The sequence below is a fragment of the Pristiophorus japonicus genome, unplaced genomic scaffold, assembly GCF_044704955.1.
Source record: "Pristiophorus japonicus isolate sPriJap1 unplaced genomic scaffold, sPriJap1.hap1 HAP1_SCAFFOLD_387, whole genome shotgun sequence".
NCBI lineage: Eukaryota > Metazoa > Chordata > Chondrichthyes > Pristiophoridae > Pristiophorus > Pristiophorus japonicus.
In genome coordinates, this window is record NW_027253728.1 from 198014 (window position 1) to 270102 (window position 72089).

A 72089-nucleotide genomic window follows, 5' to 3' on the forward strand; every position below is an offset into this window, starting at 1 on the left:
ATATTGCAGTCAAGCAGAGTCAGCGTGGTTCCATGAAAGGGAAATCATGTTTGACAAATTTTCTGGAGTTTGACGATGTAATGAGCAGAGTGGATAAAGGAGAACCAGTTGATGTCGTATATTTGGATAAACAGAAAGCAATCCATATGGTTCCACACAAAAGGTGTTCACTGGGTTGGGTAATATATCAGCATGGATAGAGGATTAGCAAACTAACAGAAAAAAGAGTCAGGATAAATGGATCATTTTCAGGTTGGCAAACTGTAACTAGTGGGGTGCCGCAGTGATCAGTGCTGGGGCCTCAACTATTTACAATTGATATTAATGACTTGGATGAAGTAACCGAGTGTAACACAGTCAAATTTGCTGATGATACAAAGATAGGTGGGAAAGCATGTTGTGAAGAGGATGCAAAGAATCTACAAAGGAATATAGATAGGTTGTGAGTGGGCAAAAATCTGGCAGATGAACGAAAATCTGGTAAAACGTCAGGTTATCTCCTTTGGTAGGACAAATAAAAAAGCTAATTATTTTTTAAATGGGACCAATTACAAAATGCTGTAGTACAGATGGATCTGGGGGATTCTTGTATATGGAACCCAAAAAGTTAGCATGCAGGTACAGCAAGTAATCAGGAAGGCAAATGGAATCTTGGCCTTTATTGCAAGGCGGGGTCGAGTATAAAAGTAGGTAAGTCCTGCTACATTTGTACAGGGCGTTGGTAAGACCACACCTGGAGTACTGCGCACAGTTTTGGTCTGGACTTGTCTCCATTCCCGTGCCGAGGGGATTGCTACACCAGACAGGAGGGGCAATATTTGGGGACACTGATTCCCCACCAATTCCCATTCCCCTTCTTCCTGGTGGATAATGGAGGAGCCACTGTGTATAATGTGCAAGTCAGTAAGAATTGTCAGCAAGCTTTCTAATTGGAGATTTTATTTAGTGGAAACTTTCACACACTATTGTAGATTTTGAACAAAGATCAATTTCAGATTGCAGTAAAAGTTCATAATTTTATTGCAAACCAAATTTCTCTTGCGAGTTACTGAATTAAGGGGAAAGATAACACATAGTGTTTCTTAAATGGACACTGCAGCCCCGAGAACACCATCAGCAATATATCCAGAATATTATAGTCCAGCCCAGTTATAGGGTTATTATCAGCAGAAACAAACCTCAACTGGCAGATTGAACATGGTTCAGTCGGGATGTGATTAATAGCAGCAATAACAGCAGGTTCCAACCCCTGCAGTCACTTGTGAACTCGCTGGTGTCTCAGCAGGTTGGATGACCCAGTGAATCCCTTCCCACACACTGAGCAGATGAACGGCCTCTCCCCAGTGTGAACTCGCTGATGTGTCAGCAGGGTGGATGAACAAGTGAATCCTTTCCCACACTCAGAGCAGGTAAACGGTCTCTCCCCGGTGTGAACTCGCTGGTGTTTCAGCAGGTCGGATGACCCAGTAAATTCCTTCCCACACGCAGAGCAGGTGAACGGTCTCTCCCCGGTGTGAACTCGCTGGTGTTTCAGCAGCTTGGATGATGTTGTGAATCCCTTCCCACACTCAGAGCAGGTGAACGGCCTCTCCCCAGTGTGAACTCGCTGGTGTGTCAGCAGCTTGGATGATGTAGTGAATCCCTTCCCACACTCAGAGCAGGTGAACGGCCTCTCCCCAGTGTGAACTCGCTGGTGTCTCAGTAGATCGGATGAATAAGTGAATCCCTGCCCACACTCTGAGCAGGTGAATGGCCTCTCCCCAGTGTGAACTCGCTGGTGTGACTGCAGGGTGGATAACTGAGCGAATCCCTTCCCACACTGTGAGCAGGTGAACGGCCTCTCCCCAGTGTGAACTCGCTGGTGTGTCAGCAGGTTGGATGACTGAGTGAATCGCTTCCCACACTCAGAGCAGGTGAACGGCCTCTCCCCAGTGTGAACTCGCTGGTGTGTCAGCAGGTCGGATGACTGAGTGAATCGCTTCCCACACTCGGGGCAGGTGAACGGCCTGTCCCCGGTGTGAACTCGCTGGTGAGCTACAAGTTGGGATAACTCAGTGAATCTCTTCCCACACATGGGGCAGGTGAATGGCCTCTCCCCAGTGTGACTGCGTCGATGAATTTCCAGCAGGGAGGGGGAATGGAATCCCTTCCCACATTCCCATGGTTTCTCCAGGGTGCGGGTAACCTTGTGTCTCTCCAGGTTGGACGATCAGTTGAATCCTCGTCCAAACACACAACACGTTTACAGTTTCTCCGTGCTTTGAATGGTGCGATGTTTTTTCAGGCTGTGTAACTGGCTAAAGCTCTTTCCACAGGCAGTGCAATGGTACACACACTCGGGTGTATGTGTCTCAGTGCCTTTCCAGTCACACTGATGTTTGAAATCTTTTCCCACAGACAGAACAGACAAACATTTCTCCTTCCACTTTCAAAGACCAATGATATTCAGGTCTTGATGAATCGATTAACTCCGTCATATCTTGACGTGATGTTTGGTTTGTGTTTCCTGTCTGAAAATCTCCCCTTCTAATACGCTGTAAAAGGAGATAACAAAACTCATCACTGTCAGTACAAGACAGAAATTCAGAATAGACACATCTAGTTTCCATGGAACATTCTTTCCTCTCTTGTTCTTCCAAAGCTGTATATCCCTGTCCCACACATTGCCCCTCCTGCTGTGCTGAAATCCAAATCAACACACATTTCTAGACTATTTCTCCTCCACTCCCAGTTATAACCATCAATTCTAGCTGGGTTCAGCTCTGCACTCCCTGGTTCCCCTCCCTCTCATCTGTCCCTCCCCTTAAGGCGCGACTCTGGCTGTGTTCAGTTCTACACTCACTGGTTCCCCTCCCTCTCCTCCCCTGAAGGTGCTCCCCAAGGTGTTTTTTTATACCAGTATATTGAGGAGCCTTATAGGGAACAGGCTATCCTAGACTGGGTATTGTGTAATGAGAAGGGGTTAATTAACAGTTTTGTTGTGCGGGGTCCTGTAGGGAAGAGAGACCATAACATGATTGAATTCTTTCTTAAGATGGAAAGTGAAGTAGTCCAATCCGAAACTAGGGTCCCAAATCTAAACAAAGGAAACTACGAAGGTATGAGGAATGAATTCGTTATGATAGTTTGGGAAGATTCATTAAAAGGCATGACGGTGGATAGGCAATGGCTAATATTTAAGGAACGAATGCATGAATTGCAACAGTTATACATTCCTTTCTGGCGTGAAAACACAAAAGGAAAAGTGGCCCAATTATGGCTAAATAAATAAATTAAGGATAGTATTCGATCCAAAGAGGAGTTATACAAAGTTGTCAGAAAAAGTAGCAAGCCTGAGGATTGGGAGCAGTTTAGAATTCAGCAAAAAAGGACCAAGAGATTGATTAAGAGGGGAAAAATAGAGTATAAGAGTAAACTTGCAAGGAACATAAAAACCGACTGAAAAAGTTTCGACAAGAATGTAAAAAGAAAAAGATTAGCAAAAAAAAATGTAGGGCCTTTACAGACAGAAACAGGAGAATTTGTAATGAGGAACAAGGAAATGGCAGAACAATTAAATAATTACTTTGGTTCTGTCTTCACGGGAGAGGACACAAATAACATCCCAGAAATGCTAGGGAACCAAGGGTCTAGTAAGCAAGAGGAATTAAAGGAAATGATTATTAGTAAGAAAATAGTGCTGGAGAAACTAATGGGACTGAAGGCAGATAAATCCCATGGGCCTGATGATCTGCACCCCAGAGTACTAAAAGAGGTAGCCATGGTAGATGCATTGGTTGTCATCTTACAACATTCTATAGATTATGGAACAGTTCCTGCAGATTGGAGGGTGGCAAATGTAACCACACAATTTAAAAAAGGAGGGAGAGAGAAAACAGGGACTACAGACCGGATAGCCTGTCATTAGTAGTAGAGAAAATGCTGAAATCTATTATAAAGGATGTGATAACGGCACACTTAGATAATATCAATGGGATTAAACAAAGTCAACATGGATTTATGAAAGGAAAATCATGTTTGACAACCTACTGGAGTTTTTTGAGGATGTAACTGATAGAATAGATAAGGGAGAACCAGTGGATGTAGTCTATTTGGATTTTCAGAAGGCCTTTGATGAAGTCCCACATAAGAGGTTAGTGTGCAAAATTAAAGCACATAGGATTGGGGGTAATGTATTAGCATGGATTGAAAATTGGTTAACTATCAGGAAACAGAGAGTCGGAGTAAACGGATCTTTTGCGGGCAGTGACTAGTGGGGTACCACAGGGATCAGTGCTTGAACCCCAGCTATTCACAATATATATAAATGTTTTGGATGAGGGAACCAGATGTAATATTTCCAAGTTTGTTGACGACACAAAACTAGGTGGGATTGTGAGTTGTGAGGAGGATGCAAAGACGCTGCAAGGCGATTTAGATAGGTTGAGTGAGTGGACAAACACATGGCAGATGCAGTATAACATGGATAAATGTGAAGTTATCCACTTTGGTAGGAAAAACATAAGGACAAAGTATTATTTAAATGGTGATGGCTGGGGAAGTGTCGATGTACAGAGAGACTTGGGTGTCCTTGTACACCAGTCATTGAAAGCAAACATGCAGGTGTAGCAAGCAGTTAGGAAGGCAAATGGTATGTTGGCCTTCACTGCAAGAGGATTTGAATACAGGAGCAAGGATGTCTAACTACAGTTATACAAGGCCTTGGTGAGACTGCACCTGGAGTATTGTGTGCAGTTCTGGTCTCCTTACCTAAGAAAGGATATACTTGCCATAGAGTGAGAGCATGGGAGTTCAGGACTGTTGTATGAGGAGAGATTGGGTCGACTAGGCCTGTATTCACTCAAGTTTAGAAGAATGAGAGGGGATCTCATTGAAACATATAAAATTCTGACTGGGTTGGATAGAATGCATGTGGGGAAGATGTTTCCTCTGGATGGGAAGTCTAGAACAAGGGGTCAGAGTCTCAGGATACGGGGTAGGAAATTTAGGACCGAGATGAGGAGAAATCTTTTCAATCAGAGGGTGGTGAACCTGTAGAATTCTCTACTGCAGAAGGCTGCAGAGGCCAAGTCACTGAAAGTATTTAAGAGGGAGATAGATAGATTTCTAGAAATAAAAGGTATCAAGGGGTATGGGGAAAAAGCGGGATTATGGTGTTGAGATAGAGGAGCAGCGATGATCATATTGAATGGTGTTGCAGACTCGAAGGGCCGAATGGCCAACTCCTGCTCCTATTTTCTATGTTTCTATGTGCTGACTCTGGTTGGGTTCAGTTCCACACTCACCGGTTCCACTCCCCTCCTCCCCTAAAGGTGCTGACTCTGGCTGGGTTCAATTCTACACTCACTGGTTCTCCTCCCTCTCCCTCCCCTGAAGATGCTGACTCTGGTTGATTTCAGTTCTATGCTCTTTGGTTCTGCCCCCACCCTCCCCTGAAGGTACTGACTCCGGCTGGGTTCAGTTCGACACTCACTGGATCTCCTCCCCTGAAGGTACTGACTCTGGCTGGGTTCAGTTCTACACTCACTGGTTCCCCTCCCCTGAAGGTGCTGACTCTGGCTGGGTTCAGTTCTGCACTCACTGGTTCCCCCTCCCCCAAAGGTGCTGACTCTGGCTGGGTTCAGTTCTACATTCACTGGTTCCCCTCCCCTGAAGGTGCTGACTCTGGCTGGGTTCAGTTCTACATTCACTGGTTCCCCTCCCCTGAAGGCGCTGACTCTGGCTGGGTTCAGTTCTACACTCACTGGTTCCCCTCCCCTGAAGGTGCTGACTCTGGCTGGGTTCAGTTCTGCACTCCTGAAGGTATTGACTCTGGCTGGGTTCAGTTCTACACTCACTGGTTCCCCTCCCCTGAAGGTGCTGACTCTGACTGGTTTCTCTTCTACACTGACATCATTCACAACCAGTGCCCGCCGCAAGCCCGGAATAACAACCGGAATATCGGCGGTTGCAGCTTGGGGGCTTTTCACAGTCCCAGGCTAATAGTGGCCATCTTGAATCAGTGAGTAGCACAGCACATGTGTGGCCATCTTGGTACAGGGACGAAGTGAATGATGTCAGTGTGGAACTGAATCCAGCCGGAGTTAGCACCTTAAGGGGAGGGGAACCAGTGAGTATAGAACTGAACCCAGCCAGAGTCAGCATCTTCGGGGAGGCGGGGGGGGGGGGGGGGGGTGGAAAGGGGGACCATTGAAAGAACTAAAACCAGCTAGAATCAGCACTTAAGGGGTGGAGAGAGAGGGGAACATAACAAATAGGAGCAGGAGTAGGCCATATGGCCCCTCGAGCCTGCTCCGCCATTTAATACATTATTGGCTGATCTGATCATGGACTCAGGTCCACTTCCCTGCCCGCTCTCCATAACCGCTTAATCCCTTATCAGTTAAGAAACTTATCGATCTGTCTTAAATTTATTCAATGACCCAGCTTCCACTGCTCTCTGCGGCAGCGAATTCCACAGATTTACAACGCTCCGAGAGACGTAATTCCTCCTCATCTCAGTTTTAAATGGGCGGCCCCTTATTCTAAGATTATGCCCCCTAGTTCTAGACTCCCCTATCAGTGGAAACATCCACTCTGTATCCACATTGTCAAGCCCCCTCAAAATTTTGTACGTTTCGATAAGATCACCTCTCATTCTTCTTAATTCCAATGAGTAGAGGCCCAACCTCCTCAACCTTTCCTCATAAGTCAACCCCCTCATCTCCGGAATCAACCGAGTGAACCTTCTCTGAACTGCCTCCAAAGCAAGTATATCCTTTTGTAAATATGGAAACCAAAACTGCACGCCGCATTCCAGGTGTGGCCTCACTAATACCCTATATAACTGTAGCAAGACTTCCCTGCTTTTATACTCCATCCCCTTTGCAATAAAGGCCAGATTCCATTGGCCTTCCTGATCATTTGCTGTACCTGCATACTAACCTTTTGTGTTTCATGCACAAGTACTCCCAGGTGCCGCTGTATTACAGCACTTTGCAATTTTTCTCCATTTAAATAATAACTTGCTCTTTGATTTTTTTCTGCCAAAGTGCATGACCTCACACTTTCCAACATTTTACTCCATCTGCCAAATTTTTGCCCACTCACTTAGCCTGTCTATGTTCTTTTGCAGATTGTTTGTGTTCTCCTCGCACATTGCTTTTCCTCCCATCTTTGTATCGTCAACAAACGTGGCTACGTTAAACTCGGTCCTTTCTTCCAAATCGTTAATATAGATTGTAAATAGTTGGGGTCCCGGCACTGATCCCTGCAGCACTCCACTAGTTACTGATTGCCAACCCAAGAATGAACCATTTATCCCGACTCTGTTTTCTGTTAGTTAGTCAACCTCTATCCATGCCAATATATTACCCCCAACCCCATGATATTTTATCTTGTGCGGTAACCTTTTACGTGGCACCTTGTCAAATGCTTTCTGGAAGTCCAAATACACCACATCCACAGGTTCCTCTTTATCCACCCTGTTTGTTACATCGTCAAAGAATTCCAGCAAATTTGTCAAACATGACTTCCCCTTCATAAATCCATGCTGACTCTGCCTGACCAAATTATGCTTTTCCAAATGTCCTGCTACTGCTTCTTTAATAATGGACTCCGACATTTTCCCAACCAAAAAGTTAGGCTAACTGGTCTATAGATTCCTGCTTTTTGTCTGCCTCCTTTTTTTTAAATAGAGGCATTACATTTGCAGTTTTCCAATCTGCAACAACGTGTGAAAGTTTCCACTGAATAAAATCTCCAATTAGAAAGCTTGCTGACAATTCTTACTGACTTGTACATTACACACAGTGGCCCCTCCATGATCCACCAGAAAGAATGGGAATGGGAATTGGTGGGAGTCAGTGTCCCCAAATGTTGTCCCTCCCATCTGGTGTAGCAATCCCCTCGGCACGGGAATGGAGACAAGTCCAGACCAAAACTCTGCAGTATTCCAGGTGTGGTCTCACTAACACCCTGTACAGTTGTAGCAGGACTTCCCTACTTTTATAATCCATCCCCCTTGCAATAAAGGCCAGCATTCCATTTGCCTTCCTGATTACTTGCTGTACCTGCATGCTAACTTTTTGAGTTTCATGTACAAGAACCCCCAGATCCCTCTGTACTACAGCATTTTGTAATCGTCCCATTTTAATAATTAGCTTTTTTATTTTTCCTACCAAAGGAGATAACCTGACATTTTACCACATTATAGTCCATCTGCCAGATTTTTGCCCACTCACTGAGCCGATCTATATCCCTTTGTAAATGTTTTGCGTCCTCGTAACAACTTGCTTTCCCACCTATCTTCGTGTCATCAGCAAATTTGGCTGCATTACACTTGGTCCCTTCACCCAAGTCATTAATATCAATTGTAAATAGTTGAGGCCCCAGCACTGATCCCTGCGGCACCCCACTAGTTACAGTTTGCCAACCTGAAAATGACCCATATATCCCGACTATCTGTTTTCTGTTAGTTAGCCAATCCTCTGTCTATGCTAATATATTACCTCCAACCCCGTGAACTTTATCTTGTGCAGTAACCTTTTGTGTGGCACCTTATCGAATGCTTTCAGGAAATCGAAATATACAACATCAACTGGATCTCTAGCCACTCTGCTCGTTACATCCTCAAACAACTCCAGAAAATTTGTCAAAAATTATTTCCCTTTCATAAAACCATCATCATCATCATCATAGGCAGTCCCTCGGAATCGAGGAAGACTTGCTTCCACTCCTGAAGTGAGTTCTTTGGTGGCTGAACAGTCCAATACGAGAGCCACAGGTGGGACAGATAGTCGTTGAGGGAAGCGGTGGGTGGCACTGGTTTCCCGCACGTTCTTTCCGCTGCCTGTGCTTGATTTCTGCACACTCTCGGCGTTGAGACTGGAAGTGCTCAGTGCCCTCCCGGATGCACTTTCTCCACTTAGGGCGGTCTTTGGCCAGGGACTCTCAGGTGTCGGTGGGGATGTCGCACTTGTTCAGGGAGGCTTTGAGGATGTCCTTGTAACATTTCTGCTGCCCACCTTTGGCTCGTTTGCCGTGAAGGAGTTCCGAATAGAGCGCTTGCTTTGGGAGTCTCGTGTCTGGCATGCGAACTATGTGGCCTGCCCAGTGAAGCTGATCGAGTGTGGTCAGTGCTTCAATGCTGGGGATGTTGGCCTGGACGAGGACGTTGATGTTGATTTTGGTGTCCCTGTCCTCCCAGGGGATTTGTAAGATCTTGCGGAGACATCGTTGGTGATATATCTCCAACGACTTGAGGTGTCTACTGTACGTGGTCCACGCCTCAGCCATTCAGGAGGGCGGGTATTACTATAGCCCTGTAGACCATGAGCTTGGTGGTAGATTTGTGGGCCTGGTCTTCGAACACTCTTTTCCTCAGGCGGCTGAAGGCTGCACTGGTGCACTGGAGATGGTGTTGAATCTCCTCATCCATGACTGCTTTTGTTGATAAGAGGCTCCCGAGGTATGGGAAATGGTCCATGTTGTCGAGGGCCGCGCCGTGGATCTTAATGACTGGGAGGCAGTGCTGTGCGGCCAGGACAGGCTGGCGGAGGAGCTTTGTCTTCCGGATGTTTAGTGTAAGGCCCATGCTTTCGTATGCCTCAGGAAATACATTGACTATATCCTGGAGTTCAGCCTCAGAATGTGCGCAGACGCAGGCGTCGTCTGCGTACTGTAGCTCAACGACAGAGGTTGGGCTGATCTTGGACCTGGCCTGGAGGCGGCGAAGGTTAAACAGCTTCCCACTGGTTCTGTCGTTTAATTCCACTCCAGCGGGGAGCTTGTTGACTGTGAGGTGGAGCATGGCAGCGAGGAAGATTGAGAAGAGGGTTGGGGTGATGATGCAGCCCTGTTTGACCCCAGTCCAGACGTGGATTCAGGCTGTAATGGATCCGTTGGTAAGGATCACGGCCTGCATGTCGTCGTGGAGCAGGCGAAGGATATTGACAAACATTTGGGGGCAGCCGAAACGGAGGAGGGCGCTCCATAGACCCTCACGGTTGACAGTGTCAAAGGCCTTTGTCAGGTCGATAAAGGCCATGTATAAGGGCTGCCGCTGTTCCCTGCATTTTTTCTGCAACTGTCGTGCTGCAAAGATCATGTCCGTAGTGGACGAAATCCGCACTGTGACTCCGGGAGGAGCTCCTCGTCCACAGGGAGAAGACGGTTGAGGAGGACTCTAGCAACAACTTTCCCAGTGGCTGATAGCAGGGAGATTCCCCTGTAATTGCCGCAGTCGCACTTGTCCCCTTTTTTAAAGATGGTCACGATCTGAGATAAAACCAAGCTGACTCTGCTTAACTGCAATACAATTTTCTAAATGTCCTGCGACTACTTCCTTGATGATGGTCTGCAGTATTTTCTCAATGACAGATGGTAGGCTAACTAGTCTATAGTTTCCTGCTCTCTGTCTCCTTCCTTTCTTCAATAGGAGTGTCACATTTGCGATCTTCCAGTCCGCTGGGACCTCTCCAGAATTCAGGGAATTTTGGGAGATTACAACCAATGCATCCACTATCTTTACAGCCACTTCTTTTAAGACCCTGGGATGCATGTCATCAGGTCCAGGGGACTTGTCCACCTTTAGTCCCATTAGTTTGATTAGTACTTTATCTCTAGTGATAGTGACTGTTTTAAGTCCCCCACTCCCCCCGTCAATAGCTCCCTGATTATCAACTGTTGGGATGTTTAGTATCCTCTGCCGTAAAGACCGATATAAAATCTCTGCCATTTCCATGTTTCCCATTATTAATTCTCCAGTCTCATCTTCTAAGGGACCAATGTTTACTTTAGCTACTCGTTTCCTTTTTATATACCTGTAGAAACTCTTACTGTCTGTTTTTATATTTCTTGCTAGTTTGCTCTTCCCTGTCGTTATCATTTTTTAGTCTTCCTTTGCTGATTTCTGAAAATGTCCCAATCCTCTGGCCTTCCGCTGTCCTTCGCAACATTATATGCTTTTTCAATTTGGTACCATCCTTTACTTCCTTAGTTAGCCAGGGATGGTTCATCCTTCTCTTAGCATCTTTATTTCTCACTTGAATAAATCTTTGCTGAGAGTTATGGAATATCTCCCTAAATGTTTGCCACTGCGTTTCTACAGTCTTACCCTTTTACATATTTTCCCAGTGCACTTGGTGTCAGTGACAAGGGTTGGTTTATATCACATGGGAAGAGCTTGGTGTCAGACTGTGGGGTTGGTTCAACCTTCTTTGACCTGACAAAGGCCTTTGACACTGTTAACCGTGAGGGATTATGGAGTGTACTCTTCAAATTTGGCTGCCCTCAAAAATTTGTCAGCATTCTCTGCTTGCTTCATGATAACATGCAAGCCGTAATCCTGACCAATGGATCCACCACAGACCCAGTTCATGTACGGACCGGGGAGAAGCAAGGCTGTATCACTGCACCGATGCTCTTCTCGATCTTCCTTGCTGCAATGCTACATCTCACCGTCAGTAAGCTTCCCGCTGGAGTGGAGATAATCTACAGAACAAACGGGAAACTGTTCAACCTCCATCGCCTTCAGACCAGATCCAAGGTCATGCCATCCTCTGTCCTCGAATTACAATATGCAGATGATGCTTGCGTCTGCGCTCATTCGGAGGATGAACTCCAAACCATCGTCAACTCGCTCACCGTAGCATCTGAGAGCATAGGCATTACACTAAACATCCGTTAATCAAAGGGGCTCTATCAACCTGCCCCCGCCACACAGCACTGTACCCCACCCTCTCCCGATTATCAAAATCCTTGATGAGGCCTTGGACAATGTGGACCATTTTTCATACCTCGGGAGCCGACTGTAAACAAGGGCAGATATCGATGACAAGGTCCAACACTGCCTTCAGTTCCCAGTGCAGCCTTTGGTCGCCGAAGGAATAGAGTGTTTGAAGATCAGAACCTTAAAACCAGCACAAAGCTCATGGTCTACCGAGCAGTAGTGATATCTGCCTGCCCTCATTCGTGCTTCTCAGACATGGACTATGTACAGCAGGCACATCAAAGCACTGGAGAAGTACCATCAATGCTGCCTCCGGAAGATCCTGCAAATCCATTGGCAGGATAGGCGCACCAACGTCTGTTCTCGCACAGGCCAACATCCTCAGTATTGAAGTGTTGACCACGTTCGATCAGCTACGATGGGCAGGCCACATTGTCCATATGCCCGATACGAGATTCCCAAAGCAAGAGCTCTACTCGACAGCCTCAACGCGGTGAGCGAGCTCCAGGGGGCAGAGGAAACGCTTCAAGGACACCCTCAAGGCCACCTTGAAGAAGATCAACATCCCCACCGACACCTGGGAATCCCTGGCGCAAGATCGCTCAAAGTGGAAGAGAATAATCCGTGAGGGCGTCGAACACTTCGAGTCTCTTCACCTGGACCAAGCAGAGACCAAGCGCATCCGGCGGAAGGAGCGTACGACAACCCAAGCACTTCAACAAACCGGCACTTCAACCAACGTACTTTCAACCAGCGTCTGTCCAACCTGTGACAGAGACTGTAGCTCCTGTAACAGACATCTGAGACCTCATTTTTAATGTGGAAGCAAGTCATCCTCGACTCCGAGGGACTGCCTATGATGATGATGGTTGGTTTATATCAGACAGGAGGATATTGGTGTCAGTGACTGTGGGGTGGGTTTATATCAGACAGGAGGAGATTGGTGTCAGTGACTGTGGGGTGGGTTTATTGCAGATAGGAGGGGATTGGTGTCAGTGACTGTGGGGTGGGTTTATATCAGACAGGAGGAGATTGGTGTCAGTGACTGTGGGGTGGGTTTATATCAGACAGGAGGAGATTGGTGTCAGTGACCGTGGGGTGGGTTTATATCAGACAGGAGGATATTGGTGTCAGTGACTGTGGGGTGGGTTTATATCAGACAGGAGGATATTGGTGTCAGTGACTGTGGGGTGGGTTTATATCAGATAAGAGGGGATTGGTGTCAGTGACTTTGGGGTGGGTTTATATCAGACAGGAGGAGATTGGTGTCAGTGACTGTGGGGTGGGTTTATATCAGACAGGAGGAGATTGGTGTCAGTGACTGTGGGGTGGGTTTATATCAGACAGGAGGAGATTGGTGTCAGTGACTGTGGGGTGGGTTTATATCAGACAGGAGGAGATTGGTGTCAGTGACTGTGCAGGAGGTGTCTCCAGCTTCAACCACTCGAGCTCCACATTTCGGAGCTTGAGCGGCGGCTGGAGTCAATACGGTACATCTGCGAGGCTGAGAGCTACATGGATAGCACCTTTCAGGAGGTGGTCACCCTGCAGCTTAAAAGCGTGCAGGCAGAGGGGAAGTGGGTGACCACCAGACAGAGTGAGAACGCGAGGCAGGTAGTGCACGAGTCCCCTCGTGAGTCCATCTCGCTTTCAAACCGATATTCACTTCTGAGCATCGGTGAGGGCGATGGTGCCTCTGGGGAGTGCAGCCAGAGCTAATTCCAAGGCACCACGGGTGGCTCAGCTGCACAGGGGGGATGGACGTAGAATAAAAGAGCTCTAGTGATAGGGGATTCTATAGTTAGGGGAACTGAGAGGTGTTTCTGCGACCGCAGACGTGACTCCAGAATGGTATGGTGCCTCCCTGGTGCCAGGGTCAAGGATGTCACAGAGCGGACGCAGGGCATTCTGTAGCTAGAGGTCGTGGTCCATATCGGGACCAACGCCATAGGTAGAAAGAGGGATGAGGTCCTACAGGCAGAATTTAGGGAGATAGGAAGAAAATTAAGGGGTAGGACCTCAAAGATAGTAATCTCCGGGTTACTATCGGCGCAACGTGCTAATGAGTACAAGAATAGAAGGATAGAGAGGATGGAGAGTTGGTGTAGGTGGGAGGGCTTTAAATTCCTGAGACATTGGGACCGTTTCTGGGGGAGATGGGACCTGTACAAACCGGACGGGTTGCACCTCAACAGCACCGGGACCAATATCCTCGCGGGGAGCTTTGCTCGTGCTGTTGGGGAGAGTTTAAACTAGCTTGGCAGGGGGATGGGAACCTGAGAACACATTCAATAGGAAAGGAAGTAAAGCAGAAATTGGATAGCAAGAATTTAGAAAGACAATCTGTAAAACAGAGGAAACAAGGGTTAGTAAGTAGTAATCAAGGAGGTCTTTCTGTGCTAAATGGTATATACTTTATTACAAGGAGTATAGTGAATAAGGGGATGAGCTCAGAGCACAGGTACATACTTAGGAGTATGACATTATAGCCATTACAGAGACATGGCTGAAAGAGGGGCAGGTTTGGCAGATCAATATTCCTGGTTACAGGATTTTTAGACAAGACAGAGAGGAGGGGAACAAGGGTGTCGCGGTATTGATTAAAGAAAATATTACAGCGGTGAGGAGGGATGATATTTTAAAGGGATCATCAAATGAGGCCATATGGGTCGAATTGAAAAATAAAAAAGGGGCGATCACACTGCTGGGCGTGTATTATAGACCCCCAAACAGTGGGAGGGAGATAGAGGAGCAAATATGTCGGCAAATTGCTGTGAAGTCCAAAAACCATAGGGCAGTAATAGGGGATTTTAACGATCTGAATATTGATTGGGACAAATAGTGTGAAGGGTATAGAGGTGCGGAATTCTTCAAATGCATTCAAGAGAATTGTTTTAGTCAGTATGTAACAAGCTCAACACGAGAGGGGGCGGTTTTGGATTTAGTTTTGGGGAATGAAGCTGGGCAGGTTGAAGGGGGATTAGTGGGAGAGTACTTGGGTGCCAGTGACCATAATTCAGTCAGATTCAAGTTGGTTATGGATAAGGACAAGGATAGGCCTGGAATAAAAGTTCCAAATTGGGGAAAAGCTAACTTTGTTAAGTTGAGGAGTGATTTGCCCACAGTTGACTGGGTAAATCAGTAACGGAACAGTGAGAGGCGTTCAAGGAGGAGATCCGGAAGGCTCAGGCCAAACATGTGCCCTTAAAGAAAAAGGGTGGAAATAACAATTCTAGAGCCCCCTGGATGTCTAGGGACTTACAGGGGAGGATAAATAAAAAAAGGGAAGCTTATGTAATGTACCGACGGCTAAATACTGTAGAATCGTTGGAGGAATATAGAAAGTTACGAGATAAAATTAAAAAGGATATAAGGAATGCTAATAGAGAGCATGAAAAATTCTTAGCGAGTAAAATTAAGGAAAACCCAAAAATGTTCTACAAATATATTAAGAGTAAGAGGATAACTAAAGAAAGGGTCGGGCCTATTAGAGACCATGAGGGTAATCTTTGTGTGGAGGTGGAAGATGTTGGTACGATGCTTAATGAATACTTTGCATCTGTTTTCACAAAGGAAAGGGGCAATGCAGATACTGCTATCGAGGAGGAGTGTGAAATTCTGGATGAAATAAACAGTGAGAGAGGAGTATTAACATAAGAACATAAGAACATAATAACATAAGAATTAGGAACAGGAGTAGGCCATCTAACCCCTCGAGCCTGCTCCGCCATTCAACAAGATCATGGCTGATCTGGCCGCGGACTCAGCTCCACTTACCCGCCCGCTCCCCATAACCCTTAATTCCCTTATTGGTTAAAAATCTATCTATCTGTGATTTAAATACATTCAATGAGCTAGCCTCAACTGCTTCCTTGGGCAGAGAATTCCACAGATTCACAACCCTCTGGGAGAAGAAATTCCTTCTCAACTCGGTTTTAAATTGGCTCCCCCGTATTTTGAGGCTGTGCCCCCTAATTCTGGTCTCCCCGACCAGTGGAAACAACCTCTCTGCCTCTATCTTGTCGATCCCTTTCATTATTTTAAATGTTTCTATAAGATCACCCCTCATCCTTCTGAACTCCAACGAGTAAAGATCCAGTCTACTCAATCTATCATCATAAGGTAACCCCCTCATCTCCGGAATCAGCTGAGTGAATCGTCTCTGTACCCCCTCCAAAGCTAGTATATCCTTCCTTAAGTAAGATGACCAAAACTGCACGCAGTACTCCAGGTGCGGCCTCACTAATACCCTGTACAGTTGTAGCAGGACCTTCCTGTTTTTGTACTCCATCCCTCTCGCAATGAAGGCCAACATTCCATTCGCCTTCCTGATTATCTGCTGCTCCTGCAAACTAACTTTTTGGGATTCATGCACAAGGACCCCCAGGTCCCTCTGCACCACAGCATGTTGTAATTTCTCCCCATTCAAATAATATTCCCTTTTACTGTTTTTTTTCCCCAAGGTGGATGACCTCACATTTTTCCACATTGTATTCCATCTACCAAACCTTAGCCCATTCGCTTAATCTATGTAAATCTCTTTGCAGCCTCTCTGTGTCCTTTACACAATCCGCTTTCCCACTAATCTTTGTGTCATCTGCAAATTTTGTTACACTACACTCTGTCCTCTCTTCCAGGTCATCTATATATATTGTAAACAGTTGTGGTCCCAGCACCGATCCCTGTGGCACACCACTAACCACCGATTTCCAAACCGAAAAAGAACCATTTATCCCAACTCTCTGCTTCCTGTTAGCCAGCCAATTCTCGATCCATGCTAATACATTTCCTCTGACTCCGCGTATCTTTATCTTTGGGGTTTAGCAGCTTTGAAAGTAGATAAGACCCCATGCCCAGATGAAATGCATCCCAGGCTGTTGAGCGAAGTAAAAGAGGAAATAGCAGATCACTTGACCATAATTTTCCAGTCCTATTTGGATTTGGACATGGTGCCGGAGGTCTGGAGGTCTGCTAATGTGGTACCTTTGTTTAAGAAGGGAGAAAGGGCTAGGCCGAGTAATTACAGGCCTGTCAGCCTAACTTTAGTGGTGGAAAATTATTGGAAAAGATTCCATAAGACAGGATAAATCTACATTTGGAAAGGCAAGGATTAATTAGGGACAGTCAGCACGGATGTGTTGAGGGAAGATTGTGTTTGACGAACCTGATTGAATTTTTTGAGGAGGTAACCAGGAGGGTCAATGAGGGCAGTGCATACGACGTAGTGTATATGGACTTTAGCAAAGCTTTTGATAAGGTCCCACATGGTAGACTGGTCACGAAGGTTAAAGCCCATGGGATCCAGAGCAAAGTGGCAAGTTGGATCCAAAATTCGCTTTGAGGTGGGAAGCAAAAGGTAATAGTTGATGGATGTTTGTGTGACTGGAAGGATGTTTCCAGTGGGGTTCCACAGGGCTCAGGACTGGGTCCTTTGCTTTTTGTGGTATACGTCAATGATCTAGATTTGAATATAGGGAATATGATTATGACGTTTGCAGATGATATTAAAATTGGCTGTATGGTTGATAATAAAGAGGAAAGTCATGGACTGTCAGAGGATATCAATCTACTGGTCAGGTGGGCAGAGCAGTGGCAAATGTAATTAAATTCCGAGAAGTGTGAGGTAATGCACTTTGGGAGGGCTAATAAGGAAAAGGTATACACATTAAGCGGTAAATGATCAAAGGGACCTCGAAGCGCGAGTCCACAGAACTCTTTTGGGAGGAAACAAAAAACATTAAATCATGGACCCCCGATCTGGGGGACGCACCAAACATTTACAAGGCCCTTTTTTGGGGGTTTTTTTTGGGCACTAAAATCATAAATATATATTTTTTCTCCAAGTGCCCCCTACAAAAGGGGAGGGGGACACTAAAAACACCGGCAATTAAAACAAATTAAACTTTAAAACATAAAATCAAATTAAAATTTGGTTGCCGGGCGTGATGATGCACTCCAGTCCCTCCGGTGCCCACCTCTCGCGGAAGGCCGCGAGCGTACCGGTGGACACCGCGTGCTCCATCTCCAAGGACACCCTGGCGCGATTGTACGCGCGGAAGAGAGGCAGGCAGTCAGGTTGACCGACCCCCTCGAGCGCCTGCTGCCTGGACCGGCTGATAGCATCCTTGGCCGTGCCCAGGAGCAGTCCTACGAGGAGGCCCTCGGACCTACCCGCTCCCCTCCGCACAGGGTGCCCAAAGATCAGGAATGTGGGACTGAAGTGCAGCCAGAATTTCAGGAGCAGCCCCTTTAAATAATAAAACAGGGGCTGCAACCTCGTGCATTCGGTAAAAACATGGAACACGGACTCTTCCAGACCGCAGAAATTGCAGGCGGCCTGGGAGCCCGTGAAGCGGCTTAAAAATTTATTGCACGGGACTGCTCCGTGCACCACCCTCCAGGCCAAGTCCCCAATAAACACTGGGAGGACTCCCGCATAGAGTGCCCTCCATCGGGGACCCCCGCCTCCTCCGGAATGGTAAGATGGTACGCCATGGCGTGTCCGGACGGCAGGCGAGGATGGCAAAGTTGAGAGTGTGCAGGAGCAGCCCGTACAGGAAACCCCTCCGCGCGGAACTGAAAGGCACCGAGGGGATGTCCTCGAGGTGGTTCAAGTTGTGAGGCGCCGGCTCCTGAGGGAGGTTCCGGGGTTTGGCGCCGATGAGGAATTCCGTCCGGACGGGGGTCAGTTCGGACGGGATCTCCCCACGTGCTTGAGCCTCCTCGATGCACCTAACGGAGTTGGGGCCCAGAGCTGTTTTTAGCGACTCGATGGCATCGGCTGCGCGGCGGACGTTGGCGGAATTTAGGCGCCGCGCCAGCATGTCTGGCGCCATCCAGCCCGCTCCTCCGCCATCGAGCAGCTCCCTGACCCTAGTCACCTCACCAGCCACAGCCCTCTCGTCCGACCGCCACCTAAAACCTCGGTCGTGGAGGTACGGATTCCCGAGCAGCGGCTCCTGCAGGACAGCCGCCACTCCAGCCGGTGGAGAGCTGTGCTTGGTGGAGACTTTGTTCCAGACCCTGGTGAGTTCCTTGTAAAAGACAGGCAGCTCCTGGAAGGCGGTCCTGACGCCCCCCACACTCACAAACAGGAGCTGCGTATCGTAGTTGAGGCCGTGCTGCTGGCGGAAGAAGTACATCGCCAGAGCACGCCACCTAGGAGGGGGCTCGACGTAAAGGTATCTCTGCAGGGTCTGAAGACGGAAAGTCGCGAGCTGGGTGCTGACGCACACCAACGACTGACCGCCCTCCCCAAGCGGGTGACTCAAGACCGCGGCAGGGACCCAGTGCTTCCTGTTGTTGCAGAAGAAGTCCACCAGCTTCTTCTCTATCTTGGTGACAAACGCAGGGGGAGGGGTCAAAGTGACCAGCTGGTACCACAACATGGCAGCCACCAGCTGGTTTATGACTAGCGCTCGACTCCTGTAGGACAGCACTCGGAGCAGTCCTGTCCAGCGCCCCAGGCGAGCGGCGACCTTGGCCTCCAGCTCCTGCCAGTTCGCCGGCCAGGCTCCCTCGTCGGGGCTAAGGTAGACTCCCAGATAGAGGAGATGGGTCGTGCTCCAGGCAAAAGGCCTGAGCTCCTCCGGCAGGGAGTCCACCCGCCACTGACCCACCAGGAGTCCGGAACATTTCTCCCAGTTGATCCTGGCGGAGGCTGCGGCCGAGTAAATCTCCTGGCACTCACGCATCCTCCGCAGGTCAGCGGGATCCTCTACCGCGAGGAGCACGTCATCGGCGTAAGCCGAGAGGACGACCTCCACGCCCAGCCCTTGCAGAGCCAGTCCCGTCAACCTCGTCTGCAGGAGGTGTAGGAAAGGCTCCACGCAAACGGCGTATAACTGGCCGGACATGGGGCATCCCTGGCGCACCCCTCTCCCAAAGCGAAGGGGCGCCATCAAGGACCCGTTAACCTTAATCAGACACTCCGCGGCGGCCGACAAAAGTCGGATCCGGGTGACGAAATACGTCCCGAACCCGAAAGCGCGCAGGGTTCCGAACAGATATTCGTGATCCACCCTGTCGAACGCCTTCTCTTGGTCGAGAGATAGGAAGGTGACTGACAGACCAGCCTCCTGGGAATGATGGATGAGGTCCCGGACCAGATGGATGTTATCGTGGATTCTCCGGCCCGGGACCGTGTAGGACTGGTCGGGGTGGATCATGTGGTCCAGCACGGCGCCAAGGCGAGCAGACATCGCCCTGGTGAAGATTTTGTAGTCCGTGCTGAGGAGGGAGACCGGGCGCCAGTTCTTAAGGAGGTGGAGATCGCCCTTCTTAGGCAGCAGGACGATGACTGCCCTGCGCCAAGAGAGGGGCATTTCCACGGTCGCCAGACTTTCCCCCAGGACCCGCGCGTAGTCGCCCCCCAGGATGTCCCAGAACGCCCTGTGGAACTTCACGGTCAGCCCGTCCAGCCCCGGGGCTTTTCCGCTCGAGAGCCGGTCGAGGGTGCCGGTCAGCTCCGCCAGGCTTAGTGGAGCTTCCAGATTTTCGCCGCCCTCCGGGCTGACCTTCGGCAGGTCCTCCCACAAAACTCTGTGCGCTTCCTCGCTGGAGGGCTCCGGAGAGAACAGAGCCCCGTAATATTCACGGGCCCTGTTGTTGACGCCATCCGGATCCGAGACGAGAGAGCCGTCGTTGGCCAGCAGCGTCAAGAGCTGCTTACGGACACTCTGCCTTTTTTCCAGCGAGTAGGAACCGGATCCGCGACCTCACGAATGCGCCTCGGGACCCGACGAGCTGCAGGTCCTTCAGCGCGGCCTTCTTCGCTTCGTACACAATCCGCAGGGCCGGGTCCTCAACAACTTGACCGAGACGGGACTCCAGGTCGAGCACCTCTTTTTCTAGGCGCCCGACCCTGGCCGCCCGCCTCTTGGTCGACCCCCTCGCGTACTCTTGACAGAAGACATGGACGTGAGCCTTGCCCACATCCCACCATAGCCTCAAGGAGGGGAAGCCCCCCTGCTTCCTTCTCCAGTCGGCCCAGAAATGACGGAACGAGTCCTGGAACCGCACGTCCTCCAGCAGCTGGTTGTTAAAATGCCAGTACGCGGACCCCGTCCTCGCGCAGAGCGAAGCGAGCTCCGCCCACACCAGGTGGTGGTCCGAACACGGCACCGGTCGCATGGAGGCCGCCGAGACGCAGGAAACATACGCCCGAGACACGTAAAGGCGGTCGAATCTGGACCATCCTACTCCAGGCCTCACCCAAGTAAAGGCGCTGGAGTCGGGATGGAGATTTCGCCAGACGTCCACCAAGTCGAAGGACCCGACCAGGTCCCTCAACTTCTCCATCGCCGTCATGCACTGCGGGGCACCGGAGCGGTCCCTCGCCTCGAGGGTGCAGTTAAAATCCCCCCCCGAGGACAATGCAGTCGCCGACGTCGACAGAGACAAGAAGAGCGGACACCTCTTTGAAGAAGCGCGCTTGCTGCGGGCGTACACGTTCACGAGATGGAGCGGCACGTCCCCCAGGCGAACCGTCACGTGCAGCAAGCAGCCTGGCACGGGCTCCTCGACCCCCAAGATTTCTGGCTGAAAATGCGGGGCCAACAAGATGGCCACCCCACAAGAAGTGGTAGTGAGGTGGCTCATGCGGACCTCTCCTTGCCATTCCAGGAGCCATGTGGCTTCATCTCCCGGAACGGTGTGGGTTTCTTGCAGGAAGCACTCCGCATATTTCCCCTCCCGCAGGAGCGAAAAATTGTTAAATCTACCGTGTGCCTCTCTGCCGCCGTTGATGTTGAGGCTGGCTATGGTTATCTTCATGACAAAAGCATAGTGCAACCTCTACCTTAACCTATTGTGGGGGTGGGAGTGGAGTCGTTTGTTGACCTCCACTCCTTCAGCAGCCCAGCGAGGAACTTTTTGAGCCGGCGCAGCTCAAGGCCTTGCGCCTTTGATAAGGGCCCGCCCGCGGCCATGGTTTTAGCGGCGGCGCGGACGGACGCGACGAGCAGCCCCGGCTCGGACCATCTTTCCCGGGCCAGATGGGCTCGGTTGCGGTGACCCTGGCTCTGGACCAAAAAGTCCCGGAGTTCCTCTACGGGAATGAGGGGGGACTCAGCGGCGGGCACGAGGAGATCCAACACCTCAATGGCGATGGACTCGAGATCTTCTCCCTCGTTCCCCACAGAGTCCCCGTCCCCTCCGGGAGGTCGCCACCAGCAGCCGGCCCGTCGACCGCACGAGGTACAGCAAACAGCCCGGCCGCTCCATCCGACCCTGGCTCTGCCCCAATCCCACCCCCAGGATCGTCGGCAGAGGAGTCCCCACTGGGCTCTTTTAAAAGTGGTGCTGGGTCAGGAAGCGACAACGGAAGGGGTTCCTCCTCCGCCCCAGGAGCCGGGGAACACGGAGAGACCTGGCCAAAATAATGTTCCAGGTCCTCCAAGTCCCCCAGCTCCAAAGTAGGGGGCGAGGGTTGTTGTTCTTCCCCCTCCCCGCCGCCACCCCCCGGCCCAGCGTGTACAGAATCGTTAAAATTGTTCATATTTTCCGTTTCTTCCGGGCCAAGCGACTCCCGGGGGAAGTTGGTTAATAGCTGGGTGGGCTCAGGTTCGGCCTTTTCAGCCCCGCCCGCCTCAGTCCCCGGGACGCTCGACCCGGCGGCAACGCATTCCTCCGCTGGCCCCACGCCCCCCACGACAGGCAGATCTTCCACGCCATCCCCGGGAGGCAGAGGCTGGGCAGCCTCGACTGTCTCACCCTCCCCGGGGACAGACTCCTCCCGCCTACGGCGCTGCTTGGGGGCGCTGGTTGGGGACGCGGGACACGCGGCGGGCACCGACTCCTCCACGGAGGGATGTTGTTCCCCCTCCTCCTCATTGGAGCGGCGCCTCATTTTGTTCCTGGGGATGCGCGGAGTCAGGGAGACCCCCATGTCTGCCGAGGCCTCCCCCTCCACTTCCCCCTTTTTCTTATCTTTACCGCGCCTGAACCACTCTGCGGTATTGGTCAAGGGCTCGGGCATGGGCTCAGGGCACCACGCGCTCGCCGGTGACGGGGTTGGGCTGAGCGCGGTAAACAAATTGTCTGGCGCACTGAGGGGACCCGCCTCGAGATGTTTCGCCTTCTTCCGCGCCTTCCTTCCGATCGGACGCTCTCCCTCCCCCCCGCCGGAGGCCGTGAAAACAAAGGCCCCCGATGATGCCCGTGCATCTACGGCTCCTGGCACGCGGCCGCTACTAGGGGGAGGGGTGGCGGCGGCGCCAGCCTTGGCCGCCCTCGGTGGTTTGGCGGCCTTGGAGGCGGGGCAGTTCTTGCGAACGTGCCCCACCTCCCTGCAGGCATGGCACCGCACGCCGTCCGACGTCCAGAAGACGCGGTAGGCAGTCCCCTCGTACACCACTTTAAAATTGCCCTCTGTCGTCTCCTCCCGCCCCAGCTGGCGGCGGAAGGAGAACACGTGGCGAAGGCTGTTCTCCCTGAGGCCGAGCGGTATGGGGTTGATCCCTGACCTAACCTCCCCCAGTTGGTGTAGGTGAGGGAGGAGGAGCTCAGCGGGAACAAAGGGCGGGACGTTTGAAATGATGACCCTCTGCGCGGTGGCCTCGAGAGGGTCCACCGGCAGGAACGTCCCGCCCACCGTGAGCCCCTTTTCAAGGGCTAGGAACACCGCCCGCTCCGACCCCAGGAAGAATACAGCCTTCCCAGACATCTTGGAGGCTGCGACAATGGCCGAGGGGCCGACTACCCCAGCCATCGCCCGCACGCACTCCTCGATGCTCATTGTGGGGTGAGTGTAGCTCTTGACCCCGTGTTTCTTTGTTATTAGTCTGAATGGTGGCAGGGCAGCAGGAGGCGCAGGAGGCGCCGTGGATGTGGACGCCGCCTGCGTGTACATCTTAGCTGGCCCTGCCACCGGCATGGATGGGGTCGCCATCACGGGGTCCCTTTAAGGGCTACACCAACCCCAAAGTCACAGGCCTTAATGGTCTTTAAATGGCCTCGTTGGTGTTTTGAGCAGAGGGAGCTCTTAATGGGGCACACCGCTCCCCTACTTAACAAATGGGGAGGGGCCTTGCTCCCTCTGCTCAGTTGTCTTAATTGTCTTATTTCCAAATTAGGAGGAAAGGGCTCTCAGAGAGAGGGGAGAGACAGAGAGAGAGAGAAAGTGAGTGAGGGGGGTGGGAAAGAGGGAAGCTGCGAGGGCAGGTCTCCCCTCACAGCGATGGGTGGATGTTTCTTGGGGTGCACTCCCCAGATGGCAAAAAAACACCGTCTTTGCAGATGGTCTTCGGGTGGGGGGAGAAGATGTCTTCACCTGGGGTAGCTGGAGCCACCCAGGCACACACTCCCAACGATGTTAAATAGGGTAATTAATGATTCTTCAGCCAGGTAGCTCCAGCTATCCCAGGCTAGGCAATGGGGGAGGGGTGCTTCAGCGGTGTGTGGGGCCGAGCTGTAAGCAAAACCCCGACACATAGTTCCACACACACACACCCCCCGCGATGATCTGGCCCTCAAGTTATCTTCTTTCCTCCCCCCACCGATACAACAAAGTCTTTCAGGGAATGCACCAAAACACACCCACCTGTCGAAGATTGTAGAAATGGCTCTCACTCCTTCCACACTGGATGGTGTTTTCTCAGGTTGTTGTTCTTTTCCCCCTCTCTCCAACTCTCTGCAGTAGTAATAAGTTGATAAATTTTCTGCTCTCCTCCTCTCCCTCTGGACGTTGAATTGTAGTAAGGCAGCCCCCTCCTCCTCTTCCTGGGCTGGTCTCAGGGTTCACTCTAGGCCTTCCAGACAGGAGCTTCAGCAGGGAGCTCCTTCTTTCACAGCAACAGAGCTCCAACTGAATAGGCCACGCCTCCAAAGCTCCACCATTGGTCCACAGAACTCTTTTTGTGAGAAAATTAAAACATTAAATCATTAAATCGTGTCCCCCCGATCTGGGGGGGGGGGGCGCACCAAACATTTCCAAGGCCCTTTTTTTGTGCTTTTTGTTGTTGTTTTTTTTGTGTTTTTTTTTAAAGTTTTTTTTTGGGCACTAAAATCATATTTTTTTCCTCCAAGTGCCCCCTATAAAAGGGGAGGGGGACACTAAAAACACCGGCAATTAAAACAAATTAAATGTTAAAACATAAAATCAAATGAAAATTTGGTTGCCGGGCGTGATGATGTACTCCAGTCCCTCCGGTGCCCACCTCTCGCGGAAGGCCGCGAGCGTACCGGTGGACATCACGTGCTCCATCTCCAAGGACACCCTGGCGTGGATGTACGCGCGCAAGAGAGGCAGGCAGTCAGGTTGAACGATCACCTCGACCGCCCGCTGCCTGGACCGGCTGATGGCACCCTTGGCCGTGCCCAGGAGCAGTCCTACGAGGAGGCCCTCGGACCTACCTGCTCCCCTCCGCACAGGGTGCCCAAAGATCAGGAGTGTGGGACTAAAGTGCAGCCAGAATTTCAGGAGCAGCCCCTTTAAATAATAAAACAGGGGCTGCAACCTCGTGCATTCAATAAAAACATGGAATACAGACTCTTCCAGACCACAGAAATTGCAGGCGGCCTGGGAGCCCGTGAACCGGCGTAAAACATTATTGCACGGCACTGCTCCGTGCACCACCCTCCAGGCCAAGTCCCCGATAAATAGTGGGAGTTCTCCCACGTAGAGTGCCCTCCATCAGGGAACTCCGCCTCCTCCGGATGGCAAGATGGTACGCCATGGCGTGTCCGGACGGCAGGCGAGGATGGCAAAGTTGAGAGTGTGCAGGAGCAGCCCGTACAGGAAACCCCTCCGCGCGGAACTGAAATGCATGGAAGGGATTTCCTCGAGGCGGCTCAAGTTGTGAGGCGCCGGCTCCCGATAGAGGTTTCGGGGTTTGGCGCCGATGAAGAATTCTGTCCGGACGGGGGTCAGTTCGGATGGGATCTCCCCACGTGCTTGAGCCTCCTCGATGCACCTAACAGAGTCAGGGCCCAGAGCTGTTTTTAGCGACTCGATGGCATCGGCCGCGCGGCGGACGTTGGCGGAATTTAGGCGCCGTGCCAGCGTGTCTGGCGTCATCCAGCCCGCTCCTCCGCCATCGAGCAGGTCCCTGACCCTGGTCACCTCACCAGCCACAGCCCTCTCGTCCGACTGCCGTGGAGGTATGGATTCCCGAGCAGCGGCTCCTGCAGGACAGCCGCCACTCCAGCCGGTGGAGAGCTGCGTTTGGTGGAGACTTTGTTCCAGACCCTGGTGAGTTCCTTGTAAAAGACAGGCAGCTCCTGGAAGGCGGTCCTGACGCCCCCCCAAACTCACAAACAGGAGCTGCATGTCGTAGTTGAGGCCGTGCTGCTGGCGGAAGAAATACGTCGCCAGAGCACGCCACCTAGGAGGGGGCTCGACATAAAGGTATCTCTGCAGGGTCTGAAGACGGAACGTCGTGAGCTGGGTGCTGATGCACACCAACGACTGACCACCCTCCCCAAGCGGGAGACTCAAGACCGCGGCAGAGACGCAGTGCTTCCTGTTTTTCCAGAAGAAGTCCACCAGCTTCTTCTGTATCTTGGTGACAAACGCAGGGGGAGAGGTCAAAGTGACCAGCCGGTACCACAACATGGCGGCCACCAGCTGGTTTATGACTAGCGCTCGACCCCTGTAGGACAGCACTCGGAGCAGTCCTGTCCAGCGCCCTAGGCGAGCAGCGACATTGGCCTCCAGCTCTTGCCAGTTCGCCGGCCAGGCTTCCTCGTCGGGGCTAAGGTAGACTCCCAGATAGAGGAGATGGGTCGTGTTCCAGGCAAAAGGCCGAAGCTCCTCCGGCAGGGAGTCCACCCGCCACTGACCCACCAGGAGTCCGGAACATTTCTCCCAGTTGATCCTGGCGGAGGATGCGGCCGAGTAAATCTCCTGGCACTCACGCATCCTCCGCAGGTCAGCGGGATCCTCTATCACGAGGAGCACGTCATCGGCGTAAGCCGAGAGGACGACGTCCACGCCCGGCCCTTGCAGAGCCAGTCCCGTCAACCTCGTCCGCAGGAGGCGCAGGAAAGGCTCCACGCAGATGGCATATAACTGGCCGGACATGGGGCATCCCTAGCGCACCCCTCTCCCAAAGCGAAGGGGCGCCATCAAGGACCCGTTAACCTTTATCAGACACTCCGCGGCGGCGTACAAAAGTCAGATCCGGGCGGCGAAATGCGTCCCGAACCCGAAAGCGCGCAGAGTTCCGAGCAGATAGTCGTGATCCACCCTGTCGAATGCCTTATCTTGGTCGAGAGATAGGAAGGCGACCGACAGACCAGCCTCCTGGGAATGATGGATGAGGTCCCGGACCAGATGGACGTTATCGTGGATTGTCCGGCCCGGGACCGTGTAGGACTGGTCGGGGTGGATCATGTGGTCCAGCACGGCGCCAAGGCGAGCAGACATCGCCCTGGTGAAGATTTTGTAGTCCGTGCTGAGGAGGGAGACCGGGCGCCAGTTCTTAAGGAGGCGGAGATCGCCCTTCTTAGGCAGCAGGACGATGACTGCCCTGCACCAAGAGAGAGGCATCTCCCTGGTCATCAGACTTTCCCCCAGGACCCACGCGTAGTCGCCCCCCAGGACGTCCCAGAACGCCCTGTGGAACTCCACGGTCAGCCCATCCAGCCCCGGGGATTTTCCCCTCGAGAGCCGGGCGAGGGCACCGGTCAGCTCCGCCAGGCTTAGCGGAGCTTCCAGATTTTCGACGCCCTCCGTGCTGACCTTCGGCAGGTCCTCCCACAAAACTCTACGCGCTTCCTCGCTGGACGGCTCCGGAGAGAACAGAGCCCCGTAATATTCACGGGCCCTGTTGTTGACGCCCTCCGGATCCGAGACGAGAGAGTCGTAGTCGGCCAGCAGCGTCAAGAGCTGCTTACGGACACTCTGCCTTTTTTCCAGCGAGTAGAAGAAGGGGGAGCCGCAGTCCAGATCCTGCAGGAACCGGATCCGCGACCTCACGAACACGCCTCGGGACCCGACGAGCTGCAGGTCCTTCAGCGCGGCCTTCTTCGCTTCGTACACCGTCCGCAGGGCCGGGTCCTGGACGACTTGACCGAGACGGGACTCCAGTTCGATCACCTCTTTTTCTAGGCGCCCGACCCTGGCCGCCCGCCTCTTGGTCGACACCCTCGCATACTCTTGACAGAAGACGCGGACGTGAGCCTTGCCCACGTCCCACCATAGCCTCAAGGAGGGGTAGCCCCCCTGCTTCCTTCTCCAGTCGGCCCATAAATGATGGAATGAGTCCTGGAACCGCACGTCCTCCAGCAGCTGGTTGTTAAAATGCCAGTACGCGGACCCCGTCCTCGCGCAGAGCGAAGCGAGCTCCGCCCACACCAGGTGGTGGTCCGAACACGGCACCGGTCGCATGGAGGCCGCCGGGACGCAGGAAACGTACGCCCGAGACACGTAAAGGCGGTCGACTCTGGACCATCCTACTCCAGGCCTCACCCAAGTAAAGGCGCTGGAGTCGGGATTGAGATTTCGCCAGACGTCCACCAAGTCGAAGGACCCGACCAGGTCCCTCAACTTCTCCATCGCCGTCATGCTCTGCGGGACACCGGAGCGGTCCCTGACCTCGAGGGTGCAGTTAAAATCCCCCCCCGAGGACAATGCAGTCGCCGACGTCGACGGAGACAAGAAGAGCGGACACCTCTTTGAAGAAGCGCGCTTGCTGCGGTCCGGGCTGAAGGGCGTACACGTTCACGCGATGGAGCGGCACGTCCCCCAGGCGAACCGTCATGTGCAGCAAGCGGCCTGGCACGGGCTCCTCGACCCCCAAGATCTCCGGCTGAAAATGCGGGGCCAACAAGATGGCCACCCCACAAGAAGTGGTAGTGAGGTGGCTCATGCGGACCTCTCCTTGCCATTCCAGGAGCCATGTGGCTTCATCTCCCGGAACGATGTGGGTTTCTTGCAGGAAGCACACCGCATATTTCCCCTCCCGCAGGAGCGAAGAATTGTTAAATCTACGGCGTGCCCCTCTGCCGCCGTTGATGTTGAGGCTGGCTATGGTTATCTTCATGACAAAAGCATAGTGCAACCTCTACCTTAGCCTATTGTGGGGGAGGAGTGGAGTCGTTTGTTGACCTCCACTCCTTCAGCAGCCCAGCGAGGAATCTTTTGAGCTGGTGCAGCTCAAGGCCTTGGTCCTTTGATAAGGGCCCGCCCGCGGCCATGGTTTTAGTGGCGGCGCGGACGGACGCGACGAGCAGCCCCGGCTCGGACCATCTTTCCCGGGCCAGATGGGCTCGGTTGCAGCGACCCTGGCACTGGACCAAAAAGTCCCGGAGTTCCTCTACGGGAATGAGGGGGGACTCAGCGGCGGGCACGAGGAGATCCACCGCCTCACTGGCGATGGACTCGAGATCTTCACCCGCGTCCTCCACCGAGTCCCCGTCCCCCTCCGGGAGGTCGCCGCTAGCAGCCGGCCCGTCGACCGCACGAGGTACGGCAAACGGCCCGGCCGCTCCATCCGACCCTGGCTCTGCCCCGATCCCACCCCCAGGATCATCGGCAGATGAGTCCCCACTGGGCTCTTTTAAAAGTGGTGCTGGGTCAGGAAGCGACAACGGAAGGGGTTCCTCCTCCGCCCCAGTAACCGGGGAACACGGAGAGACCTGGCCAAAGCAATGTTCCAGGTCCTCCAAGTACCCCAGCTCCAAAGTAGGGGGCGGGGGTTGGTGTTCTTCCCCCTCCCCACCGCCACCCACCGGCCCAGCGTGTACAGAATCATTAAAATTGTTCATATTTTCCGTTTCTTCCGGGCCAAGCGACTCCCGGGGGAAGTTGGTTAATAGCTGGGCGGGCTCAGGTTCGGCCTTTTCGGCCCCGCCCGCCTCAGTCCCCGGGACGCTCGACCCGGCGGCAACGCATTCCTCCGCTGGCCCCACACCCCCCACGACAGGCAGATCTTCCACGCCATCCCCGGGAGGCAGCGGTTGGGCAGCCTCGACTGCCCCACCCTCCCCGGGGACAGACTCCTCTCGCCTATGGCGCAGTTTGGGGGCGCTGGTTGGGGACGCGGGACACGCGGCGGGCACCGACTCCTCCGCGGAGGGATGTTGTTCCCCCTCCGCCTCATAGGAGCGGCACCTCCTTTTGTTCCTGGGGGGGCGCGGAGGCAGGGAGACCCCCATGTCTGCCGAGGCCTCCCGCTCCACCCCCCCTTTTTCTTATCTTGCCCGCGCCCGAGCCGCTCTGCGGTATTGGTCAATGGCTCGGGCACAGGCTCAGGGCACCCCGCGCTCGCCGGTGACGGGGTGGGGCTGAGCGCGGTGGTCAAACTTTCTGGTGCACTGAGGGGACCCGCCTCGAGATCTTTCGCCTTCCTCCGCGCCTTCTTTCCGTTCGGACGCTCTCCCTCCCCCCCGCCGGAGGCCGTGAAAACAAAGGCCCCCGACGATGCCCGCGCATCTACGGCTCCTGGCACGCGGACGCTACTAGGGGGAGGGGTGGCGGCGGCACCAGCCTTGGCCGCCTTCGGTGGTTTGGTGGCCTTGGAGGTGGGGCAGTTCTTGTGAACGTACCCCACCTCCCTGCAGGCATGGCACCGCACGCCGTCCGACGTCCAGAAGACGCGGAAGGCAGTCCCCTCGTGCACCACATTAAATGATCCCTCCGTCGTGTCCTCCCGCGCCAGCCGGACAAAGAGCTGGCGGCGGAAGGAGAACACATGGCGCAGGCTGTTCTCCCTGAGGCCGAGCGGTATGGGGTTGATCCCTGACCTTACCTCCCCCAGTTGGTGCAGGTGAGGGAGGAGGAGCTCAGCGGGAACAAAGGGTGGGACATTAGAAAGGACGACCCTCTGCGCGGTGGCCTCGAGAGGGTCCACCGGCAGGAACATCCCGCCCACCGTGAGCCCCTTTCAAGGGCCAGGGACACTGCCTGCTCCGACCCTAGGAAGAATGCAGCCTTCCCAGACATCTTGGAGGCTGCGACAATGGCCGAGGGGCCGACTACCCCAGCCATCGCCCGCACGCACTCCTCGATGCTCATTGTGGGGTGAGTGTAGCTCTTGACCCCGTGTTTCTTAGTAATTAGTCTGAATGGTGGCAAGGCAGCAGGTGGCGCAGGAGGCGCCGTGGATGTGGATGCCGCCTGCGCATATGTCCTAGCTGGCCCTGCCACCGGCGTGGATGGAGTCGCCATCACGGGGTCCCTTTAAGGGCTACACCCACCCCAGAGTCACAGGCCTTAATGGTCTTAAATTGGCCTGGTTTGAATTTATGAGCAGAGGAGCTCTCAATGAGGCACACCTCTCCCCTAGTTGACAATTGGGGAGGGGCCTTGCTCCCTCTGCTCAGTTGTCTTAATTGTTTTTCCAATTAAGGAGGAAAGGAGCTCTCAGAGAGAGAGGGGAGAGACAGAGAGAGTGACAGAGTGAGTGAGAGGGGATGGGAAAGAGGGAAGCTGTGAGGGCAGGTCTCCCCTCACAGCGATGGGTGAGTGTTTTTCTGGGGCGCACTCCCTAGATGATGGAAAACAAAGCAAGGCACAGTCTTATGGGATGGTCTTCGGGTGGGAGGAGAAGATGTCTTCACCTTGGACAGCTGGAACCACCCAGGCACACACTCCCAATGATGTTTAATAGAGTGATTAGTAAATCTTCAGCCAGGTAGCTCCAGCTATCCCAGGCTAGGCAATGGGGGAGGGGTGCTTCAGTGGTGTGTGGGGCCTAGCTGTCAGCAAGACCCCCACACACTTCCACACACACACATCCGGCGATGTTCCAGGCCTCGAAGAAAATTTTCTTTTCTCCCCCCACCAATAAAACAATGTCTTTCGGGGAATGCACCAACACCCACCTGTAGAATGTTGTAGAATCTCCCTCCTTCCACATAGGTTGTTGCTCTTTTCCCCCTCTCTCCAACTCTTTGTAGAAGTAAATAAAGTTGTTGAATTTTTCAGCTCCCCTCCTCTCCCTCTGGATGTTGAGTTGTAGTAAGCCAGCCCCCTCCTCCTCTTCCTGGGCTGGTCTCAGGGCTCACTCTAGGCCTTCCAGACAGGAGCAAAGCAGGGAGTTCTTTCTCTCACAGCAGCACAGCTGTAACTGAATAGGCCACGCCTCCAAAGCTCCACCATTGGTCCACAGATCCCTGAAAGTAGCAGGCCAGGTGGATAAGGTGGTTCAGAAGGCATACGGAATGCTTGCTTTATTGGCCGAAGCACAGAATACAAGAGCAGGGAGGTTATGTTTAAATTGTATAATACTCAGGTTAGGCCACAGCTGGAGTTCTGGTTGTGATAGAGTATCCAAACAGGCTCATTTAGACAGACTGTGAAAATTCACAGACCCCCAAGTCAAGGCTGCTACGTGCTGCTCAGCATGTTGCATTAACTCATCAATCAACTTGACATTTTCGGACCTTGGGTAGCGAGCCAATAAAACGTTAAAAGATTTTCAATTGAGCCAATAAGGTCATAGAAGGCGAGTTCTTTTCTGTAAATTGATCCAGGTATAAAGTACAGCCATTTTGACCATGTGTCTCAGTAAGACAAAGAAACTGGCAATCAGCCAGCAGTTTGTTCCTCTCTGCCAAGATTAAAAAGTTAAAACTACCATCGGAGTTCGTATTTCATTGGAAATTAAGAGATCTAACAATTTTGGCGCTGCGAACAGGATCGCTGAGGAAAGAAACTGAATTTTGGACATCGGACCTATATCTAGAGGTAAGGACTCCTCTTTTTAAAAAAAGTCCTCGGTCAAAAGTCTAAATTCGCCTCTCCTTCTACGCGATTCCGAAAGCCTCCGGTTTGCGAACCCTCCGGTTGGTAGTCGGCTCGAGGTCCCATAGACGTCTAAACTTCGGCGGTGTGTTAGTTAATTAATCACCGACCTATTGATCAGCTAGAAAGCTTACGACTCGAGACCCCAGTAAAGAACTCAATATAATGGCAGCAGGAGATAACAACAAAGAAATGCCTACAACTGTTAAAGGTGGGCAGGCACCACCTCAAGTTTCTTTAGATTTAATTCTCGAACAGTTGAAAGAATACATAGAGCAACAATTCAACTTCTCTAAAACCTGTATTAAGATCGAACAAAAGTACGGAACCTCCAAAGGACAATGGTCCTTGGACGAGATTAAAAGGGTCTGGGGAAAAATGACCCGTATGAAAAATAAAGAGCGAACTAGATGGTCCCTAGCGGTTATGGGCCAGATTCGAAAGCGGAATGAAATTATAATGCGTTCCCAACATGATCGAGAACTGACCAGTACAAAGGATCAATTGCAAGCTGTTTGTGCACAGCTGCGACAGAAAAAGCTTGAACTTGGAAAGCTGGAAGCGGAAGTTAAAGATCTTAAAGGTGAAATTAAAGAATGGAAAAAATCATTAGGTCAAGAGACAGTAATAGGAAAAGGAAAATGTATTGATCAATTCCCAGGGTACCAATGTTTGGATAAATTAAAAGCGCAAACCCGAAGACACGACCGAGGAATAGATACGGTTTCTGAATCCTCCGATAATACAGTGTCGGAGGATGATGAAGAATTAGGGGTGCGCTTTGCCCCGTTTAAAAAAAGACGAGTTGTAGTCAAATCAGAAGAGACTGCGGATGAGGGCGGAACCAAAAAAACAAAGAGAAGGAAGGGTGTATGAAGAATACTTAGTTCATGCTCCGGCAGACCCAGAGAAAATTGATAAATGGTCCAAGGAATTGCCCAATCCAAAGAAAGGGGGAGTAAAAACGTGGGACCAATTGACCCGCTTAAGAAATATATATCAACTTCATCCCTGGGACGGAGTGCAAATTTTGACCATAATGGTGCCAAAAACACAGGGAAGAAAATTGCACGACAAGGTAGATGAAGCTTTGGGGCAGAATGAGCAAGAATTAGACTCAGGATGGGAAGCGATGAAACACTGGCTGCAAGCCTTCAGTCCAGCTAAGACAGACTGGGGAAAAATTGCAGCCTGCCAACAGAAAGGAACAGAGGAGGTCCTGGAGTATGACGAGCGGTTTAGATGCACGTGGCTAGAACATTCAGGTATGAATAATACGGATGAGGAAACGGTTGAACAAGTGTTTGGACCCCTGAAAGCAGCTTTCGTGGCAGGTCTAAAGCCAGAACTGTCCAAAATGCTTAAGGTAGCGTTACCGTACTGGGAAGGTAGAGGAACTACCTTTGCAGCATTGGTGGATCGATGTAACTAATTAGATCGGGATATGGGAGCTAAAGTCCGAGCTGTACAGGCTATGGGATGGAAATCCCAGGATTCTGATAAACAGTCATTCGGAAAATTACCCAGAAAATGTCATTATTGTGGGAAAGAAGGTCACTGGGCCATGACGTGCAGGGCAAAACAGAAAGGTCGTGGCTGGGGAAGAGGACGCAGCCAGGGATACAATTCAGCCAACAAACCAGGCTTGTCACAAGATAACGACCTCATAGAAGCATTTAAGCGACTGACAATACAACAACAGAAGGAGTTACTTGGGATAGCAAAAAACGATTAGAGCCCACCCTGGCCCCCCTCCTCGCACTAATACAACAAAGGGGAGATGGGCTATATATAACTGAGGGTGGGCGATAAGGATGTGGACTGTCTTTTAGACACAGAGGCGGAATTAACATGCTTACCCCTACAATATGGAGACTTTTTGCCGTTGGATGGTAGGGCACGTACAGCCTATGGAGTTGGGGGCCATAAAATGGAAATTAAAAGGACAACACCGGTACTTATAGGGCTGGGTCCACATGAACTAATCACGCCGGTCTGGATAGGCCCAGTAGATCAACCCCTTTTGGGAATGGACGTTCTAATCCAAATAGATTCATTGTTGCATTTCGAGGATGGTCGGGTGACATGGTCAATTAGAACTTTGAAGAAAGAAGAATTGAAGGAACACCCAATATGGGTTAAAGATAAGAACGATTGTGGCCTACTCCAGATGGAGCCTGCGTCATTTACAGGGACCAAGCCTCCATGCACTAAACAGTATCCCATCAGTCCAACTGCCATCGCGGGAATCTTACCGGTTATTCAGCAATTGGAGAAACAAGGGGTGCTTATTAAAACGCATAGCTCCTCCAATAGCCCCGTGTGGCATGTACAGAAATCTAATGAGACTTGCCGTTTGACTGTCGATTATAGGAAAGCTAACCAGTGTATTGATCAAAAAGCTCCTTTGGTCGCAGATCCCTCCACCATTTTTAATGCCCTCAAACCGGAACATAAATATTTCTCGGTTATAGATATGGCCAATGGATTTTGGTCGATGCCTCTGGCACCGGAGGTTCGACAGTGGTTTGCTTTCACGGTCCAAGGACAACAGTATACTTGGACCCGGTTACCGCAGGGTTTCCACAACAGCCCTACGGTATTCCACATGGCTTTACAAAGCCATTTGCGAGAATTACCTCCCCTGTCATCCACAGTCATCCAATATGTAGACGATATCCTGCTGGCTTCAAACATGGAAGAACAGCATGAACAAGATTTACGAGCTTTGCTGGATCACCTTTGGCTGAAAGGACATAAAGCCAGCATCGACAAAGCACAAATATCCCAAGAAGAGGTTGTATACCTGGGACAAAAGATTTCACAAGGAAAGAGAGAACTTACCCAGGATAGAACTGCAGCCATTCGGGTTGCTAAAAAACCCACCACTATTCAGGAACTAAGGTCTTTTTTTGGATTGTGTAACTTTAACAGAAATTGGATTGACTCCTTCACACAGCTTGCTCAGCCACTGAATGATATTTTAAAGGGGAAACGTGCCTCTAAAGAAGCCATCACCCTCACTAAAGAACAGCAAGAGGCCTTCCTGAGTTTGAAAAAGGCTTTGTATTCGGCACCGGCTCTGGGAATCCCCGACAGTGGTAAGCCATTTACCCTGTTTGTCCATGAGAAAGAAAGATATATGACAGCTATACTGACACAAGAACATGGGGATCGGCAAAGACCTATTGGCTATTATTTGGCAAAACTGGATGCGGTAGCCCTGGGATGGGGAAGTTGCCTAAGGGCCATGGAAGCTACATGTCGAGCGGTAATGACCACTGCGGGTCTAGTCCTCGACCAAAAGCTGATTGTCAAGTGTCCCCACACCGTACATGCTTTGCTGTCTATGAATAGAATGTCTCAGGTGACAGCAGCAAGATGGACTCACTGGACAGCAGTTTTGGAAGCTCCTAATCTCCATATTGTCCGGGCCAGCCCGGTTAATCCTGCAGCTATGCTCCCGATGTCAGAATCGAGGGAGCAAGAGGGGGGAGAATGTGAAGAGCATGACTGCGTGGAGATTTTACAAGAAACAGAAGAAGCAGCCTTAGCAGCAGAGGAGCCTCTGCACAACCCAGACCTCATCCTGTTTACAGATGGTTCCTCCTTTGTTGACAATGGTACCAGAAAAGCAGGATGGACAGTTACAACCTTATATGAGGTAGTGGCAAAAGGATGTTTACCCTCAGGAACGTCAGCACAACAGGCCGAGTTACGGGCCCTGTCAGAAGCATGTCGAATAGCAGAAGGACAGACAGCTAATGTCTACACAGATTCGCGTTATGCTTTTGAAGTCGCTCACGACTTTGGTATGTTATGGCGGAAAAGAGGATCCCTCACTGCTGCTGGCACACCTATCCGAAATGGAAAAGAAGTCTGAGACTTACTGGAGGCCATACAACTACCTCAGGAAGTGTCCATCCTGAAGTGTAAGGCCCATACCAAGGAAAATACCACAGAAGCACAGGGAAATGCCCTAGCCGACCAGGCAGCTAAAAATGCTGCCTCACAGGGCGTTCCTCCAGAAGAACCAACACAGATGTGCAGATTGAAAGCACTCAGGACTCTGACACGAGACCTTCAAACAATGCAAGGCGAGTGCTCCCGAGAGGAAAAATGGACATGGATTGAGGCAGGAATTAAGCTATGCGAAGATGGTGTCTGGTGACAAAGAGTTACCAACAAGCCAGTCGCGCTACAAGCGCTTATGCCTTTTTTAGCCCAACAGATCCACTCGTGGGGACACTTGGCCTCACAACAGATGACGGCACGGTTCCAGAAAAGCTGGTGGGGTCGGAGATTTAAAAAACATGCCCAGCTGGTAACAGACCGCTGTGTGGTCTGCCAGAAAAATAATTCTGGACCCATCACGGTAATGCCCCAACTGAGGCCCCCTGCCCCTGTCGGACCATTCCAGCATCTGCAGGTTGATTATATATCTCTTTCTTCATGCCAAGGATACACTAACATTCTTGTCATGGTCGACAGATTCTCTAGATGGGTAGAAGCTGTCCCAACTAAAAGAGCCACAGCCAATCACACTGCAAAGGTCTTGTGTAAGGATTACATTCCCCGATGGGGAGTTCCAAGTAGCATTGACTCAGATCAGGGAACACACTTCACAGGTGCTGTCTGCCAAGAAGTCTGTAGGTTACTGAACATTACGTGGGATTTACACTGTCCTTATCATCCACAATCATCAGGACAAGTAGAGCGAATGAATCGAACTCTGAAACAACGGCTTGCCAAATATCACCAAGAAGGAACACCATGGCCCCAGGCACTACCAATAGTGCTATGTAGCATTAGGGCAACCCCGAACAGAACTACAGGTCTAAGCCCATTTGAAATTATAACAGGAAGACCCATGTCGCTGCCAGGAACTATCGATTTACGGAAAGCTGATGTTCACTTAATGAGTGATACTCTGTTATCATACTGTCAGAACTTAACCAATGCTATTAGTTCTGTTTCCCGACAGGTATCGGCAACTTGGGGTAATCCACCCGAAGGAGGACACGACATCATCCCGGGAGTCTGGGTCTATGTGAAAAAGTTGCATAAAGAACCTTTGGGTGCCAAGTGGGAGGGACCTTATCAAGTGTTATTGACCACCCAGGCAGCTGTTAAAGTCCAAGGAAAGAAAGCCTGGATCCACGCTTCACACGTTAAATGAGCACCCGTAACTGAAGCTGAAATCTAATAAGGACAATTACATTTTGCGAAAATGTATAAATTTACTTCTAGGCATAGGCCTACTTCTTACTAGCCGACCCTCTGCACCAAAGGGAAATAGTAGGGTAGCAAGGGAATTACATGTAAATACCTGTTACTTTTATATTGCTTGTTTATGTTATGCTTAAGGAAAGGTGGTTTACTGGTTGAATTAAGATATTGATTTGGATTAAATTGGAATAAGGTTAATTAACCTACTAAAACCAGACTTCCATTGTGGCCACGATGGAACTCGGGTTGGTGTAAATTTGTGTGGAAGCTACTAGTCCGGATATGTGGTGAAACACATCAACAAATTTTAGAAGGAAACTCTATTAACATGTATGAAATTATTTTGTAAAATGTTTAACCAGTGATACCTGATATTTTATAATTCAGTTTGTGAAAGAATCAAAGGGGGGATTGATAGAGTATTCAAACAGGCTCATTTAGACAGACTGTGAAAATTCACAGACCCCCAAGTCAAGGCTGCTACGTGCTGCTCAGCATGTTGCATTAACTCATCAATCAACTTGACATTTTCGGACCTTGGGTAGCGAGCCAATAAAACATTAAAAGATTTTCAATTGAGCCAATAAGGTCAAAGAAGGCGAGTTCTTTTCTGTAAATTGATCCAGGTATAAAGTACAGCCATTTTGACCATGTGTCTCAGTAAGACAAAGAAACTGGCAATCAGCCAGCAGTTTGTTGCTCTCTGCCAGTATTAAAAAGTTAAAACTACCATCGGAGTTCGTATTTCATTGGAAATTAAGAGATCTAACAGGTTGCTATTTTATAGGAAGAATGTGATTGCACTCGAGACGGTGCAGAGGAGATTTACTAGGATGCTGCCTGGAATGGAGAATCTTAGCTATGAGGACAGATTGGATAGGCTGGGTTTGTTCTCATTGGAGCAGAGGAGGCTGAGAGGAGATGTCATTGAGGTGACAACATTTTGAGGGGCCTGGATATAGTAGATAGCAAGGGCCTATTTCCCTTGGTGGAGGGGTCAATTACGAGGGGGCATAGTTTTAAGGTGATTGGTGGAAGGCTCAGAGGGGATTTGAGGAGAGGCTTCACGCAGAGGGTTGTGGGGGCCTGGAACTCACTGCCTGGAAGGGTGGTGGATGCAGAAACCCTCACCACATTTAAAAGGTGCTTGGATGGGCACATGAAGTGTCGTAACCTGCAGGGTTACGGACCTAGAGCTGGTAAGTGGGATTAGATTGGATAACCTCATGTTGGCTGGTGCAGATACAATGGTAAGTACTGCAGGGAATCGAAAACGGACAGGGTGATCTCCTGGATGGGTCAGAGAGGAATTTTCCCAGATTTTCTTTTCCCCAATTGGCCTGGGTTTTTAAATTGTTTTTTTTAACTCTCCCAGGAGATCACATGGCTCCGGTTGGGGTGGAGTGTGGAATGTTTCGGTGCAAGGGGTGTCGCAGTTGTATGAGGCGGACTGGTTGGCCCGGGTGCTCTTTACCTTTCCGCCATTGTTCATGGGTTTATATGTAACCTTCAGGGCTGCTGACCGAGGGCCGTGTGGCTCTTTGTCGGTCGGTGTGGATACAATGGGCTGAAATGGCCTCCTTCTGCGCTGTAAATTTCTATGTTTCTACCAATTACTTTAAATCTATGCCCCTAGTTATTGACCCGTCTGCTAAGGGGAATAGATCCCTCCTATCCACTCTATCTAGGCCCCTCATCATTTTATACACCTCAATAAGGTCTCCCCTCAGCCTCCGCTGTTCCAAAGAAAACAACCGCAGCCTGGCCAATCTTTCCACATTGCTAAAATTCTCCAGTCCATCCTCGTAAATCTCTTCTATACCCTCTCTTTCCTGTGATGTGGTGACCAGAATTGCACGCAGTATTCTAGCTGTGGCCTAACTAGTGTTTTATACAGTTCAAGCATAACCTCCCTGCTCTTGTATTCTATGCCTTGACTAATAAAGTCTAGTATCCCGTATGCCGTCTTAACCACTTTATCTACCTGTCCTGCTACCTTCAGGGATTTGTGGACGTACACTCCAAGGTCCCTCTGTTCCTCTACACTTCTCAGTGTCCTACCATCTATTGTGTATTCCCTTTCCTTGTTGGCCCTCACCAGATGCATTACCTCACACTTCTGCGGATTGAATTCCATTTGCCCCTGATCTGTCACCTGATAGGTCCATTGATACCTTTCTGCAGTCTACAGCTTTCTTCTACATTATCAACCACACGGCCAATTTTCGTATCATCTGAAAACTTCATGGTCATACCCCCTACATTCAAGTCTAAATCATTGATGTGTACCAGAAAAAGCAAGGGACCTAGTACTGAGCCCTGTGGAACCCCACTGGAAGCAGCCTTCCAGTCACAAACACACCCATTGACCTTTAACCTTTGCTTCCTACCTCAGCCAATTTTGGATCCAAGTTGCCACTTTGCCCTGGATCCCGTGGGCTATTACTTTCATGACCAGTCTGCCATGTGGGACCTTATCAAAAGCCTTGCTAAAATCCATAGACACGACATCAAACACAACACCGTCATCGACCCTCCGTGCGACCTCCTCAAAAAATTCAATCAGGTTAGTCAGACACGACCTTCCATTAACCAATTCGTGCTGACTGTCCCTGAATGAAGATTTATCCTGTCCTTCAGAATTTTTTCCCATTGAAAGTCCAAATTGGGGGAACTGAATTTAATTTTGTCATCCCACCGAGATTGGGGTCAGAGGGACAATAAATAATGTTCATAAATAAATTATTTTAAAAATCGGTGATCAGACCTGCAGTATGATCAAAATCTCCAGATCACGCCATAAATGGGGAACGTGGGGAACTGTGAAGAGGACTGAGAGTTCAGTCTGAATGCACAGGTTTGTAAATGAGACAGGTAGATGTCAGATGGAATTCAGTGCAGAGAAATCTGATGCGATACATTTTGGGAGGACGAAAAAGGGAGAAATGTACATTAAATGGCAAAATTTTAAAAGGAGTGGAGGGGTGGAGAGATTTCGGGTGTAAGATTTTAGCTAATGCCTTGTTTTATTAATTAGCAGGTTCAAGAGTCCAGTGTCAGCAACTTTAATACCTTAATAAGAAATATAAGATGAGCAGTTTCTCAGTCGAGTGCCGTACCTTATACTGATCCACCAATCAGAGTAAACATGCAAGTCCCACATGTCCACAGTAACTGACACCAGGTCAGCTCGCTGGATGGAACCTCGGGCGCCCTGAGCTTGATCTCCGGTGTCTCCAGTCCCGACTGCCCCCTTACATCAGTCTCCCCTCACTTTTATACCCTGCACTGATCCACCTCTGGCACCGGACTCTTCTTTGTCTTCTCTGCTGGGTTTGGGCAGGAAGTGAGGAAAAGACAGCTGGAACTTCTCTAATCTGTGATTTACAAGGTCACTTTCCTTGGTTCCCAGCAGTTACTTTTCTTCAGTAATTTTCTCATTATTCCGTAACTACCCTGCCTGCTGTGAATTCTTATAGTTTCACAATTACAGGTAAAACATCTCACATTATAATCTAATCTACTCTATTACTCACACTGGTTTAAGCTTGGAAGAAGCACTGAGGGTAGCAAGGGCACAGAATGTACTCTGGGTGGGGAACTTCAATGTCCATCACCAAGAGTGGCTCGGTAGTACCACTACTGACTGAGCTGGCCGAGTCCTGAAGGACATATCTGCCAGACTGGGCCTGCAGCAGATGGTGAGAGAACCAACACAAGGAAAAAATCTACTTGACCTCGTCCTCACCAATCTGCCTGTCGCAGATACCAACAATGACGGACAGGTAAAGACCATCTGGTGTATCGAGTCTGTCCCACATGGAGATACATCTGTCTATGACAGCATTGGTAGCAGTGATCACCGCACACAGTCATTGTGGAGATAAAGTCACACCGAAGACACTCTCAAATGTGTTGTGTGACACTATCACCGGGATAGATTCAGAACAGATCTAGCAGCTCAAAACTGGGCATCCATAAGGTGCTGTGGGCCATCAGCAGCAGCAGAATTGTATTCCACCTCAATCTAGGCCGGCATATCCCTCACTAACATTACCATCAAACCTGGTTCAATTAGGAGTGCAGAACAGCATGCCAGGAGCAGCACCGGGTGTACCTTAAAATGAGGTACCAGCCTGGGGAAGCTGCAACACAGGACTACATGCATACGAAGCAGCATGCTATAAACAGAGCTAAGCAATCCCACAATCAATGAATCAGATCAAAGCTCTGCAGTCCCACCACATCCAGTCGTGAATGAACACAAGAACATACATAAGAACGAGGAGCAGGAGAAGGTCATTCGGCCCCTCGAGCCTGCTCCGCCATTCAATAAGATCACGGCTGATTGTTTATCGCAACTCCACTTTCTTGCACTATCCCCATATCCCTTGATTCCCTTAATATCCTATGCTGACTTCAGTTCTGCACTCACTGGTACCGCTCCCTCTCCTACCCTGAATTTGCTGTCTTTGGCTGGGTTCAGTTCTACACTCACTGGTTCCCCTCCCCTGAAGACACTGACTCTGGCTGGGTTCAGTTCTACACTCACTGGTTCCCCTCCCCTGAAGATGCTGACTCTGGCTGGGTTCAGTTCTACACTCACTGGTTCCCCTTCCCTGAAGGTGCTGACTCTGGTTGGGTTCAGTTCTACACTCACTGGTTCCCCTCCCTCTCCTCCCCTGAAAGTGCTGACTCTGGCTGGGTTCAGTACTACACTCACTGGTTCCCCTTCCCTGAAGGTGCTGACTCTGGCTGGTTTCAGTTCTGCACTCACTGGTTCCCCTCCCTCTCCTCCCCTGAAGGTGCTGACTCTGGCTGGGTTCAGTTCTACACTCACCAGTTTCTCTCCATATGTGACCCATGTGCCCAAACTCCATATATGAACTTCGACAGTGAGTGTCAACAGGCTATTCCACTGTCCTCACCTGAGGCCTCACACATGCATTTTCCATCAGGGTCACTGGACCCTCCTCGCAATGGCTCAGTGGGTAAAGGCATGTAGGATCTGGCCCCCCACCCCCAAACTATAAAATGGACTGTAGAATAGAATATAAAACCCACGGATGGTGGGACTGGTTAATAAAAACCAAACCTCAGTACAAACACCCAGAGGGTGGGCTATACAGTAAGGGCTTCATTCAAACATTGCAGCGAAATGATGACTCATTGAGAGACTGGAAGGACATCATCAGAGGCAATGATACAGGATACCTGCCATCGATCGAATCAACACAGGAAATAGCTCCGGACACTGGCCATGCACACCTTCACTGATCCCTATCAAGAAGGAGGAGGGACATTCACACATTCCTCAACTGTGGAGCCAGATCTGTTCCCAAGGAAGGTTTGCATTGTACGACACAGCAGGAGAGCTGATCATGCCCCTGTCTGGGCCAGGGGGTGGAATACACTGATGATCCAGAGGTAATTGATGCGCCATTCAATTAGATCGTGGCTGATCTGTATCTTAACTTCGTCGACCTGCCTTGGTTCCATCGCCCTTAATACTCTTGCCTAAGAAGAATCTATCAATCACAGTTTTGGAATTTTCAATTGGCCCCCAGCCTCAGTTTTATGGTGAAAAGAGTTCCGGATTTCCACAACACTTTAAGAACATAAGAAATAGGAGCAGGAGTAGGCCATACGGCCCCTCGAGCCTGCTGCACCATTCAATAAGATCCAGGATGATCTTGTACTTCAGCTCCACTTTCCCGCACTATCCCCGTATCCCATGATTCCTTTAGTGTCCAAACAGCATTCTATCTCAGCCCTGAATATACTCAATGTCTCAGCATCCACAGTCCTCTGGGGTAGAGAATTCTAAAGATTGATGACCCTCTGAGTGCAGAAATTTCTCATCAGCTCAGTCCTAACTGGCCGTCCCCGTATCCTGAGACTATAACCCGTAGTTGTAGACTCTCGAGTCAAGAGAAACAGATTCTCACCATTTGTGAGGAAGTGCTTCCTGACATCACCCTGGAACCTCAGTGGTGGGAAAATTATTGGGAAAAAATCCTGAGGGACAGGATAAATCTTCATTTGGAAAGACATGGATTAATCAAGGACAGTCAGCATGAATTTGTTAAGGGAAGGTCATGTCTGACTAACTTGATTGAATTTTGAGAGGAGGTAACAAGGAGGGTCGATGAGGGTAGTGCGTATGATGTAGTGTACATGGATTTTAGCAAAGCTTTTAAGAACATAAGATCATAAGAAATAGGAGCAGGAGTAGGCCATATGGCCCCTCGAGCCTGCTCCGCTATGTAATATGATCATGGCTGATCTGATCATGGACTCAGCTCCACTTCCCTGCCCGCTCCCCATAACCCCTTATTCCCTTCTCGGTTAAGAAACTGTCTTTCTCTGTCTTAAATTTATTCAATGTCGCGGCTTCCACTGCTCTCTGAGGCAGCGAATTCCACAGATTCGCAACCCTCTGAGAAGAAATTCTTCCTTATCTCAGTTTTAGATGGGCAGCCCCTTATTCTAAGATTATGTCCCCTGGTTCTAGTCTCCCCTATCAGTGGAAACATCCACCTTGTCAAGCCCCCTCATAATCTTACACATTTTGATAAGATCACCTCTCATTCTTCTGAATTCCAATGAGTAGAAGCCCAACCTACTCAATCTTTCCTCATAAGTCAACTCCCTCATCTCCAGAATCAACCTAGTGAACCTTCTCTGAACTGCCTCCAAAGCAAGTATATCCTTTCTTAAATATGGAAACCAAAACTGTACGCAGTATTCCAGGTGTGGCCTCACCAATACCCTGTATAACTTTAGCTGAGCACCTCGAGTCTTGTCGCCGAGTGCATGCAGAAAACAAGCGCTGGCAGCTGAAGGAACATGCGGCAAACCTGTCCCACCCTCCCTTACCCTCAACGACAGTCTGTCCCACCTGTGGCAGGGACTGTGGCTCTCGTATTGGACTGTTCAGCCACCTAACAGTCTAAGAGTCTTCCTCGATTCTGAGGGACTGGCTATGATGATGATGATAACTGCAGCAAGAATTCCCTGCTTTTATACTCCATCCCCTTTGCAATAAAGGCCAAGATTCCATTGGCCTTCCTGACCACTTGCTGTACCTGCATACTAACCTTGTGTTTCATGCACAAGTACCCCCAGGTCCCGCTGTACTGCAGCACTTTGCAATCTTTCTCCATTTAAATAATAACTAGCTCTTTGATTTTTTTTCTGCCAAAGTGCATCACCTCACACTTTACATTATACTCCATCTGCCAAAGTTTTGCCCACTCACTTAGCCTGTCTGTGTCCTTTTGTAGATTTTTTGTGTCCTCCTTACACATTGCTCTTTCTGGGTCTGACAGACATTCCACTGGGAAAGACATGGGTCTTTCTGGTCTTTATGACCCTGTTCCATTGTTAGACAGTACATTTTAGCTTTTAAGGCCCCGACCTGCCGCAGATGTTCCCTCGCAGGTCGGGGCCTGGTGCAGGAGAGCGACGGCAGAGAAGAGGATAACTGGAAAGGACGTCACCATAATCCAGGTCGGTGATTGGAGCATGGGCAGATACAGCAGGAGCGGCGAGATCGGGGCACAGGAACGGCGAGAGATTGCAGAGCGACATGATCGGGGCCCAGGAGAGGCGTCAGTTCGGGGCTTAGAAGAGGCCTGGGCCCAGGGGCAGCACAGGCCTGCCCACATTGTGATATGTGTGCACACTAGGTCCGTACAGCAGAGCTGGTCTCCAGTCGTCTTGGTTAACCCTTGCCACTGGACCAAGACCAAGCTCGGTCAAGCATTAAAAAAATCCCGCAGAGGCATCTTCCACCCTTCAATATGAAGTTTGGGACCTGGAATATTAGGTTCTTCATTGAAACACCTGTGAACTCATTGAACTCATCCCTTTTTGGCGTGGAAGCAAGTCATCCTCGGTAAGAAGAACATTTTACCAACTAATCCTTCCAGGCAAGTAATTGAATGTAGCTAAATTTGTGTTTGAGTGCATAGTTGCTCGGAACCTGTCATTGCTGTTTTGAAGCTGGTGAGGCCCGCAATACTCCTTCCAGGTGAAACAGCGATTTACTTGTACTTCTTTCAATTTAGTCTACTGTATTCGCTGCTCACGATGTGGTCTCCTGTAAATTGGGGAGACCAAACACAGATTGGGTGACCGCTTTGCAGAACACCTCTGTTCAGTCCGTAAGCGTGACCCCAAGCTTCCGGTTGCCTGTCACTTTAATTCTTCGTTCCAGTCCCACTCTGACATCTCCATCCTCGGCCTCCTACACTGTCCAATGAAACTCAACGCAAGCTCGAGAAACATCACCTCATCTTTCGCTTAGGCACTTTACAGCCTTCTGGACTCAACATCGAGTTCAACAATTTTGGACCAAAACACCAGTTCTGACGAAGGGTCACAGACCCGAGACATTAACTCTGTTTCTCTCCACAGATGCTGCCTGACCCGCTGAGATTTCCAGCATTTTCTGTTTTTATTTCAGATTCCAGCATCTGCAGTATTTTGCTTTTGTACTATTCCCTTTTATTTTCCCTTCCCTGAGAGAACAGTTTCCAAACCAACCCTGCAACACAGTCTCCATAAACTGATTTCCATTAGATATCAGAGATGTTGCACGACAATCAAAAGCAAAGATTTCTCTCAATGAGATGATGGTTTTCATAGATAGCACAAAGCCACATTCAGTGGCCCCAGTTACCCTTGATACCATTGGTTTAAACTTTAGAACTAGTTGCTAGACACAGCCTGGCAACACATTTGTTTAGAAATTGCCCTGAATGGAGAATGTACCCACAATACAATGTTCAATGCATTTAAGAACATAAGAAATAGGAGCCGGAGTGAACCATTTAGCTCTTCAAGTCTGTTCCACCATTTAATAAGATCATGGCTGATCTGATCATGGACACAGCTCCACTTCCCTGCCCGCTCCCCATTACCCTTTACTGCCTTATCGCTCAAAAATCTGTCTATCTCCACCTTAAATATATTCAATGACCCAGCCTTCACAGCTCTCTGGGGCAGAGATTTCCAGATTTACAACCCTCTGAGAGAAGAAATTCCTCCTCATCTCCATTTTGAATGGGTGGCCCCTTATTCTGAGACTATTCCCACTAGTTTTAGTTCTTGTGAAATCCCTTCAACAGAACTTGTGCTGCCAAAGGTCTCTCCATAGTCCCAGCTGGTAAAGGTGGGCTAAGCCTCACCTGAGTAGATATGTTTCCTTAGTCTGTGCTGACTGAAGGGGCAGCTCTGTTGGCATTTGCTAAGTAGCTGCTCTTCATGTGTTCGGTTCTTCATTGTTGGAGAAGGTCTGTCCTTTTATCGTAAGCACACACACACCCTTTCCAGAAGTGATGATTAGTCAGCAATCCGTGGGAAACTTAGCCAATTTTATTTCCTCCCTTGCAAGAGGTGCTGAGGTTAATTTTAATAAGTTTACACATTTGCTGAGATCAGCAAACTCAATACTGGAGTATGGTATCAAACATGGGAACTGTCATGTATGTAGACCATGTATACGAATTGTATAGTCACATAAGGTGTGCCACCAGAGGGCACTGCGGTGGGAGACCTGAGGGTCACCTGCATAGGTGTGCACGGCCCAGTATAAAAGGCTGCTCACCATGCTTGTGGCTCACTCTGAAGTTACAATAAATGCGACTAAGGTCACAACAGCTCAAGTACAATACTAGACTTCGTGGAGTCATTCACAAAAGTATTAAAGACATAACTGGCGACGATATTACGAACTTTCTCGCAAAAATGACTAATGTTGTTGCATTAGAAAAGTTCTCCGAGGGTGAAGATTGGGAAGACTTTATGGAGCGGCTCGACCAATATTTCGTAGCAAACGACCTGGTAGGTGATGATCTGACCACGCTGGCACATCAGCACAGAGCAATCCTTGTTGACCAGTTGTGGGCCCGCGGTCAACGGCCTCGTCAGGGACTTGCTTGCACGACAGAAAACAATGACCAAGTCATACGAGGAGCTGAAAGTGCTCATTCGGGACCAACTCAAACCGAAGGAGAGCATCCTCATGGCCAGGCATCGATTTTATACACACCGCCGCCCCGAGGGCCAGGAAATCGCGAAGTCTGTTGCCGACCTCAGGAGGCTGGCAGGACCGTGTGAATTCGGCACATCCCCTGCCGATGCGTTGCGGGACGTCTTCGTAATTGGCATCGGTCATGAGGCCCTTCTTCACAGGCTACTGTCTGCCGAAACCACCGTCACTCTGCAGAAGACCATCAGCATCAGCCAGGCATTCATGACCTCAAGCTGCAGCTCCAAGCAGATGATGACTCACTCTCAGGACTCAAACTCGGCAAGTACTGTAAATAGAATGGCGCCTTTCACAGGCAGAACTGTTGAACGTGAATCTGCCCAGCGGGTGTGTACAGGCCCTCGAGTCCTTTAACTCAGAATCCACCGAGGGGTGCAAACGTAAGTCGAGTTGCACCATGCTGGCATTGCAGAGGTAATCACAGGGCTCATCAGTGTCGGTTCAGAGACTGTGTGTGCAAAGGCTGCAGCACAAAGGGCCACCTCCAGCGAATGTGCAAAAGAGTTGTGACTCACCACGTGGAAGAGGAGTCAGCAGATGGCTGTGAATCCAGCGCGGATTACGAAGAGATGGCTAGAGAGGCACCTCAGTCTCAGGACGAAGTGTATGGAGTATATATCTGCACCGCAGATTGTTCTCCAGCGATAATGGAAGTCGAGATAAATGGTGTTCCAGTCTTCATGGAAGTGGACACTTGTGCAAGTCAGTCAGTAATGAGCTAGGAAGCCTTTGAGAGGTTATGGAACGATCAAGCTGAACTACCCAAGCTGGTCCCGGTTCAGGCAAAGTTGCGCATCTTACACCAAGGAACTGATATCAGTTGTTGGTCGTGCGAATGTAAGTGTATCCCATGATGGCGCGGTGCACAATTTACCATTGTGGATTGTTTCAGGTGATGAACAAATGCTACTTGGAAGAAGATGGATGGGGAAGATTCACTGGAATTGGGAAGACTTCACCACTCCAGCGATCGACGTCCCCTGTGCTCAGAGGCTGAGCAAGCCCCTACCTTCGGTTGGATCAGGCACCGGGGAGCAGATCCGCGCAGCCCCCGAGGCACAGACCGCTCATCATGACCGCGTGGCAATGATCCGGCTAAGGCAACCCGAGGGCGCCTTCCCAGCTTCAGTGGCAGGACTCCTGGGGAGGAAGATTGGATCTGAGGGCGCCTTCCCAGCTTCAGTGGCAGAATCACTGGGAAAGAAGATCGCGGCAGTCGACATCATGGACAGGGAAAAGATGGCGTCCAAACCTCGAGGTGCAGTGCTAATGGAGAAATGACATGTGGTTCCACGTAAGGAAGACGATTGGGGTAAAAGTAGTAAGGCCATTTTAAAGGAGGCCAGCAACCTGACATTTTGAATGAACTGCTTGAAATTGGTTACCAATGTAAAAGTCCAGCTGTAACGAGAAAAATGTTGTTGAGCGATGTCGGGTGCAAATTGCAATTAGCCAATGTAGCGGGCGAACACCTAACGGTCGTATACAAGTCCAGCGGGCTACCCAATGCTGTAGCCTGCTTCCCCAGGACCAGAACGATGTATCATAAAGTGTCCCCACAGCTGATAGAAGTAGACAAGCCACAGAGTAAACGATCCCCGGAGAGCAGAGGCACCTGTAGCAATACCCTGCCTCTCACCGGTTTAACATTGCAGGCACCCGATGGCATGAACCGCCACGGGCCAGAAACAATAAACTACGCCTATGCTCGCAGTCGGCTACTGTCGCCCATCGCCCGGTTGGAAAAGGCGCAGCCCACAAACCCACTCACCACCACGGCAATGCCCAAGAGCGAAGAGTCACCTGCAACGGCTCCTCCGAACGGGACCTGGAACAGCCAGGATCCCAAACTGGAGAGTGCTCACAACGGTGCCCTCAAGGAAAGCGAGTCAGCAGTCCCCTGCGAACTGCTAGACAAGACGAGGCAGCCCCACCGTCGCTTAGACGAAGTGCTCACTCGCTCAGACTACTTCCCAGGGAGCAGCAGTGACACTGTGCAAACGAAAAGGACAGGGAGGTCACAGACACATCAGCTGTCTTTGGGCCTTCCCGACACTAGGAGTAACGGCAAGCGCCCCGAGCTCCGGCAACTGGAGCAAAATGAGCTCACCCCACCCACAGACCCACTAGCACGGGACGCTACACCGCCACCAGACGATCCAGATCTCATCCAGCCATGCCGGAACTAGACTGTCCTTGTGTACCTGTGCTGATATACTTGTACTGATCATGTAAATGTACCACACAAAAAGAAATGCAACTGTAATCCACCCAACTAATGTACCAAGATTTAATGTAAAACCCATGTGATGAACTTGAATGCAACTTGCATGTAACGGGTCATTAGCAAGATCTCTGTGTGAGGAGGAGAATGGCGTAGTCATGGACTCACAACCAGAAACCACTGGGACCTCCACTGGCAACAAATTTCACTACCAACCCACCCAAGCTAGAAGCGACCCTCCAATGGTCAACCAGGAAGAGTAAAGCCCTGGTCACCGTGAATGTATGAGCCAATTTGGGTCACCTGCATAGATGTGCAGGGCCCAGTATAAAAGGCTGCCCACCATGCTTGTGCCTCACTCTGGAGTTACAATAAATGGGACTAAGGTCACAACAGCTCAAGTACAATACTAGACCTCGTGGAGTCATTCATAAGAGTATTAAAGACGTAACAGGAACTTTCTGATGTGTGGCTCAGTACTATACTGGGGAGTAACTGCATTTATCCAATGGGTAGTCGGGTAGCTTTGTTTAATAAATATGCTAAAGAACTGCTGGGGAGGCATAATGACAAACAACTTAACCTGTGCATAATCCCTCCAGTAATGCAGACAATCTTGAGGCAGCTATTCTCTAATTCAGGAGCTGTGAGGTACAATTGTTCCGTCACATTCTGCATTTCAGAACCAAAAAGTCCCATCACAGATGTCCCATTCAGGAGAGGATGAAGATGAAGTTTTCAGGGGCTTCACTGGGACACTGCCTCAGCTATGGAAGAGACAGTTTCAGTTCATAAGATCAACAGAGAAACGAATACCTGGGTTTGTGAAAGTGAAGCTGGTAGTGAATCAAAGAAAGGTATTTGTCCTGAATAAAGGATTTCAGTAAGCTTTTTCTATTTTGAATAATGGAGGGTGTTTTAATGAGCAAGAGATACTTTATGTTGATAACCTGATCACTACATTAGTTATTCAAATCAGATTAATGCAATATCTTGCAGTATTATGTAAATATTTTCAGCATCGCCTGTTCAACCAAAAACAAACATGGAAAGAAACATAGAAATTGACAGCGCAGAAAGAGGCCATTTCGGCCCATCATGTCCACGCCGGCCGACAAAGAGCCGCACGGCCCCCAGTCAGCAAGCCTGAAGGTTACAAATAAACCTATAAATAATGACGTAAAGGCAAAGAGCACCCAGCCCAACCAATCCACCTCCCACAACTGCGACACCCCTTATACTGAAACATTCTGCACCCGATCCCAACTGGAGCCATGTGATCTCCAGGGAGAGGCACAAACCAGATAAAAACCCAGGCCAATTTAGGGAGAAAAAATTCTGGGACAATTCCTCTCCGACCCATCCAGGTGATCGAAACGAGTCCAGGAGATCATCCTGGCCATATTCGATTCCCTGCAGAACTTACCATTATATCTGCGCCGTCCAACAAAAGGTCATCCAGTCTAATCCCAATTACCAGCTCTAGGTCCGTAACCCTGCAGGTTATGGCACTTTAAGTGCCCATCCAACCATCTCTTAAAAGTGGTGAGGGTTTCTGCATCCACCACTCTTCCAGGCAGCGAGTTACAGATCCCCACAACCCTCTGCGTAAAGAAGCTCCCCCCTCAAATCCCCTCTAAACCTTCCACCAACCACCTTAAAACTGTGCCCCTCATAATAGACTCTTTCACCAATGGAAATAGGCCCTTACTATCCACTGTGTCCAGGCCCCTCAATATTTTGTACACCTCAAGGATCTCGGTTCATTATTCAGTGATCATTGAGGTGAAGGGGGTTGGTACTGAGAAGGGATAGATTACCTATTGTAGCTTTGATCTTCCTCATTGTGTGATTGCAATTTAGTCTGCACATACAGTTACGATATTTCCGTGATCTACTAGCTGGGGGAAACACTTGGGGCATCTTCCCTCTCATCAAATTACACCCCAGAACCTCCTCAGTTCCAATGAAAACAAACCCAACCTATCCAATCTGTCCTCATGACTAAGATTCCCCATTCCAGACAACATCCTAGTAAATCTCCTCTGCACCTTCCATGCAAGAACATTAGAACTCATTGGTCAATTTTTGTTCATGGTCTTTTTGATTTATTCCACAGTTGTCAGCACTGGAAAGATTTTGGGGTCAGCAAATGAAGAAACAACCAAAGAGACAAAGCAGAAGATACAGTTTGAGAAATAGAGAGAGAGAGGTTTACACTGCAGAAAGAGACGTTCGTGACAATAATTACCTGTGTATGTGTGCAAAGTAACTTATCATTTCCTCAGGGCAGGAATCATTGATTGGGTGATTTGGTGTGATGACACAGGGCCTTGGTAGGCCAGGGGATTGGTGGAGCAATACAGTATGTCAGTGTGGTGGGACAGGAGAGCAGGCCTGTGTCTGCCCACAAACAGGCACCAATTGTTTTTCCTTAATGAAAAAGCACAATCACAATTATGATAATTGTTATATATGTAAACTTGTAGTTGCTCTGTACAGCCATCAGAGAGCTCATCCCCTGGAGTCCCAAGGGATCCCATAATCCCTTGGGAGCACAGGTATTTAAGGAGGCTTCACAGGTTGGAGAGGCACTCTGGAGACCTGCAATAAAAGACGAAGGTCACACTCCACTTTGAGCTCAGTGTTCAGTCTGACTCTTTCTCCATACACAACAATAATAATTCTGGAATCTTGTAATGAAATAGAATAGGACTTTCAGTAATCATAAACTACCGGCCCCCGATTATAGAGAATAGTAGCTCCGTGTCCAAGATTGTCAAGCATCCTATGCCAGCCTACAGCAGGACCTGGACACCAACCAGGCTTGGGCTGACAAGTGACAGCTAACATTCAAACTGATGAAATGCAATCGATGACCATCTCCAAGGAATTGACGTGCAGCCAGAATGAAGTTGTGAATCAGCATGGTTTGGGAGGGGTGTTGGGAGAAGGTGATGAGAGAACTGAAAGAGCAAATTTCAGACGTGGCAGTATCCCCAAGAGTGATTTGCCTGATGGTTTAGAGGGACTTTTCTAACTGGATATGCAGGTTGAACTTCATTCAAATAATGAGGAAGCTTTAACCTAAAGGAAGTAATTCAGCCTCCTTGTGCAATATTCCTTTCCTGCCCACTCCTAATCTTATCTGGTGTGGCACAGCTTGGAGATAATGTTACCAGTTTTGCATTGCTGCTGTTAATTGTGTTCACAGACTGGCTCTGGGGTGTAATTTGCTGAGAGGGAAGATACCCCAAGTGTTTCCCCCAGCTAGTAGATCACGGAAATATCATAACTGTATGTGCAGACTAAATTGCAATCACACAATGAGGAAGATCAAAGCTACAATAGGTAATCTATCCTTTCTCAGTACTAGCCCCCTTCACCTCAATGATCACTGAATAATGAATCGAGATCCTTGTTGGGAGGGAAACCCCGAGGTAGAAATAAATCTACTCCGAGACTACGTTAGAGAGTTGAAAACACACACAGTTTATTAATACAAGGTACCAGGGGAGTTGTATGTAGGTCCCTCAAACAGGCAACAACTCAATTTGGTGTTACGCATACAGCAATTTTATAGTGGTGTTTGTCCAGCTCACTTCCTTATCTTTGGCCAGCATCTGGTGTGCAGTTGACTTCTTTCCTCTAGCTGGCAGTTGGTTTCCATGTTGCTCAGCGTCTTGTGACCTTCTCGCAATTGCTTATCGCATACTGTCCTTCAGTACATGCTAAGTCAACTGTTTTGTTTTTCTCAAGCACAACAATTGCGCATTAACCCTATTAACCCTTTCAATTCCCCAATTTGGCCAACATTTTTCAGATACATAATTCTAGGCCAAAGTATACCCGGTGTTTATGCAGAGATTGGTGATGTGATGTTCTGGTTCCTGAGCCTCGGGCTCTCCACTCCGGGGCCAGGTTCCCATCTCCTGTCACACCTCATTCTGCTGCTCGTAAGACCTCATCATATAGGTGTTTTGAGCGTGTGTACACCACCTGAGACACTGCTGGGTTCTCGTAGTTTGAGGGTGGATGGGTTACAGGGCTGCTCGATAGTAAAGATGACGGTGCTTAGCTGATACAACAGTTAAGTAACATACATAGGTAATACAGCATTATTACCACCACCACAAAGGTAACCAGGCCTTGGATTAGTGACGTTTCCATAAATCCTAACCACCCACTACACTGTTCTGGATTATACCCATGATTTTTAAGTTTTATTATGGTGCTGCCGTCTGCCTCGATGACATAAGAACCAACGCGTGTGGATCTTGTTCTAACTCCAAACATCCAGCTGACCATCTCATTATCACTAAGTGGGATTGGTTGTAGGGGAATTCCTTCCTCCGAGTGTGTGCGGACATGGGCACAGATCCAACAGCTGGCAACGTTGGCTTTCTTGACGTACAAAAAGGTGTTCACATTCAACTCTCTCTTGGTCCATGGGGGTACTCTGGCCTGAGTCCTCCCTGGGCTACATATTACAATTACACAAAAAGCAAACTGCACATAATATCGCGTAACACATTCATCTTGGATCGTCTTTATTTCTTCCGGCGTTTTCTGCTGATGTGTCCGCCTTCAGTTTCCTAGAATGTGTATGAAGGCAGGGTTATTTGTTTTGTTCGCTTGTACTGGGGTTGTTGGATTCATATTCTTTGAGCTGAGACCAATGTTTCCATCGGCCAACCCCACCCATATCTATGCAGGCGCACGTATATCCACTAATTAGCACTTCAAATGGGCCAGACCAATGGGGAGCAAACCCCGTTCGTCCTGGCAGACATTTTACCATTACCGACACACCTACCTCTCCCTGGTCCTACCTCTCCCTGGTCCTCCAATTCCTTCTGTTCATCCCTGCCTGCTTGCCGTTCCCTCACTTCCTTCCTCAATTCCTTAAGTTGCTTACTCAGTTCCAAGATGTACTTTCTAATCCGAACCCTCATGGATTCTAAAAGGACAAATGGTGTTAAAAAAACAAGCCTGAAGGCTTTGTGTCTTAATGCAAGGAGTATCCGCAATAAGGTGGATGAATTAACTGTGCAAATAGATGTTAACAAATATGATGTGATTGGGATTACGGAGACGTGGCTCCAGGATGATCAGGGCTGGGAACTCAACATCCAGGGGTATTCAACATTCAGGAAAGATAGAATAAAAGGAAAAGGAGGTGGGGTAGCATTGCTGGTTAAGGAGGAAATTAAGGCAATAGTTCGTAAGGACATTAGTTTGGATGATGTGGAATCTATATGGGTAGAGCTGCAGAATACCAAAGGGCAAAAAACGTTAGTGGGAGTTGTGTACAGACCTCCAAACAGAAGTAGTGATGTTGAGGAGGGCATCAAACATGAAATTAGGGGTGCGTGCAATAAAGGTGCAGCAGTTATAATGGGTGACTTTAATATGCACATAGATTGGGTTAACCAAACTGGAAGCAATACGGTGGAGGAGGATTTCCTGGAGTGCATAAGGGATGGTTTTTTAGACCAATATGTCGAGGAACCAACTAGGGGGGAGGCCATCTTAGACTGGGTGTTGTGTAATGAGAGAGGATTAATTAGCAATCTCGTTGTGCGAGGCCCCTTGGGGAAGAGTGACCATAATATGGTGGAATTCTGCATTAGGATGGAGAATGAAACAGTTAATTAAGAGACCATGGTCCAGAACTTAAAGAAGGGTAACTTTGAAGGTATGAGGCGAGAATTGGCTAGGATAGATTGGCGAATGATACTGAAGGGGTTGACTGTGGATGGGCAATGGCAGACATTTAGAGACCGCATGGATGAACTACAACAATTGTACATTCCTGTCTGGCGTAAAAATAAAAAAGGGAAGGTGGCTCAACCGTGGCTATCAAGGGAAATCAGGGATAGTATTAAAGCCAAGGAAGTGGCATACAAATTGGCCAGAAATAGCAGCGAACCCGGGGACTGGGAGAAATTTAGAACTCAGCAGAGGTGGACAAAGGGTTTGATTAGGGCAGGGAAAATGGAGTACGAGAAGAAGCTTTCAGGGAACATTAAGACGGATTGCAAAAGTTTCTATAGATATGTAAAGAGAAAAAGGTTAGTAAAGACAAACGTAGGTCCCCTGCAGTCAGAATCAGGGGAAGTCATAACGGGGAACAAAGAAATGGCGGACCAATTGAACAAGTACTTTGGTTCGGTATTCACTGAGGAGGACACAAACAAACTTCCGGATATAAAAGGGGTCGGAGGGTCTGGTAAGGAGGAGGAACTGAGGGAAATCCTTATTAGTCGGGAAATTGTGTTGGGGAAATTGATGGGATTGAAGGCCGATAAATCCCCAGGGCCTGATGGACTGCATCCCAGAGTACTTAAGGAGGTGGCCTTGGAAATAGTGGATGCATTGACAGTCATTTTCCAACATTCCATTGACTCTGGATCAGTTCCTATGGAGTGGAGGGTAGCCAATGTAACCCCACTTTTTAAAAAAGAAGGGAGAGAGATAACAGGGAATTATAGACCGGTCAGCCTGACATCGGTAGTGGGTAAAATGATGGAATCAATTATTAAGGATGTCATAGCAGTGCATTTGGAAAGAGGTGATATGATAGGTCCAAGTCAGCATGGATTTGTGAATGGGAAATCATGCTTGACAAATCTTCTGGAATTTTTTGAGGATGTTTCCAGTAGAGTGGACAAGGGAGAACCAGTTGATGTGGTATATTTGGACTTTCAGAAGGCTTTCGACAAGGTCCCACACAAGAGATTAATGTGCAAAGTTAAAGCACATGGGATTGGGGGTTGTGTGCTGACATAGATTGAGAACTGGTTGTCAGACAGGAAGCAAAGAGTAGGAGTAAATGGGGACTTTTCAGAATGGCAGGCGGTGACTAGTGGGGTACCGCAAGGTTCTGTGCTGGGGCCCCAGCTGTTTACACTGTACATTAATGATTTAGACGAGGGGATTAAATGTAGTATCTCCAAATTTGCGGATGACACTATTTTGGGTGGCAGTGTGAGCTGCGAGGAGGATGCTATGAGGCTGCAGAGTGACTTGGATAGGTTAGGTGAGTGGGCAAATGCATGACAGATGAAATATAATGTGGATAAATGTGAGGTTGTCCACTTTGGTGGTAAAAACAGAGAGACAGACTATTATCTGAATGGTGACAGATTAGGAAAAGGGGAGGTGCAACGAGACCTGGGTGTCATGGTACATCAGTCATTGAAGGTTGGCATGCAGGTACAGCAGGCGGTTAAGAAAGCAAATGGCATGTTGGCCTTCATAGCGAGGGGATTTGAGTACAGGGGCAGGGAGGTGTTGCTACAGTTGTACAGGGCCTTGGTGAGGCCACACCTGGAGTATTGTGTACAGTTTTGGTCTCCTAACCTGAGGAAGGACATTCTTGCTATTGAGGGAGTGCAGCGAAGGTTCACCAGGCTGATTCCCGGGATGGCAGGACTGACCTATCAAGAAAGACTGGATCAACTGGGCTTGTATTCACTGGAGTTCAGAAGAATGAGAGGGGACCTCATAGAAACATTTACAATTCTGACGGGGTTAGACAGGTTAGATGCCGGAAGAATGTTCCCAATGTTGGGGAAGTCCAGAACCAGGGGTCACAGTCTAAGGATAAGGGGTAAACCATTTAGGACCGAAATGAGGAGGAATTTCTTCACCCAGAGAGTGGTGAACCTGTGGAATTCTCTACCACAGAAAGTTGTTGAGGCCAATTCACTAAATATATTCAAAAAGGAGTTAGATGAAGTCCTTACTACTCGGGGAATCAAGGGGTATGGTGAGAAAGCAGGAATGGGGGACTGAAGTTGCATGTTCAGCCATGAACTCATTGAATGGCGGGCCGAATGGCCTACTCCTGCACCTATTTTCTATGTTTCTATGTTTCTATGTCCTACATCGGATCCCCCAGTTATGATTCCTTCCGGCAGGCACATCGCCCTGCCTGTCATCAACTCATGGAGTTAATCCCGTCACTCGGTTAGGAATTGCTCTTTGTCTCATCAAGATTGTGGGTAGTAAATCCGCCCAAGCCTGTCCTGTCTCTTGGATGGCCTTTTGCTAAGGCTGTTTTAAGTGTCCTGTTCATCCATTCTACCATCCCAGAGCCTTGCGGGTGTAGGGGATGTGAAACTTCTGTCTAATACCCAACATAGCACACACCTCCTTCATTATTTGTCCGTTAAAATGGGTTCCCTGGTCGGAATCGATTTGGATAGGGACACCCCAACGTGGCATTACTTCCTCTGCCAATATTCGGGCCACCGTGATTGCGGCGCAATTTTGCGCGGCGAACGCTTCTACCCACAGCGTAAACTGATCTATTATTACTAGACAGTATTTCTTGCCCATTGAGGATGGTAAAGGTCCCGTGAAGCCTATCTGTATACATTCCCACAGCCCGCTTTGTCGTGGTTGGTGAGCCATTCTAACCTTAACAGCCTTTCCTGGGCTGTACTGGGCACACGTGACACATTGCTGACAGTACTTAGCTGCGTCCCGTCCCATTCCTGGCCACCACCAATCCCCAGTTATGTTTGTTATCATGACTTTCCGTCCGACATGACTGATGCCATGGTGTAGTTCCATGAGCATTTGTCTAGTACAAGCCGGGGCTATCACCTTCCCATCTTTCCTCCATACGAAGTCGTCACCCTGGCTCCCTCCTTTTGTGCCCCAATCTTTCTTTTCTTCATCATTTACATTGGCATGTAATCTCACAATGTCTATATCTTCCCTGGTAATGATACTACATACAACTTCTTCCTGTACTTCGAAGGATATACTTGCTTCCTGTGTCGCTTTATCCGTTGCTTCATTGCCCCGTTGGACATTGTTTACTACTTTCTGGTGAGCCTTAACCTTGATCACTGCTGCCTCTGCGGGTTCACTGGGGGTGTCTAATCGTAGTCTGATTCGGCCCTCATGTTTGATAGCCTCCCCGCCCGAAGTGATGAACCCTCTTCTGGCCCAGGCAGTCATGTAGTCATGGTCTACCCTGAAGGCATAGCGGCTATCCGTATATATATTTGCCCGCCGGCCTTCGACCAGTTGGAGGGCTTCAGTCAGGGCAGTAAGTTCAGCTACTTGGGCCGACAGTCCTAGTCTAACCTTCCCTTTCGGACAGTGTTTAGTGCTTCGCCCATCCCGTATGCGGGGTCCTCTGAATATAGTTCTGGGACCCATCCACGTACAGGATCAGCTCGGGGTTTTCAAGTGGAATCTCACTTATGTGTCCCGGCGAGTCCTCCCATTCCTGTGCCTGGCACTCTTGAGGCTCACCCATGGATAAGAGGCCCTCTGCCGGGTTCTCCCCCGTGTCTTGTACAATTTTTACGGACACATCTAAGGGAAGTAATACTGCTTCCCATTTGGCCCGGTGGATGTTGAACACGGAGTGCAATTTCCCGGTGTTGAGCATTTCCACCAAGGTATGTTTGGTATGTAATATAACCTCCCCTGTCTTTACTACTGGCTCACTAACTTTCACCGCCCATGTTGCGCAGTCCAAGGCTGCTACACATCTTGACAGACCTCCTGCCACAGACGACTGTTGGGTGGAATAGTACACTACTGGGCGGGCTCGATCTCCATGCATTTGAGTAACTATTGCTCCGTAAAACCTGCCCTCGATTTCACAATGAATGTGAAATGGTGCATTCACATTTGGCAGTCCTAGGCCTGGTGCCAACATCAGGACTTCCTTTATCTGGCTGTATGCTGTTTCTTGTTCCGGGCCCCACTCCACACTTTCTAGAGCTGGTTTTTCTCCCTTAACCAGTCTCTGTATGGGTTCCGCGATTGCCGCGAAGTTTGCTATAAAGTTCCTACAGTAGTTAAAGAGTCCTAATACCTTACGCACTCCTCGGACCATTTTCGGTCGGGGCATAATGCGAATTGCTTCCTTTCTGTCGTGGGGCATTGTTTTTGTCCCCTGCGACAGTTGGTGTCCCAAGTACTGTACCTCCTTCAATCCGATCTGAGCTTTCTTGGGGTTTACCTTAAATGCCGCTTTCTTTATGGCTTCTAGGGTTTCTATTAGAGCCCCCATATGTCCTCTCTCGTCCTCTGAGGCAATCAACAGATCGTCCACATATTGGAGGATGGTACTTTGGTAGGCGGCGAAATCTACGGTCGCCAAGACTCTGCTCATAGTTCGGTGAAATATGGCCGGGCTGTTGTGAAAACCCTGGGGCTCTCATGTCCAAGTGTATTGCCTATCCCTGACCGTGAATGCGAATTTATCTTGGGACTCCTGGGCTAATGATATGAACCAAAATCCATTAGCTATATTTAAGACCGTGAATATTTTATGTTCTGGTTTCAGCCCATTAAATATGGTCGCTGGGCTTGCTACGATGGGGTACTAGTGGGGAGTTACTTTATTTAACACCGTATAGTCTATGGTCAATCAGTATGACCCATCTGGTTTCTTTACGGGCCAGGTTGGCGATTTCGTAGTGGTTTCGGCTTCCCGAAGGACACCGCTGCACAAGAGGTCCTGCACTATTTGTTTTACGGCCTCTCGGGCTTCAGGTTTAATGGAATATTGCTTATGAGGAGGGTGTTCGGGCCCAGGAATGACCACTGGCTTGGTTTTTACTAGCCCACAATCCTGCTTTGATTGAGCCCACACTTCCCTCATTTGTTCATTGTGGGTGGAGATTAGAGATAGTAAGGGGAAAAAGTCACTGCTGGGCGTAGTTTATAGGCCCCCAAATAATAACTTCATGGTGGGGCGGACAATAATCAAGGGAATAATGGAGGCATGCGAAAAAGGAACGGCAGTAATCATGGGGGATTTTAACCTACACATCAAATCAAATTGCACGGGGTAGCCTGGAGGAAGAATTCATAGAATGCATACGGGATTGTTTCTTAGAACAGTATGTTACAGAACCTACAAGGGAGAAAGCTATCTTAGATCTGGTCCTGTGTAATGAGACAGGAATAATAAACAATCTCCAAGTAAAAGATCCTCTCGGAATGAGTGATCACAGTATGGTTGAATTTGTAATACAGATTGAGGGTGAGGAAGTAGTGTCTCAAATGAGCGTACGATGCTTAAACAAAGGGGATGAGAGCAGAGTTGGTTAAAGTAGACTGGGAACACAGACTAAACGGTGGCACAATTGAGGAACAGTGGAGGACTTTTAAGGAGCTCTTTCATAGTGCTCAACAAAAATATATTCATGTCAAAAAGAAGGGCGGTAAGAGAAGGGATAACCAGCCATGGATAACCAAGGAAATAAAGGAGAGTATCAAATTAAAAACCAATGCGTATAAGGTGGCCAAGGTTAGTGGGAAATAAGAAGATTGGGACAATTTTAAACGACAGCAAAGAATGACTAAGAAAGCAATAAAGAAAGGAAAGATAGATCACGAAAGTAAACTTGCGCAAAACATCAAAACAGATAGTAAAAGCTTTTACTGATAAATAAAATGGAAAAGAGTGACTAAAGTAAATGTTGGTCCCTTAGAAGATGAGAAGGGGGATTTAATAATGGGAAATGTGGAAATGGCTGAGACCTTAAACAATTATTTTGCTTTAGTCTTCACAGTGGAAGACACAAAAACCATGCCAAAAATTGCTGGTCACGTGAATGTGGGAAGGGAGGACCTAGAGACAATCACTATCACGAGGGAGGTAGTGCTGGACAGGCTAATGGGACTCAAGGTAGACAAGTCCCCTGGTCCTGATGAAATGCATCCCAGGGTATTAAAAGAGATGGCGGAAGTTATAGCAGATGCATTTGTTATAATCTACCAATATTCTCTGGATTCTGGGGAGGTACCAGTGGATTGGAAAGCAGCTAATGTAATGCCTCTGTTTAAAAAAGGGGGCAGACAAAAGGCAGGTAACTATAGGCCAGTTAGTTTAACATCTTTAGTGGGGAAAATGCTTGAAGCTATCATTAAGGAAGAAATAGCGGGACATCTAGATAGGAATAGTGCAATCAAGCAGATGCAACATAGATTCATGAAAGGGAAATCATATTTAACTAATTTACTGGAATTCTTTGAGGATATAACGAGCATGGTGGATAGAGGTGTACCGATGGATGTGGTGTATTTAGATTTCCAAAAGGCATTCGATAAGGTGCCACACAAAAGGTTACTGCAGAAGATAAAGGTACGCGGAGTCAGAGGAAATGTATTAGCATGGATCCAGAATTGGCTGGCTAACAGAAAGCAGAGAGTCGGGATAAATGGGTCCTTTTCGGGTTGGAAATCGGTGGTTAGTGGTGTGCCACAGGGATCAGTGCTGGGACCACAACTGTTTACAATATACATAGATGACCTGGAAGAGGGGACAGAGTGTAGTGTAACAAAATTTGCAGATGACGCAAAGATTAGTGGGAAAGCGGGTTGTGTAGAGGACACAGAGAGGCTGCAAAGGGATTTAGATAGGTTAATCGAATGGGCTAAGGTTTGGCAAATGCAATACAATGTCGGAAAATGTGAAGTCATCCACCTTGGGGAAAAAAAACAGTAAAAGGGAATATTATTTGAATGGGGAGAAATTACAACATGCTGCGGTGCAGAGGGACCTGGGGGTCCTTGTGCATGAATCCCAAAAAGTTAGTTTGCAGGTGCAGCAGGTAATCAGGAAGGCGAATGGAATGTTGGCCTTCATTGCGAGAGGGTTGGTGTACAAAAGCAGGGAGGTTCTGCTGCAACTGTATAGGGTATTGGTAAGGCCACACCTGGAGTACTGCGTGCAGTTTTGGTCACCTTACTTAAGGAAAGATATACTAGCCTTGGAGGGGTACAGAGACGATTCACTAGGCTGATTCCTGAGATGAGGGCGTTACCTTATGATGATAGATTGAGTAGACTGGGTCTTTACTCGTTGGAGTTCAGAAGGATGAGGGGTGATCGAACAGAAACATTCAAAATAATGAAAGGGATAGACAAGATAGAGGCAGAGAGGTTGTTTCCACTGGTCGGGGAGACTAGAACTAGGGGGCACAGCCTCAAAATACAGGGGAGCCAATTTAAAACCAAGTCGAGAAGGAATTTCATCTCCCAGAGTGTTGTGAATCTGTGGAATTCTCTGCCCAAGGAAGCAGTTGAGGCGAGCTCATTGAATGTATTCAAATCACAGATAGATAGATTTTTTACCATTAAGGGAATTAAGGGTTATGGGGAGCGGGCGGGTAAGTGGAGCTGAGTCCACGGCGAGATGAGCCATGATCTTTTTGAATGGTGGAGCAGGCTCGAGGGGGTAGATGGCCTACTCCTATTCCTAATTCTTATGTTCTTATGTGATGTATCTGAATGGGTCTGAATAGTATGAGTGAAGTCAGTGATGTATCTGGAAGGGTAGTGACAGTATGAATGAGGACAGTGATGTACCTGGATGCATAGTGACAGTATGACTAAGGTCAGTGATGTATCTGGATGGGTAGTGAAAGTATAAGTGTGGTAAGTGATGTAGCTGGATGGGCAGCGACAGCATGAGTGATATCAGTGATGTATCTGGATTGGTAATGAGAGTATGAGTGAGGTCAGTGATGTATCTGGATGGGTAGTGACAGTATGAGTGATATCAGTGATGTATCTGGAAGGTGGTGATAGAATGAATGAGGTCAGTGATGTAACTGGATGGGTAGTGACAGTATGAGTGAGGTCAGTGATGTACATGGATGGGTAGTGACAGTATGAGTGAGGTCAGTGATGTATCTGGCTGTGTAGTGACATTATGGGTAAGGTCAGCGATGTATCTGGACAGGTAGAGAGAGTATGAGAGAGGTCAGTGATGTATCTGGATAGGTAGTGACAGTATGAGTGAGGTCAGTGATGTACCTGGATGGGTAGTGACAGTATGAGTGAGATCAGTGATGTATCTGGATGGGTAGTGACAGTATGAGTGAGGTCAGTGATGTATCTGGATGGGTAGTGACAGTATGAGTGAGGTCAGTGATGTACCTGGATGGGTAATGACAGTATAAATGAGGTCATTGCAGGATCTGGATGGGTAGTGATAGTATGAGTGAGATCAGTGATGAACCTGGATGGGTAGTGACAGTAGGAGTGAGGTCATTGATGTACCTAGATGTGCAGTGACAGTATGAGTGAGGTCAGCGATGTATCTGGATGGGTAGTGACAGTATGAGTGAGGTCAGTGATGTATCTGGATGGGTAGTGACAGTATGAGTGAGGTCAGTGATGTATCTGGATGGGTAGTGACAGTATGAGTGAGGTCAGTGATGTATCTGGATGGGTAGTGACAGTATGAGTGAGGTCAGTGATGTACCTGGATGGGTAGTGACAGTATGAGTGAGGTCAGTGATGTATTTGGATGGCTAGTGCGAGTATGAGTGAGGTCAGTGATGTACCTGGATGGGTAGAGACAGTATGAGTGAGGTCAGCAATGTATCTGAATGGGTAGTGACAGTATGAGTGAGGTCAGTGATGTATCTGGATGGGTAGAGACAGTATGAGTGAGGTCAGTGATGTATCTGGATGGGTCGTGACAGTATGAGTGAGGTCAGTGATGTATCTGGATGGGTAGTGACAGTATGAGTGAGGTCAGTGATGTATCTGGATGGGTAGTGACAGTATGAGTGAGGTCAGTGATGTATCTGGATGGGTAGTGACAGTATGAGTGAGGTCAGTGATGTATTTGGATGGCTAGTGCGAGTATGAGTGAGGTCAGTGATGTACCTGGATGGGTAGAGACAGTATGAGTGAGGTCAGCAATGTATCTGAATGGGTAGTGACAGTATGAGTGAGGTCAGTGATGTACCTGGATGGGTAGAGGCAGTATGAGTGAGGTCAGCAATGTATCTGAATGGGTAGTGACAGTATGAGTGAGGTCAGTGATGTACCTGGATGGGTAGTGACAGTATGAGTGAGGTCAGTGATGTATCTGGATGGGTAGTGACAGTATGAGTGAGGTCAGTGATGTATCTGGATGGGTAGTGACAGTATGAGTGAGGTCAGTGATGTATCTGGATGGGTAGTGACAGTATGAGTGAGGTCAGTGATGTATCTGGATGGGTAGTGACAGTATGAGTGAGGTCAGTGATGTACCTGGATGGGTAATGACAGTATAAATGAGGTCATTGCAGGATCTGGATGGGTAGTGATAGTATGAGTGAGATCAGTGATGAACCTGGATGGGTAGTGACAGTAGGAGTGAGGTAATTGATGTACCTAGATGTGCAGTGACAGTATGAGTGAGGTCAGCAATGTATCTGGATGGGTAGTGACAGTATGAGTGAGGTCAGTGATGTATCTGGATGGGTAGTGACAGTATGAGTGAGGTCAGTGATGTATCTGGATGGGTAGTGACAGTATGAGTGAGGTCAGTGATGTACCTGGATGGGTAATGACAGTATAAATGAGGTCATTGCAGGATCTGGATGGGTAGTGATAGTATGAGTGAGATCAGTGATGAACCTGGATGGGTAGTGACAGTAGGAGTGAGGTAATTGATGTACCTAGATGTGCAGTGACAGTATGAGTGAGGTCAGCGATGTATCTGGATGGGTAGTGACAGTATGAGTGAGGTCAGTGATGTATCTGGATGGGTAGTGACAGTATGAGTGAGCTCAGTGATGTACCTGGATGGGTAGTGACAGTATGAGTGAGGTCAGTGATGTATCTGGATGGGCAGTGACAGTATGAGTGAGGTCAGTGATGTACCTGGATGGGTAGTGACAGTACGAGTGAGGTCAGTGATGTATCTGGATGGCTAGTGCGAGTATGAGTGAGATCAGTGATGTACCTGGGTGGGTAGAGACAGTATGAGTGAGGTCAGCAATGTATCTGAATGGGTAGTGACAGTATGAGTGAGGTCAGTGATGTACCTGGATGGGTAGAGGCAGTATGAGTGAGGTCAGCAATGTATCTGAATGGGTAGTGACAGTATGAGTGAGGTCAGTGATGTACCTGGATGGGTAGTGACAGTATGAGTGAGGTCAGTGATGTATCTGGATGGGTAGTGACAGTATGAGTGAGGTCAGTGATGTATCTGGATGGGTAGTGACAGTATGAGTGAGGTCAGTGATGTATCTGGATGGGTAGTGACAGTATGAGTGAGGTCAGTGATGTATCTGGATGGGTAGTGACAGTATGAGTGAGGTCAGTGATGTACCTGGATGGGTAGTGACAGTATGAGTGAGGTCAGTGATGTATCTGGATGGGTAGTGACAATATGAGTGAGGTCAGTGATGTATCTGGATGGGTAGTGACAGTATGAGTGAGGTCAGTGATGTATCTGGATGGGTAGTGATAGTATGAGTGAGGTCAGTGATGTATCTGGATGGGTAGTGACAATATGTGTGAGGTCAGTGATGTATCTGGATGGGTAGTGATAGTATGAGTGAGGTCAGTGATGTATCTGGGTGGGTAGTGATAGTATGAGTGAGGTCAGTGATGTATCTGGGTGGGTAGTGATAGTATGAGTGAGGTCAGTGATGTATCTGGATGGGTAGTGATAGTAAGAGTGAGGTCAGTGATGTACCTGGATGGGTAGTGGTAGAATGAGTGTGGTCAGTGATGTAACTGGATGGGCAGTGACAGCATGAGTGATATCAATGATATATCTGGATGGGTAGTGACAGTATGATTGAGTTCAGTGATGTATCTAGTTGGGTAGTGACAGTATGAGTGAGGTCAGTGATGTACCTGGATGGGTAGTGACAGTATGAGTGAGGTCAGTGATGTATTTGGATGGATAGTGACAGTATGAGTGAGGTCAGTGATGTATCTGGGTGGGTAGTGATAGTATGAGTGAGGTCAGTGATGTATCTGGATGGGTAGTGATAGTAAGAGTGAGGTCAGTGATGTACCTGGATGGGTAGTGGTAGAATGAGTGTGGTCAGTGATGTAACTGGATGGGCAGTGACAGCATGAGTGATATCAATGATATATCTGGATGGGTAGTGACAGTATGATTGAGTTCAGTGATGTATCTAGTTGGGTAGTGACAGTATGAGTGAGGTCAGTGATGTACCTGGATGGGTAGTGACAGTATGAGTGAGGTCAGTGATGTATCTGGATGGGTAGTGACAGTATGAGTGAGGTCAGTGATGTATCTGGATGGGTAGTGACAGTATGAGTGAGGTCAGTGATGTATCTGGATGGGTAGTGACAGTATGAGTGAGGTCAGTGATGTATCTGGATGGGTAGTGACAGTATGAGTGAGGTCAGTGATGTACCTGGATGGGTAGTGACAGTATGAGTGAGGTCAGTGATGTATCTGGATGGGTAGTGACAATATGAGTGAGGTCAGTGATGTATCTGGATGGGTAGTGACAGTATGAGTGAGGTCAGTGATGTATCTGGATGGGTACTGATAGTATGAGTGAGGTCAGTGATGTATCTGGATGGGTAGTGACAATATGTGTGAGGTCAGTGATGTATCTGGATGGGTAGTGATAGTATGAGTGAGGTCAGTGATGTATCTGGGTGGGTAGTGATAGTATGAGTGAGGTCAGTGATGTATCTGGGTGGGTAGTGATAGTATGAGTGAGGTCAGTGATGTATCTGGATGGGTAGTGATAGTAAGAGTGAGGTCAGTGATGTACCTGGATGGGTAGTGGTAGAATGAGTGTGGTCAGTGATGTAACTGGATGGGCAGTGACAGCATGAGTGATATCAATGATATATCTGGATGGGTAGTGACAGTATGATTGAGTTCAGTGATGTATCTAGTTGGGTAGTGACAGTGTGTGTGAGATCACAGATGTATTGAGATGCGTAGTGACTGTATGAGTGAGATCAGTGATGTATTTGGATCGGCAGTGACTGTATGAGTGAGGTAAGTGATTTATCCGGATGGGTAGTGAAATTATGAGTGAGGATGGTGATATATCTGGATGGGTACTGTTAGTACGTGTGAGGTCAGTGATGAATCTGGATGGGTAGTGATAATATGAGTGAGGACAGTGATATATCTGGATGGGTAGTGACAGTACGAGTGAGATCAGTGATGTATCTGGATGCGTGAGAGAGTATGGGTGAGGTCAGTGATTTATATGGATGGGCAGTGACAGTATGAGTGAGGTCAGTGATGTATCAGGATGGCTAGTGACAGTGTGAGTGAGGTCAGTGATGTACCTGGATGGGTAGTGACTGTATGAGTGAGGTCAGTGAAGTACCTGGATGTGTAACGACAGTGTGAGTGAGGTCAGTGAAGTACCTGGCTGGGTAGTGACAGTGTGAGTGAGGTCAGTGATGCAACTAGATGTACTTTGAGAGTACAGTTGAGAGCAACGATAAACAGTGGATGGTCTGTAACTGTTGATGTTATGTCAATGCTATATGCAAATAGCTACCAAATCTTTCCGCATCTTCTGTGAGAGGCGATAATTTCTGTTGTTAGGTCTTGTAAATTCCAGTGAGTCTTTCAGATTAGATCACCATATTCGTGCCAGTCCGTTGCACAGAGAGCATCAGAAATTATTCCCGGTCAGGTTTATTACATAACTGAATTTATTTAAGTACAGATATCAAGCAGGGGCAATCAGGATGTTCCAATTCACCCAAAGATCAGTTTCTGAACACACCACATTTGCTAAAATAGTACGATCGTCAAATCGTACTGTAACAGATAATGTTAGTTGTGATCTGACTTGCACCATGGATTATGGATCGTCTTGAGGATCCTTATGACATCCTGTCCCAGTGAATGTTAGTTATGACCTGACTTGCACCATGGGTCATGGACTGACCCAGGTAAATTGGATTGACAGCCGTTGAAATGGCATGATTACAATTTTGACCGAAATTCCCAAAAATCTCTTTGAAAATCTGATCTCGGTACCCGCTCGTGCTCTCAGACTGGAGTGCCCACATGCGCTAAACTTCTCAGTAGGTAGTGAAATAGGTGGATAGGCAATGGCAAACTTTTGAAGATCACATGAAAATGACAGGATCGGTCCAAGTCAACAATTGTACATCCCTGTCTGGAGTAAAAATAAAAGGAGGAATCGTGGTTGACATGGGAAATTAAGGATAGTGTTAAATCCAAGGAAAGGCATATACATTGGCCAGAAAAAGCAGCAAACCTGAGGACAGGGAGAATTTCAGCAGAGGAGGACAAAGGGTTTAATTAGGAGGGGGGAAATTTGAGGAAGCTTGCTGGATCATAAAAACTGACTGCAAAAGCATCTATAGATATGTGAAGAGAAAAAGATTAGTGAAGACAAAATCCCTTGCAGTCAGATTCAGGTGAATTTATAATAGGGAACAAAAAATTGGCGGAGCAGTTGAACAAATACTTTGGTCTGTCTTCACGAAGGAAGACACAAATAACCTTCCAGAAATACTAGGGGACTGAGGGTCCAGTGAGAAGAAGGAAGTGAAGCAAATCCTCATTAGGCGGGAAATTGTTTTAGGAAATTGATCGGATTGAAGGCTGATAAATCACAGGGGTCTGATAGTCTGCATCCCAGAGTACTGAAGCAACTGGCCCTAGAAATAGTGGATGCACTGATGATCATTTTCCAACAGTCTATTGTCTCTAGATCAGTTCCTATGGACTGGAGGGTAGCTAACATAATACCACTTTTTAAGAAAGGAGGGAGAGAGAAAACTGGTAATTATAGCCCGGTTAGCCTGACATCAGTAGTGGGGAAAATGTTGGAATCAATTTTTAAAGATGAAATAGCAGCGCATTTGGAAGCAGTGACAGGACCGGTCCAAGTCAGCATGGATTTACGAAAGGGAAATCATTTTTGCCAAATCTTCTAGAATTTTTTGAGGCTGTAACAGGTAGAGTGGACAAGGTAGAACCAGTCGATGTGTTGTATTTGGACATTCAAAAGGCTTTTGACAAGGTCCCACACAAGAGATTGGCGTGCAAAATTAAAGCACATGGTATTGGGGGTAATGTACTGACGTGGATAGAGAACTGGTTGGCAGACAGGAAGCAGAGGGTCGGGATAAAGGGGACCTTTTCAGAATGTCAGGCAGTGACCAGTGGGGTGCTGCAGGGCTCAGTGCTGGGACCCCAACTGTTTACGATATACATTAATTATTTAGATGAAGGAATTGAGTGCAATATCTCCAAGTTTGCAGATGACACTATGTTGGGTGCCAGTGTGAGCTGTGAGGAGGACACTAAGAGGCTGCAGGGTGATTTGGACAGGTCAGGTGAGTGGGCAAATGAGTGGCAGATGCAGTATAATGTGGATAAATGTGAGGTTATCCACGTTGGTGGAAAAAACAGGAAGGCAGAATATTATCTCAATGGTGGCAATTAGGAAAAGGGGAGGTGCAGATGGACCTGTTTGTCATGGTACATCAGTCATTGAAAGTTGGCATAGAAACATAGAAACATAGAAAATATGTGCAGGAGTAGGCCATTCGGCCCTTCTAGCCTGCACCACCATTCAATGAGTTCATGGCTGAACATGCAACTTCAGTACCCCATTCCTGCTTTCTCACCATACCCCTTGATCCCCCTAGTAGTAAGGACTTCATCAAACTCCTTTTTGAATATATTTAGTGAATTGGCCTCAACAACTTTCTGTGGTAGAGAATTCCACAGGTTCACCACTCTCTGGGTGAAGAAGTTTCTCCTCACCTCGGTCCTAAATGGCTTACCCCTTATCCTTAGACTGTGACCCCTGGTTCTGGACTTCCCCAATATTGGGAACATTCTTCCTGCATCTAACCTGTCTAACCCCATCAGAATTTTAAACGTTTCTATGAGGTCCCCTCTCATTCTTCTGAACTCCAGTGAATACAAACCCAGTTGATCCAGTCTTTCTTGATAGGTCAGTCTCGCCATCCCGGGAATCAGTCTGGTGAACCTTCGTTGCACTCCCTCAATAGCAAGAATGTCCTTCCTCAGGTTAGGAGACCAAAACTGTACACAATACTCCAGGAGTTGCCTCACCAAGGCCCTGTACAACTGTAGCAACATCTCCCTGCCCCTGTACTCAAATCCCCTCGCTATGAAGGCCAACATGCCATTTGCTTTCTTAACCGCCTGCTGTACTTGCATGCCAACCTTCAATGACTGATGTACCATGACACCCAGGTCTCTTTGCACCTCCCCTTTTCCTAATCTGTCACCATTCAGATAATAGTCTGTCTCTCTGTTTTTACCACCAAAGTGGATAACCTCACATTTATCCACATTATACTTCATCTGCCATGCATTTGCCCACTCACCTAACCTATCCAAGTCGCTCTGCAGCCTCATAGCATCCTCCTCGCAGCTCACACTGCCACCCAACTTAGTGTCATCCGCAAATTTGGAGATACTACATTTAATCCCCTCGTCTAAATCATTAATGTACAGTGTAAACAGCTGGGGCCCCAGCACAGAACCTTGCGGTACCCCACTAGTCACTGCCTGCTATTCTGAAAAGTCCCCATTTACTCCTACTCTTTGCTTCCTGTCTGACAACCAGTTCTCAATCCATGTCAGCACACTACCCCCAATCCCATGTGCTTTAACTTTGCACATTAATCTCTTGTGTGGGACCTTGTCGAAAGCCTTCTGAAAGTCCAAATATACCACATCAACTGGTTCTCCCTTGTCCACTCTACTGGAAACATCCTCAAAAAATTCCAGAAGATTTGTCAAGCATGATTTCCCTTTCACAAATCCATGCTGACTTGGACCGATCATATTACCTCTTTCCAAATGCACTGCTATGACATCCTTAATAATTGATTCCATCATTTTACCCACTACCGATGTCAGGCTGACCGGTCTGTAATTCCCTGTTTTCTCTCTCCCTCCTTTTTTAAAAAGTGGGGTTACATTGGCTACCCTCCACTCCATAGGAACTGATCCAGAGTCAATGGAATGTTGGAAAATGACTGTCAATGCATCCACTATTTCCAAGGCCACCTCCTTAAGTACTCTGGGATGCAGTCCATCAGGCCCTGGGGATTTATCGGCCTTCAATCCCAACAATTTCCCCAACACAATTTCCCGACTAATAAGGATTTCCCTCAGTTCCTCCTCCTTACTAGACCCTCTGACCCCTTTTATATCCGGAAGGTTTTTTTGTGTCCTCCTCAGTGAATACTGAACCAAAGTACTTGTTCAATTGGTCCGCCATTTCTTTGTTCCCCGTTATGACTTCCCCTGATTCTGACTGCAGGGGACCTACGTTTGTCTTTACTAACCTTTTTCTCTTTACATATCTATAGAAACTTTTGCAATCCGTCTTAATGTTCCCTGAAAGCTTCTTCTCGTACTCCATTTTCC

General features: G+C 48.8%; 1 protein-coding gene across 1 annotated transcript; it reads right to left on the reverse strand.

The window, feature by feature from the left end:
• Positions 1-1214: 1214 nt before the first annotated feature.
• On the reverse strand, positions 1215-58885 carry LOC139250537 (zinc finger protein 229-like). The gene is made up of 4 exons (XM_070872916.1): positions 58690-58885; positions 54742-54869; positions 2262-2425; positions 1215-2177 (listed from the first exon to the last, which is right to left on the reverse strand). The coding sequence occupies exons 1-4, from the start codon at positions 58883-58885 to the stop codon at positions 1256-1258; spliced, it is 1410 nt and encodes a 469-aa protein (XP_070729017.1). The 3' UTR covers positions 1215-1255.
• Between the last annotated feature and the right edge of the window lie 13204 nt (positions 58886-72089).

Bases quoted from the DNA above. Each gene is read 5' to 3' on its own strand.
- LOC139250537 (XM_070872916.1), bottom strand. From the start codon at position 58,885: ATGACTGCCTGGGCCAGAAGAGGGTTCATCACTTCGGGCGGGGAGGCT. The intron at 54,870-58,689 runs GTATATCCTTCG...TTGTCCTTTTAG, and splicing joins TAAAGCGACACAGGAAGCAA to AATCCATGAGGGTTCGGATT. The intron at 2,178-2,261 runs AAGCACGGAGAA...CAAGGTTACCCG, and splicing joins AAAAAACATCGCACCATTCA to CACCCTGGAGAAACCATGGG.